Consider the following 72,089-nt stretch of genomic DNA (forward strand, 5'->3'; position numbering starts at 1 on the left):
ATACAGTATTATTATACAGTAGTTCTGCACATGATGGAAACACAGAGATATACACACGTGCACACAAACCAAAATGCACATACTGCATGTACACTTATGTACTGTACATGCAAACAAATGTTTAGACTTTAGACAATTAAATGCCATGGCTCGTCATGAAGCACGCACGTACGCACGCACGCACAAAATGTATTTTGTTGGGTCAAAGCTGCCATGCCCAATAAAATGAGATATGGAGAGGTTGATGAGCCTCAAGAGAGTATTTAAGAGATCATATATTCTCAGTCCAGCTCTTAAAGCGTGCGTGCGTGCGTGCGTGTGTGCGTGCATGCGTGCGTCGCCCGCCAATAATTTTCAAGCTAGTTCAGATAGTTGAGCGAGTTGAAATTTTGGATTATGTTTTACAACCAACTTGCAGGATATAGCAAGGATGGCAGTTTTAAGCAGAGAGCATATGGCGTCAGACTAGGTTCAGATCTGAAATGATCAACTGTATACGTACAGTATCTAGACGTAAAGATTTGTAATATCTGCGTGTTTTCATTGTTGATGAAGTATCGTAGAAGTAGTAGAAGTATTTCACGGCCGCTCCTGTTCTTTGCTTGACTGAACTTGTGTTTTTCTAGTACAGCATTACTATAGAAGACGTTTAACATTCACCAAAAAAGGAAAAACATGAAGAGAATTAACATAAAACACTTCAAATATGTTTATCTTGAGACTCCGATATGTTTTCATGAGATCTCGGAGCAGAAACCCAAATCCCTGTGAACTGCAGGACGACCATAAGTTCATGTTCCCATGGCAATGTTTTCATCTGGCCTTCCAGTGGGTTCCAGGGGTTTCAGGGTGCGTCTGTGGTTTCCCTTTTAGTGCAGGAAGGGCCAGCAGCAGCCCGAGCACTGGCAGCAGCAGCAGCTGCGAAAAAAAAGGGAGAAAAAAATAATAATAGCAGGGAGATTCCTCAGGATGAAGAGAAGATGATGGTTGACTTGGTATGGTGAAGTCAGCCCTCTCGAGAAGTGAAGTACATTTTCTGTGAAGGAGAAAATGGGGTTCGAATGCTGGACTAGAGATGAAGGGCATAATGGCTAAAGGGTGAGGAAGAGGAGAGACTTACGTACAGTAAGAGTAAGTAACAAGAGGTTGCAGTCTAGTGGAAGTATAGAGGAAGAAGAGAGGCGGCAGGTGGGGCGGAATAGTGTCAAATGAGAATCGATATAAGAAATTGCTGAATCATCTTGTCTGTGAAGAGAACCAGCTCCTGTTGCCAACAGCTGCAATAAGGCATCAGACACTTTTAGAAATGACAGAGAGAGAGAGTTGCATCAATGAAATCACAGAAACAAAATGGCCCTAGGTCTATAATTCATATACATCATCATATTATGACTGTCCCTCGCCAAATAACGGATTTTCACCTGGATAAAAATGGTGCATTGTCTTTATGGAATTATATGAGATGATCAGATCCCATTTTATCTTGATCCACAACACAGTTCTTATTTCACTGTATTTAGCAGAAAGGCTGAGGAACAGAGATCAATAGCATATAGTAAAGAACAGAGATCAATAGCATATTATAAAGGGAATGAGGTATAGAAATGGAATCTGAGCTTAATAAAACGGGATCAATGGATAAAAAAAAAGGAGAGCCCAAAGGGTTTTTCCAGAGTGGAGGAAAAAGAGCTAGAGGGAGAAAGAAGGAGGTTGGAGAGAGAGAGAGAGAGAGAGAGAGAGAGAGAGAGAGAGAGAGAGAGAGAGAGAGAGAGAGAGAGAGAGAGAGAGAGAGAGAGAGAGAGAGAGAGAGAGAGAGAGAGGAAGGAGTGCTAGTAAAACAGTATGAGAAAGTCTCAGAGACAGAAAAAAGATTTTCTCCTCAGGAAATGACTTTCACACAAATCGAACAATCTGCCAAGAAGAAATTTACTCTGCCGTCAAATCATGTCGGTTCACCACAATGACTACATCGTCGTCAAGTAGCACCAGGTATGCCAAATGCTGTATAGTTCTTCAGTTGTCTGACGTTTAGAAATGCACTCTGTCGAGCTGCCAACTAACTTGCACCGTGCACGCAAGTAGCCTACTTGTGCGCAAGCAGAGCGCGCAAGTACTGCTACTAACTGGTGTCAACAACAATAATAATAATACATTTTATTTATAACGCACTTTACATTTGAAACAAATCTCAAAGTGCTACACGCAGAAATATTTAAAAATAAGAATAAAAACAATTAAAACATTCTGTGGACACCTAAGCAGCTAAAAGGTTAAAAGAAGCACACGGGGCAGCTTAAAAGTCCAACTAGGCAAATGCCTTGCTAAAGAGGAAGGTCTTTAGTCCCTTTTTAAAACGACTACTGTTCTAAATCCTTTAGACCCATTATTGACCAATAAGGGGCCACCATTCTTACCCCGACATACATACATGCATATTGCATACATACATACATACCCAGCCGATCACCAAACCTACCTTACTTACGTCATCAAGAATGGTGGTCCCTTATTGGCTGGTGGACAATACATACATACTTATTGGCCGGTGGGACAACACCGACTAGGCATACCATATTCTGAATTACACATGGGCGCGTGCATGTGCGCGTGCACGTGCACATGCACGTCGTGCATGTGTCGTGCGTGCGCGGTTCTGTTTGAATTAAATTCATTTGTCAAAAAAGTTTGGCTCCTAAATTTGATCAAATATGCTCTATATTAGTTATGTATTTATTTAAAGCAGTGGCTCTCAAAGGTGTGATCCAGGGACCCTCATGGTTCCTTGAAGGGGTTCCAAATGGACCCATTATAGGTCTGTAACTCTGAGAGTGTAACACATGGACCCAAATGGACCCTTACAGGTCTGTAACTCTGAGAGTGTACAAATGGAACCAAATCATGGACCCTTACAGGTCTGTAACTCTGAGAGTGTACTAGTACAAATGGAACCAAATGGACCCTTTTATAACTTTGAACTCTGATACTGTACAAATGGAATAAAATGGGACTCTTATGGGTCCATCTGGTTTTACTCTCAGAGTTATGGGGGTCCTTGAAATTAAAAAGTTTAAGAACCTGTATGCAATGGCTTATCTCTTGTAAAAAGAGAGACCAGCCTATTCTCCAAACCATCATATCTTATGCTTTGCTAGGTTGTACAAAATAATATTGGGACAATTTAATTTGCAGGACTCACCTCGCGCACAGCTGCCTTGTCTGTGTTGTTGACATGACATGGGCTTGCAGGACATAACTTTTATTTGTGACAGACACATAGTTCCTTTGCAGACAATACAATCTGCTTCTCATTGGTCAGTCACAAAGCTAAGAAAACAGTAGCCTATACTTTTTCTGCATGTCAATGATGATGAGATAGTTCTTTGGCATTTCAAGCTTTCCTCACGGAGAGCACAACAGTCTATCTGCAGCCTGCGGTCGGGACAAGTGCTGTCAGCGCGCAGCGCATGCAGACTAGAGTTATGAATAATACACATTCCGGGGTTCGGGCTGGAAGTCCACCTCTCACAGTGTTTTTCCACTACGAACCATTGAACGTGCATTCTAATACACATTGGTCGGAATGGTCTGTGAGCGTAGCGATACACAGGGCTCGTTCGGAAATAACGCACTGAGCGCACTGTGCAATGCAAACTAATGGGCGAGTGCGCTCCGGTGCGGTATTTCCGAACGTGCCCATATACAGGCGATACGTGTAAAACCCCGGACATTTGAAGGAATTTATAAAACCCCCCCGGACTGCCCGGACAGCCCCCCAAAAGAGGACTTGTCCGGGCAAAAGAGGACGTATGGTAAGCCCAACACCGACATACTGTACATACATACATACACACCCAGCCGACCGCAGTACTTGTGCGCTCTGCTTGCGCAAGTAATTAAAATGTAAAAATATATTACCAGAGTCATGTGATTCATCATGTCATCACATCCATGTCAATTCATGTCAACACATCATGTCAAATGTTACTGTCAGTCATTGCAAGGAAGATCCGATGCTGATTCTGCACATTGTTGAGGGCCAAATAATGTTCCCCAGAATCCACCATCACCAAAACGGCCAAGCAAAAAAAATATTATAAATATTTAGTGCTGTTCAACATAATGCCAAGATAAATGTGGGGAAATAAGGGACATAAACTCTATACTGCTCTTCCTGGGCGTAATGATGTTTTTATTTTTATTTTAAATTCCACAGTGTTCTGTAACACACTTTTGCATTACAGTCAGTGCCACTGCTACTATATTACTGTCATAAATTGAATTGGATTTCTATGCAGAAAGGTCAGTTAAACATTTAAACTTCCATCATTTCAGTGGATTATTCCTCTCTATTTTAGAGTAAATATTTACGTAAAGTCTTGCATTCAGAGGTGTCATGGTGTGCGTGTCAGTGGAGTGTCAGTGGAGTGTCAGTGGAGTGTCAGTGGAGTGTCAGTGGAGTGTCAGTGGAGTGTCATGGTGGCGTGTCAGTGGAGTGTCAGTGGAGTGTCAGTGGCGTGTCAGTGGAGTGTCAGTGGCGTGTCAGTGGAGTGTCAGTGGAGTGTCAGTGGAGTGTCAGTGGAGTGTCAGTGGAGTGTCAGTGGCGTGTCAGTGGAGTGTCAGTGGAGTGTCAGTGGAGTGTCAGTGGAGTGTCAGTGGAGTGTCAGTGGAGTGTCAGTGGAGTGTCAGTGGAGTGTCAGTGGAGTGTCAGTGTAGTGTCAGTGGCGTGTCAGTGGAGTGTCAGTGGAGTGTCAGTGGAGTGTCAGTGGAGTGTCAGTGGAGTGTCAGTGTAGTGTCAGTGGAGTGTCAGTGGAGTGTCAGTGGAGTGTCAGTGTAGTGTCAGTGGAGTGTCAGTGGAGTGTCAGTGGAGTGTCAGTGGAGTGTCAGTGGAGTGTCAGTGTAGTGTCAGTGGAGTGTCAGTGGAGTGTCAGTGGAGTGTCAGTGGAGTGTCAGTGGAGTGTCAGTGGCGTGTCAGTGGAGTGTCAGTGGCGTGTCAGTGGAGTGTCAGTGGAGTGTCATGGTGGCGCGTCAGTGGAGTGTCAGTGGAGTGTCAGTGGAGTGTCAGTGGCGTGTCAGTGGAGTGTCAGTGGCGTGTCAGTGGAGTGTCAGTGGAGTGTCAGTGGAGTGTCAGTGGCGTGTCAGTGGAGTGTCAGTGGCGTGTCAGTGGAGTGTCAGTGGAGTGTCAGTGGAGTGTCAGTGGCGTGTCAGTGGAGTGTCAGTGGAGTGTCAGTGGAGTGTCAGTGGAGTGTCAGTGGAGTGTCAGTGGAGTGTCAGTGGAGTGTCAGTGGAGTGTCAGTGGCATGTCAGTGGAGTGTCAGTGGAGTGTCAGTGGAGTGTCAGTGGCGTGTCAGTGGAGTGTCAGTGGAGTGTCAGTGGAGTGTCAGTGGAGTGTCAGTGGAGTGTCAGTGGCGTGTCAGTGGAGTGTCAGTGGAGTGTCAGTGGAGTGTCAGTGGAGTGTCAGTGGAGTGTCAGTGGCATGTCAGTGGAGTGTCAGTGGAGTGTCAGTGGAGTGTCAGTGGAGTGTCAGTGGAGTGTCAGTGGCGTGTCAGTGGCGTGTCAGTGGAGTGTCAGTGGAGTGTCAGTGGCGTGTCAGTGGAGTGTCAGTGGAGTGTCAGTGGAGTGTCAGTGGAGTGTCAGTGGCGTGTCAGTGGAGTGTCAGTGGAGTGTCAGTGGAGTGTCAGTGGCGTGTCAGTGGAGTGTCAGTGGAGTGTCAGTGGAGTGTCAGTGGAGTGTCAGTGGCGTGTCAGTGGAGTGTCAGTGGAGTGTCAGTGGAGTGTCAGTGGAGTGTCAGTGGAGTGTCAGTGGAGTGTCAGTGGAGTGTCAGTGGCGTGTCAGTGGAGTGTCAGTGGAGTGTCAGTGGCGTGTCAGTGGAGTGTCAGTGGAGTGTCAGTGGAGTGTCAGTGGCGTGTCAGTGGAGTGTCAGTGGAGTGTCAGTGGAGTGTCAGTGGAGTGTCAGTGGCGTGTCAGTGGAGTGTCAGTGGAGTGTCAGTGGAGTGTCAGTGGAGTGTCAGTGGAGTGTCAGTGGAGTGTCAGTGGAGTGTCAGTGGAGTGTCAGTGGCGTGTCAGTGGAGTGTCAGTGGAGTGTCAGTGGCGTGTCAGTGGCGTGTCAGTGGAGTGTCAGTGGAGTGTCAGTGGCGTGTCAGTGGCGTGTCAGTGGAGTGTGGCGCTCGGCTTGACATTTTCAATTTTCAGATGGAAACAAGCAGTGTTGTTTTTGGCAGCAAGATTTAGATTTTAATTTAAGTCATAGTCCCTTGGAATAGTTTTCATTTACTTTTAGTCACATTTTTGTCGACTAAATCTACAGTCGATTTAGTCGACTAAAATGTATTTTGGAGGGCCTTGATGCTTGTCGTAGTGACTGCAATTACTGCTTGTATAGATCAGCTATTTTCAGCATGCAACCAAGAGTAAAATGACCTCTACTGCATCTCTTGTCCAATACTCCCTTCCACACACACACACACACACACACACACACACACACACACACACACACACACACACACACACACACACACACACACACTTCTTACGGATGATGTGTTGTTGACCACTGTGTTTTACAGCTACTGTAGGTCTAAATATAGACCGGGGGGGGGGGGGGGTCGCTCGGCTTGACATTTCCAATTTTCAGATGGAAACAAGCAGTGTTGTTTTTGGCAGCAAGATTTAGATTTTCATTTAAGTCATAGTCCCTTGGAATAGTTTTCATTTACTTTTAGTCACATTTTTGTCGACTAAATCTACAGTCGATTTAGTCGACTAAAATGTATTTTGGAGGGCCTTGATGCTTGTCGTAGTGACTGCAATTACTGCTTGTATAGATCAGCTATTTTCAGCATGCAACCAAGAGTAAAATGACCTCTACTGCATCTCTTGTCCAATACTCCCTTCCACACACACACACACACACACACACACACACACACACACACACACACACACACACACACACACACACACTTCTTACGGATGATGTGTTGTTGACCACTGTGTTTTACAGCTACTGTAGGTCTAAATATAGACCGGGGGGGGGGGGGGGGTCGCTCGGCTTGACATTTCCAATTTTCAGATGGAAACAAGCAGTGTTGTTTTTGGCAGCAAGATTTAGATTTTCATTTAAGTCATAGTCCCTTGGAATAGTTTTCATTTACTTTTAGTCACATTTTAGTCGACTAAATCTACAGTCGATTTAGTCGACTAAAATGTATTTTGGAGGGCCTTGACGCTTGTCGTATAATGACTGCAATTACTGCTTGTAGATCAGCTATTTTCAGCATCCAACCAAGAGTAAAATGACCTCTACTGCATCTCTTGTCCGCAATACTCCCTCCCTATAGCATTTTAGTCTAGTTTTTATCTGTTGACAAAATTGTCAATACATTTAGTGTTAGATTTAGTCATAGTTTTGCCTAGTTTTCATTTAGTTTTCGTCAGTGAAAAAAAGGTAGTCGACGAACATTTTTCGTCTTAGTTTTAGTCGACAAAATCTGATATCACATGAGCAGAGCCACACCGCCATACTGCCATATAGTGTCTCAATGAAATGTCCCACCCCACCCCCTTTCCCCTCACTGTATATGTATCTTTTCCCTTTTTGCTTCCTATATGATGAATTCCTGTTCTGTTCTTTAGCTACATAGAAATGTCTATTTGTATGTCTCTAAATGTTTTGATGAATTGAACAATGTGGACCCTGTTGTAAACAAGTGTAATGCTTAATTAGGTCGTCCACTCACAGTTAACAGTCTTTGTATTGAGTTTGTGCTTGAAATGTACTGTAAATTCTGCAAACTGTTAATAAATATTTCAATCAATCAATCAAAGGTTGTGTGTCATGGCGGCGGGCCTTGAGTCCTACCCACAGCATGGCCTGCACTGCAGCTGATTTGCCCTCCAGACATACTGTAGGCTACGCACGCTAACGTCGTAGATCTCGTGTGACAATTAAGCTCCATAAGCAGAGCCAGGAAATGTCATTTTCGCTCTGTGATATTCTGGATCTGTGAAACTGCAGTGAAATGAGTATGTCATTACCATATATAGCAGAGACTTGATTCGAGACTCCGTTAGGCTTGTTCCCTTGTTCCCAGTGTGTCTGTCCCTAGGAGATGGACCATGTCTGAGGGGGGGGGGGGGGGGGGTACATTGTATAAAACAAGCCATTCTTTCATACAATGTCCCAGACATGCACTCATTCTGCAGGCACAAAGTCACCAGACAGAACGGAGAAATAGTCCAGATGCCAAATGCCGCGAAAATTAATGTCCAATTGTCCTTTAATGTGTTCTTTAATGTAGGCTACAACTATATTACAGTATTAGGTAAGTTAAATGTCCTTTAATGTGTTCTTTAATGTATAGGCTACAACTATACAGGTATGTGACTGCAGTATTTAGTAAGTTAATCATTATAATTCACAAAGTTCTTGAATTTCTGACAGAAACGGTTGACTCCGAACCCCTTCTACTCTCCAACGAAAACAGAGACGTCTTTCCTTGTTTATTTATATTAACTCAAGCATGTTTAATTTGAAATACTGTATGTATTTTCCACTGTAGACACAATATTATGGATAGCTTGAAATAGTGACTACTGCAATGCCCAGATACCGGTATAAAATTGCACAGATCGGAATGTCTATTTCCATATCTCAACCTCTTCCTATACTCTTTTTTTCCCTTTAATGTTTTTTTGTGGCTTTCGTCTTTATTTTATGGAGGGTCTGACAGGAAATGGGGAGAGATGGGGGGGGGGGGGGGGGGGGGGAGTGGCATGCAGTAAAGGCTGTTGGGATCGGGAGTCGAGTCCGCGGCACACTGCCAGACTGGACTATACCGGCCGAGGTGCCTGGACCGCTGAGCCACGGCCCAGGCCCCAAGGTGCCTGGACCGCTGAGCCACGGCCCAGGCCCCAAGGTGCCTGGACCGCTGAGCCACGGCCCAGGCCCCAAGGTGCCTGGACCGCTGAGCCACGGCCCAGGCCCCAAGGTGCCTGGACCGCTGAGCCACGGCCCAGGCCCCAAGGTGCCTGGACCGCTGAGCCACGGCCCAGGCCCCAAGGTGCCTGGACCGCTGAGCCACGGCCCAGGCCCCAAGGTGCCTGGACCACTGAGCCACGGCCCAGGCCCCAAGGTGCCTGGACCGCTGAGCCACGGCCCAGGCCCCAAGGTGCCTGGACCGCTGAGCCACGGCCCAGGCCCCAAGGTGCCTGGACCGCTGAGCCACGGCCCAGGCCTCAAACTCTTCCTACTCTAATGTAACCATAGGCCATATAAGACATGTTTTTCTGGATGTGTTTGATTAGTTGATGCCAGTTAAATAGGAAATGCCTAAAGAGAAGGGAATGCGATAGATAGGCATTCCATGGGAAAAAGGCCCTTTGACTGTTGACCTGTGGCAAACAGGGCCATGACCCCCTGGACGTCAGCTCCAATAATAGGAGCTCAAATATGTGCACCGTACAAAAAGACCAATTCATAGGCACACCAACGCAGAGGTGGAGTTCTGATGTGCTAGAGTCTATAGTATATAGTTATAGTTATAGTCTAAAGCAGCTAGACTCGTATGAGAATAGCAAAGACAAAGCAAGCAGGTCTACCAGACATGAACTGGCTTTGACAGACATCTAAATGTCTCAATAGCAGAGTGTTTTTAACTCGGGTCTAAATGGGTTAAAATAAATAACCTCTCTCTCTCACACTTCCCATGCAGTGTGTGCCAGTGGTCACCCTTCCCTGTGCCAATGTTGGCACCCGTGCGTAAGGACAAAGGTTGCTTACCCCTCTGCCATACACAGAGAACCACATTGCATATACAGGAGCATAGCAACGTAACCAAATTAACATGAACAGGACATGCAACGAAAAATACCTTTATATGCTGTGTGTAGCTATTATAGCTTGCCACCTTTCCATCTCTGCTTGTAAGCTTTTCACTCCAGTTCCATCAAAACAAATCAAAACCTATTTCATTTAACACGGCGCTTAGTATGTGGTTAGCAGAAGACCATTTTTTTTAACTGTCTGTTTATCTGAAATTGGTTCACAGCGGTTGGTATAAGGCTGTCTATGTATGCAGTTTGTGCTGTAGAAGTGTGGTAGAGCTCGGATTTAGACGCACTTACAGTACACTACACCCTATAATTCACATGGCAGCTCAAACCTCACCAACTGTGACGGAAAGTGAGAGAAGCAGGCTCGGGCAGAGGCTGACACTGGCACCACAGTGTTATGTTTGTCTATGTGTATACTAGTACTATGTGTATACTAGTAGTAGTACACTGGCACCACAATGTTATGTTTGTCTATGTGTATACTAGTACTATGTGTATACTAGTACTATGTGTATACTAGTACCTATGTGTATACTAGTACTATGTGTATACTAGTACTATGTGTATACTAGTACTATGTGTATACTAGTACTATGTGTATACTAGTACCATGTGTATACTAGTACCATGTGTATACTAGTACTATGTGTATACTAGTACTATGTGTATACTAGTACTATGTGTATACTAGTACCTATGTGTATACTAGTACTATGTGTATACTAGTACTATGTGTATACTAGTACTATGTGTATACTAGTACTATGTGTATACTAGTACTATGTGTATACTAGTACTATGTGTATACTAGTACCTATGTGTATACTAGTACCTATGTGTATACTAGTACCTATGTGTATACTAGTATCTATGTGTATACTAGTACTATGTGTATACTAGTACTATGTGTATACTAGTACTATGTGTATACTAGTACTATGTGTATACTAGTACTATGTGTATACTAGTACCTATGTGTATACTAGTATCTATGTGTATACTAGTATCTATGTGTATACTAGTACCTATGTGTATACTAGTACCTATGTGTATACTAGTACCTATGTGTATACTAGTACTATGTGTATACTAGTACTATGTGTATACTAGTACCATGTGTATACTAGTACCATGTGTATACTAGTACCATGTGTATACTAGTACCATGTGTATACTAGTACCATGTGTATACTAGTACCATGTGTATACTAGTACCATGTGTATACTAGTACCTATGTGTATACTAGTACCTATGTGTATACTAGTACCTATGTGTATACTAGTACCTATGTGTATACTAGTACCTATGTGTATACTAGTACCTATGTGTATACTAGTACCTATGTGTATACTAGTACATATGTGTATACTAGTACCTATGTGTATACTAGTATCTATGTGTATACTAGTACCTATGTGTATACTAGTACCTATGTGTATACTAGTACCTATGTGTATACTAGTACCTATGTGTATACTAGTACCTATGTGTATACTAGTACCTATGTGTATACTAGTACCTATGTGTACACTAGTACCTATGTGTATACTAGTATCTATGTGTATACTAGTACACTGGCACCACAATGTTATGTTTGTCTATGTGTATACTAGTATCTATGTGTATACTAGTATCTATGTGTACACTAGTATCTATGTGTACACTAGTATCTATGTGTACACTAGTATCTATGTGTATACTAGTATCTATGTGTACACTAGTATCTATGTGTACACTAGTATCTATGTGTATACTAGTACACTGGCACCACAATGTTATGTTTGTCTATGTGTATACTTAGTACCTATGCGTATACTACTAGTATCTATGTGTATACTGGATAAATGGAGATATGTTTTGACAAAGGGACTTTCGTTGTGGCAGATTTTATTTGCCAAGCTTGGGAAAGAAGACAGAGTACTCTGTATACATCTGAGGTGTAATATAATGTATTATGTAATACATACATGCTGTAAAATGCATACATTATGTAATGTAAAACATGCTGCAATTGCAAATGTGAAATGGTGTTTTATAAACCCATGAAGGGTTGGGCACAATGTGTGCATGACACGAAAATAAATAAACAATCAATCAATCAAATATACTAGTACACTGGTACCACGATGTTATGTTTGACTATGTGTATACTCTGAGTCACACAGTGCAGTAGACTCAGGCGGATGCCTTGGATATGTGCATTATTTGTTATGGAACTGTCTTTCCTCTTTTCCAAGCCAATTAATCTTTAACTGTTGACCAGATTAGATTGTTCATCTCGTATCTTTTGACCAAAGTTAACTCTAATCAGATTGTATGCATGCATGCATGCATGCAATGTCAAACTGGGGGTCCTTGAAATTAAAACAGGTTGAGAATCACTGCTAGAGCCGTAAAGATCTTCTCTTATGGGGGGGGGGGTCCCTGGAATATCTTTTCAAATGGGGGTCCGCGGGCTAATTGGTGTCAATTCTGGGGTCCTTGACATGAAGAAGTTTGGGAACCACTGGTCTCTATATGGACAGGTGGTGATTATGTGGTCGGCAGTCGGTCGCCACACTCACATGCTGCGCTGTCTAGTGTCTACCGGGCCCCACTTCGTCGTGTTTAAGCTGTAAATGATGATGCCTTTGGCCCTTTGCTATAGATTCTGTAACCAGGAAGTGTATAGTATATTTAACTTTTTTCATGACACGTTTTTATGACGCAGAGCCCAGTGACAACCTCTTCAGTCACCGAACTAAAGCTCAACTCTTCCGATGCTATCTACAGTATAGACATACAGTATAGGCAGGGACATCCCAGTTGACCCGGACGAGGTTAGGGATGTTCACCACACAGAGGCCAAAATACATTTGACTCTGATGACAACACAACTTCATACTTTGAAGTTCATGTTATCGGTATAAATCTGCCATCACACCATCATGACGTCATACTAGCCCCCTCGAAAACGAGATGCTACAACATGAAGGGGTTTTAACCTAATAAATAAACTGGTGTAAACAATTCTTATAGCTTTTTCTGGTTTCGTCCTCTTTTGAGTGGTGCAACCACCCCTATAGACAGCTGTGTGTGTGTGTGTGTGTGTGTGTGTCCCTGTGTCCGAGCACGACAATACATAGCGTTTGTTCACCACCAGGTGTCACTGGTGTGCCTAACACACAGACACAGACACACACACACAGGGCAGGGAGGAGGTACAGTACAGTACAGTACAGTACAGTACAGTACAGTACAGTACAGTACAGTACAGTACAGTACAGTACAGTACAGTACAGTACAGTACAGTACAGTACAGTACAGTACAGTACAGTACAGTACAGTACAGTACAGTACAGTACAGTACAGTACAGTACCTTCCCTGCATGTACTGTACCCATCCTGCAATCTGGCAATTTAATTTTCAATCAATCATTCATGACCCTGCCCTGAGTCATTCATATCATATTAACCCCATGTCATGTACGGTAATATATTACTGCAGTATAGACCTTTTAGAGCATGGGTTTTCAACAGGTGGTCCGTGGACCACTGGTGGTCCGTGAAGGTATTGCATGTGGTCCCTGACCATGCATTTAGTAATGTAGGAAAGTGAAGATTTGCATTTTTATTTATTGTATTGACCACAAGTTGAGAAACAATGCAGTAAATGATGATGACGTGTCGATGTTGTCAGTTACTGGGTCGGACATAAAGAACTTCCACAGAAAAGGGAGTTAGAATCTCAAGGGAAACCGTACCGGTTTGCCTGGTTGAGTCACCATTATAAGGAAATGTGCCCATAATTAATTGCATGTCTGTGCTCGCTCATACATACAGTGAGTTACAATGAACAGCAACAGGAGTTTAATATGGAAGATTAATTTCCCCCCCACACCACACCCATATCCCCCCTCCCAACACAAAGTGGTCCCCAGGTAGATTCTCAGTCAGGGTGCTGGTTCATAAGCAGTTGAAAACCCCTGTTTTAGAGCATCGACCATTACTTAAAAGAGTGTTCACTAGCTGTAGGCTATACTTGGCGAGGTCACAGACAAAATGCAGACTTCCACGTAATGTGCGGAAACGGATATGGACTTTTGGGAGATGTCTCTACAGAGCTGGTACGTTTCGCGGGGCGCCCCAGAGCTTTTGCAGCTTGATTGATTCTCAATGTAATCAGGCTTGTACTGTATCTTGCTTTTATGCTTTTATGCTTGCTGTTCATATTCATATCATGAAGCCAAGGGACATGTTTCCCTGCATGTAGTCAATAAACATGCCATGTCTTATAGGCTCCATTGGACCTCTGTATGCAGCCTTTTACTGGACTTTAGATAATTGAACAGTTTGTATATGACGCTCACACAGTTTTTGTAATGACTTTCGTTTTAAACGTGCCATTCTGAATACTGTTAATACATTTGTGTGTGTGTGTGTGTGTGTGTGTGTGTGTGTGTGTGTGTGTGTGTGTGTGTGTGTGTGTGTGTGTGTGTGTGTGTGTGTGTGTGTGTGTGTGTGTGTGTGTGTGTGTGTGTGTGTGTGTGTGTGTGTGTGTGTGTGTGTGTGTGTGCGTGCGTGTGTGTGTTGCAGTGGCCAGTGTGTGTGTGTTGCAGTGGCCAATGTGTGTGTTAGGCTTCTCAACAGTGACACATTAGGTCAGTGGTGGCATTTAGAGACAAACATACGGACAGACTTTGCTGGTATATTGGAGTGGCTACTGGCTACTGGCTACTGGCTAGTGGCTACTGGCTACTGGCTAGTGGCTACTGGCTACTGGCTAGTGGCTACTGGCTACTGGCTAGTGGCTAGTGGCTAGTGGCTACTGGCTAGTGGCTAGCACCACTCAAACATGCAACAGTCTGTCAACACAGTTTCTCAACGAGCTATGGAGCTATGAAGCGAGCCGTATACCATGAAGTATAAACTGGGCTTTGCAGACCAATACGTCTCAGAATACATTCTGTGGCGACTCATGGAAAACACATCGCTGTGGATGAGAATGGTTGTGCTGCCCACAGCAGCTCCATGCCCAGATCTCTGTATAGCATTCTGTGGTCTGCGGAAAGGCCTCAGAATGCTCAGTGGATCTATAGATCTAGCATTCTGTGGTCTGCGGAAGGCCTCAGAATGCTCGGTAGATCTATAGATCTAGGAAGGCCTCAGCATGCTCAGTAGATCTATAGATCTAGCATTCTGTGGTCTGCGGAAGGCCTCGGAATGCTCAGTAGATCTATACACAACGCACCGCTCTGACGGTGGTTTTTATACATTTTCTTTTCCTAGAGTGAAAATGTATTATTTTTTGACGACAGTTTAAGTGTGTATACTGTCAGGATGTGTGTTGTGTGTGTTCTTGAAACTTTTTTTGAAGTAATGCTATGGTGTTCTTTAATCTTATTTTGAAGTGATGCTTCGGACTCTGCATGGTTAATGATCTCATGCTGCGGTATATAGAGAGAGAGATGATCCTCACGCTGTAGCTCTGATGTTTTGGCTGCAGCAGGGCCTGCAGCAGGTGGTTTATAGAGAGAGATGGTCCTCACGCTGTAGCTCTGATGTTTTGGCCGCAGGTGCCAGGTAGTCAAAAATAGTAAATAAAGTCAAAACAAAGGCTTCAAACTGCTCAAACGCTGCGTGTGCTGATCGACGCATGCGGCGCGTGTGCATGCTTGGTGCTGCTCGAGCATGTGCCCTTTTTTGGGGGGGCACATGCTCTGTGCCCTGTGCACGCCACCATGTTGCCAACGGCTATTAAATCAGTACGCTTTATCCCCCCCCCCCCCCCCCCCACCCCCTGATCAATAGAGAAAGTATGTGTCTGTACTCGCACCAACAAAGGAAAGCATCAAGATTTAAATCTGTCTCACTCACTCGATCATGGCCCCCGGCCTCCACTCCCTCCCACCCTTCCTTCCCTCGTTCTCTGCCTCTGTTTTTCCCAAAGAAAGCTGCAAGAAAAGACACATTCTTTGTGGACACAAAGGGTTGATTCTGCTGGGCCCGGTGTAGCCTCCAGGCTGGGGTCAGAGATGGAGCTGCAGGGGGTCAGCTGGGTGTACTGCATGGTCCTGGCCAGACGACACACAGACACACAGACATGGAATACAGAGGATTTTATACTAGAGTTTTTACTGTATTCATTTCATTTACACATTCTATTTGCAGAGGAGCTGAACTGAACTGAACACATTTGTATTTGAATCATGTTCAATTTGCTGCTATTGTTGCTGAATGCCACTATGTTGTCCACATGCATCTGCGTGCGTGTGTGTGTGTGTGTGTGTGTGTGTGTGTGTGTGTGTGTGTGTGTGTGTGTGTGTGTGTGTGTGTGTGTGTGTGTGTGTGTGTGTGTGTGTGTGTGTGTGTGTGTGTGTGTGTGTGTGTGTGTGTGTGTGTGTGAGGCAGCGGCAGCGGTGGCCGAACGGTTTGCGGAGCGGTCTTGATATCGGAAGGTCGCTAGTTCGTATCCCCGGACCGGCACGTTAAAAATACCACCGCTGAAGTGCCCTTGAACAAGGCATTGAACCCCTGTGTGTGTGTGTGTGTGTGTGTGTGTGTGTGTGTGTGTGTGCGTGAGAAAGAGAGAGAGAGAACTCTCAGTGAATCTGAAAATGGTCAATCCCACACAGTGAGTTAATTCCTGTTGTATTTACTGTAACATGTGTGTCCAGTTCGTTCTGTGACATCTTTGAGTTCTGTTTCTTCGCAGCTTAGCTGCACACATTCCAGCACAGACACACTAGCTGTGGGCTCTGGAGTTGCTCTCAATAGCGTCTCTGTATCCCCCCCCCCCCCCCCGTCCGTCCGTCCGTCACCTCAGAGACAACAAGAACGCTGATCCACAACATGGTTCCCCCCCCCAGCCCTGAACAGTCGGTCCATATGAGGACAGATTGGACCGACTGCCTCAGTATGAGAGATGAGTGTGTGGACTGTGGGTGGCTGTATCCAGGACAGAAGAGTTTACAAGGTGCTTTACGAAGAAATGCAATGGATAAAGAAAAAGAAAAAAACAGCAAACGCAAACAAATACAACACAATTCAATGAAACACCAATGCAAATAAAATACACAAGAAAGGCGGGTGAAGACGAGCATCGTAAAAAAGAACACAGAACAATGCATAACATTATTATTAACACCGATCTTTGTTAAAGGGATTGTGACATTAAAAAAAAGGTTTTGGAATTGTTCTTGTTTTTTTTAGGTTTTCTAATTGCACCCAAAAAACATGAACTTTTAACATTCAGTAGATTTTCTGTGATCTGGGGTTTTCTGGCTCAAACAGGTGCTCTGATTTGCCGGCAGTAAGTGACATCACTTACTGCAAATCCCATATATGTCAATGGGATTTGCCAGCAGATGTCACTGTTTCACTGTTTTCATTGTAGCTCAAAAGGCCCAAAAAACCCCAAAGAAAACGTCAGACCACAGAAAATCCACTGAATGTTCAAAGTTCAGGTTTTTGGGTGTAATTGAGGTCATAAAACCTAAAAGAAAAAAGAAAAAGAAAAATAAATGAAAATGAATGTCATAAAACCTTTAAGAGATTAAAAGGTCTTATTGTAAGAATATAGTTTTTTTTTTAAGTGGATGGATTAGATTGGATAAGATCAGAGCACAATATAATAATAGTGTTTGCAAGCCATTTTTATAGAGACATCCAATGCCATTTATTTCATTGGGTCGTTTACCACAAACAAGCATTAGCCAGACTGCAGTCATGTTGAGAATATCACTTTCTCTCACCAAAAGCGTCTCTTTCAAATAAGAGTCAGAATAGCATCATATTTGTTTATCCATAATGTATGAACATAAGAAAACAACATATCACTCTTTGCACATACATCTACCAGCTACCAACCCCACCAGTAGTGCGCTGAGACCCTATAGCAGTAGCTATGGTTTGTTTATTTAGGGGAGGCCCGGAGACTGAGGCTATATAGCATTACATTTCCTTTCCGCGTGCCACGAGAAAGACCCATTTCTTTGTCTGGCAAGTGGCACCCCATATTTCCTGTCTCCCACTGTCTGCACTGTGACTGTGACTGAGACACACACACACACACACACACACACACACACACACACACACACACACACACACTCCCCCCTTCGTCGTCTTGTCCTCATCCTCAGTGTGTGACTCAAATAGTTTGTCTCAGCAGCAGCAGAGATGGGGATGAGCATAATAATGACCACAAACGAGCTGCCATGCAGCTTTTCCTTGGTCATGATTCTCTAAAACTGAACACTTCATTGTGACATTTTTCCAAAAAGTCAATTAGACACTTCCTTGAAGTCAGTGTTGTTTTTTTGGCAGAATTTTTTTATTTTAGTTTTAGTCGTAGTCTTTTGAATAGTTTTCATTTAGTTTTACCAGGAATGTCTTAGTGTTACTCTAGTTTTAGTCGACTAAATATCATAAGATTTTAGTCGACTAAATCTACGGCTGATTCAGTCGACTAAATTGAATTTCGTCAGGCCTTGATACCGTCGTAATGTATAAAAAAAACGTCCCACTGGGAGGAGACCCCGGGGCAGACCAAGGTGCAGTTGGAGGAAACACATCGACTCACTGGCCTTGGAACGTCTCGGAATCCCCCAGGAGGAAGTCACTAATGTTGCTCTGGAGAGGGAAGTCTGGAGCTCTCTGGTGGAGCTGTTGCCCCCGCGACCCGACTACGGATAAGCGGTTGAAGATGGATGGATGGATGGATGAAAATAGCCGATCTACAAGCTCACAACGCATCGCGCTGCGAGCTTGTAGATCGGCTATTTTCAGCATGCAACCAAGTGTAAAATGACTTACACTGGAGCTCTTGTCCATTAGTCCCTTCCTAACATTTTGTTGACGAAATTGTCAGTATATTTTGTCTTATAGTTTTAGTCATCATAGCTTAGTTTTCATTTAGTTTCCATTCAGTTTTCTTCAGTGGAAAAAGGTAGCAGACGAACATTTTTCGTCTTAGTTTTAGTCGACGAAATCAACACACAGCTTGAAGTTCCTTCAGCTACTTGATTTGAAGTTGAATATACAGTTTTTTTTATTAATTTGTATGGTGTAGCTCCCAGGGGTCAGGGGTCAAGAGAGGTATGTATTGTATTGTATACGTACATTGTAGGTATGTATTGTAGGTACATTGTAGGTATTTACTATTTACATTGGATTTATTTTATTTAAAACACAACACACAAAATAAATAAATAATACATAAAATAAAATAAATATAAGCCTATACTATGGCCTATATGTCTGGCCCCATTGGCCTGGTCCATGTCAGTCCATGCATGGACAGGCATATACAGTATAGGCATACAACAGCGTTGAAAACATAATTGGGTGAAACTAGAAGGCCAATGTGTCATTGTTTTTGTAGTAGGATAGGCCTACAGGGAACAAGAACCAAATATCATGATCCAGTCAGTGAATCCTTATAGCGTGGGTGCAGGCCTGACTATTTCTCCATCATTTGGTGGAGAGGAGACCCATATGTGAGTCAGATTTGAGATGAACTTGAACAACAGTGACTCACATTGTGAGAGTGATAGAGAAGTCTCTGTCATGTGATTCAGAATTATGGCTGTGCAGCCGCGCAAAGCAAAATATAAAAATAAAATGACGGTAGACTGCGCCATCTAGTGACCAAATGCTGTACCCTACTGTAGAACTATATTTCATCATCAAATAAAGTCTAGCAAACGGACCTTTTCATGAATGTTCTGTCTTACAACATGTAGAGATGTAGCCTATAGGCCTACACACCGTAGTGTTTTGTTGAACAGCTTGGCGTTGCTGCATGGCTGCTGCTGCCATGAAGTTGTCAGCTATTAAATGAAGCCTTTGCACTGTAGTAGGAGTAGCCTACTACTGTAGTAGCCTACTAGTCTGTAGCTATAGTAAGTTCAGCTTCTGGGAACGAGGCTGTTCAGGCTGAAAGTTCAGGGAGGCGGTCTGTTTACTGCCGCCTGCCGGTGCTGTGACATGCCATCTGCATCGTTTATTGCTCTGCAGCGATTGGATGGTATTCGTGATGACAGAGAGAGGGGAGAAGGTGTGTGAGTGAGTGTGTAGAAGTGCTCTCCAGTCAGACAGGTATAGGGCGCAGATCCAGAGTTTACAACCAGAGAAAAGCGTTAATATTCTACCTTTACTTTATAGACTATAGCCTACTACAAAATAATGTAGGTTGTTGTTGAGGATCCGATTTTACTTGTCTGTCGTCAACATAAATTCAGCATCTTGGGGAGAAAATGAGCGGTAAGTTTGCCAGTTTGCAATTATTGTAGCTTTTAGATTGTGAGACTTTGGCACAGTTTTCCTTGACACACCTCATTTAGGTAAACACAGATTCACTTTACTGTAATTCACTTAGCCTATTGCATGCACCATAGCCTAAAGAAGACATACAATTGACACATGCCTCCAGTCCATGTTCTTCCAAAATGTGAAAAGATAAAGGATGTTATTTTTTGGAAATGATGTGAGTAGATATGTAAAGTAGGCCTATAGCACCTTAACGTCTGGGCATTTCAATGTTAAAGTGTCTATTTTTCTAAAATGTAATTTAGGCACAATAATATTAATATCCTTGGAATATGGTCTGAAATTAGGTAAAGTATAGGCTATATATGATTTGAACCTGCTTAAACATGTGACATTTAAGGCTTAATATAAAAATATCTGCGAATTGCTACAAATTAAACTGTGGATAGCCAGTCATTCAGTAATCAGAATCACAGATTTACAGAAGTAAAAAGGTGGGTGAAATTCGTTTGCGTCCTCATTATGGCATAAACATAATGACATATAATGCATGTTCAAATCATATGTAGGCTGCTTCTTCTCAGGTGCCCACTCTTCACATTTCATGATGCCGATAAACAAATATGCTTAAAGTCCAAACAATCTCTGAAAGAAGCATTTTTTTATCAACCAAAGATTCTCAAGCCATCTTGTAGGTTACACTTCAGAAACGTTTGATTGATTGATTGAAATATGTATTAACAGTTTGCAGAATTACAGTACATTTCAAGCACAAACTCAATACAAAGACTGTTAACTGTGAGTGGACGACCCAATTGAGCATTACACTTGTTTACAAGAGGGTCCACCATGTTCAGTTCATCAGAAACGTGGCAAGTGATCACGGCTATTTCTATTTTTATTTTACTGTATTTAGGCCTATTTTGTACAGGGTAGCCAAGCAGGCTACAATGAGAACTGTAAATCGCAGGGTACGCTTAAGGACACAATTCCTTTCCTTGGAGGTGATGACAGAGACTCCAAGGCATCCATTGGCTTGTTAGAACTTGTCTGTTAGCCTACTTTACAGATCTGTGTGGTGGCACTTCTTTAGGTCTCGTTGTTGGCAAATGGACTGGGGGAAAATACATTTGGTGGCAGTTAAACTGGCAAATGTTTAACTTTGAAACAAATATTTGCTAATTTATGACGACTGCTTTTGTTAACAAAAGCTCTTATGCAGCCAAATAAGTTGACATAGCCTAGTAGACTTTACATCTGGAACTATTTATTATTTTCTTTTAACGATTATTTATTGATAACTTGATAATCATGGAGAATCATATTCACATTTGCTGTTATTCACATTTGCTCACAGGCAAAAAGTGACAATCTAGCAGCCTTACATGAATGAGGTTATTATCCTACCGTGAGATGAAATTAAACATAACACATCAACATGTCGTCGCTGTGGACTGTGGTATGGTAAAGAGTTATCCTCTGCATTACTTATGTAATAAGTATAATATAAGTAATGCACAACCCATTCTGACCTGAGATCAGATTCTAAAAATGTCTTCTACATCCTGACAGTTTTCTGAAAAAGCTATGGTTCTGTGTCAGTCAGTCGATTTTTCAAAAATAGCAGACCTACAAGCTCGTAGCGCGCCACTCGGTGGCGCGCTATGAGCTTGTAGATCTGCTATTTTTCAATAGCTAAAGCATAACATAATGCTAACACCAAAAGGGGTTAAATTTGACCATAGATATCACCGTTGCAGCAGGTGCTTTGTTTATGTTTATGTCTTGCAGAATCCCTAAGTCATTCATTCATAATATTGTGCAGGACAAAATGATTATCATACAGATTCCCCCCAGCTCATGTAAGGTATAATCTTCCATCTATAGGCTAGGGGGACAAATTCTCGTAGTGATTTTTGGGAAGTTATACAGTATAGTGCTATAGAATTGCAGCGGTGGTATATCTTTCTGTGTGCTATCAATCCATTCCTAACCCCATGCCAAAACACACATTTAGCACATTTAGCCTAGATACTTGTTTGTTTGTTTGTTCATTTTCACATACAAAAATATTTCGGAAATGATACACAAGGTCAATAAAAAATGTGAAGGAGAAAGCCTAAAAACCCTCCAGGGGCTTGCAAGTGGCTTCTCCAGGCATGTTTATATACATTCATAGTTGTTTTTGTTTGTTTAAAGACAAAAAAAAACAATCATATTGAACATTCAGATCTTAAACATTAGAATACAGATAAAATACAGGGACAGTGAAAGGACGGAAATGTACTGTATAACAAGAAAAAGAGAAAAAAAAGCACAATAGACAGAAGTCAGACAATAAAACCGCTACAGGAGAACATTAAGTACACCAGGTTAGTTTAGCAGACCGTATGGGAAGTACTTGGTGGTTAGGAGAAGTTTAAAGTTAGTTCAACGTATGGGAAGTACTTGGTGGTTAGGAGAAGTTTAAAGTTAGTTCAACTTTAAACTGACGATTCTCTCTTTTTTTAACCCATTTAGGCCTGACGTCGAAATAAAAAAAAAAGTCTCCTGAAAGAATATATTTATTCAAAGATTTGTGCCACATTTTCACGATTGAAAAAAATAGCAGATCTACAAGCTCATAGCGCTACGAGCTTGTAGATCTGCTATCTTTCAACAGCTAAAGTATAACATAGTATAACTTAGTTAAAACACCAAAAGGGGTTCCCGCTTCCCGCCCTTAAAGGAGAATTCCATACTAAAAGGCTTTCTTACCTTTCTTTGTAGTTGTTACGTCCCCATCAAAGAGGTCCAGGTGTTATTTTGTGCAAAAGCTCCTTATTGGCTATTTCCCCTACCATAAGCCCTAAATGAATTGCATTGAATTGTATGGGGTGTTGTGCTAATTCGCTTATTTCCATCGCTCAAAATTATAATTATTTTGTATATATCCTCTCTTCATAATGTAAATAATAACCCAAGCGGCACAGTTTACTACTTATTTCGATGGAAATAAGTGAATTAGCACAACACCCCATAGGCCCATTCAATGCAATGCAATTCATTTAGGGCTTATGGTAGGGGAAATAGCCAATAAGGAGCTTTTGCACAAAATAAAACCTGGACCTCTTTGATGGGGACGTAACAACTACAAAGAAAGGTAAGAAAGCCTTTTAGTATGGAATTCTCCTTTAATTGTAAAAACAGTGGGCATAGCTCAGACTAATGTTCTCTATTACCGGCAGTGACAACATAGCGACTATACGTTTGCACAAGATGTACTTCTGTTTTGAAGGTGTTGCATAAAGCAAAGGTTTCCTCTGTAAATGACCTAAAGATGTAATACCATGATTACACACACAGCTTCTAAGGAAATGTACTATGACACGCAACAGTGGGTCCTATAAGTATTAAAAAAGGGTTCTACACATTTCTTCTAAATCGTAACGGCTCTCTGAAAATGTTGTGTATAGGCCTGTCTTTTTTCACCAGCATGTTTTTGTTTGTTTTGATTTTTGAGTGGTGTAACTAGTCTGTAACCAACCACTCCAAGGAATGGCAATGTCCGTATGTGACTATGTATATGTAATCTGAGTTCCCAGAAGTGTTATTCTTCGCCACTAGGCGGCCGAGAAAGATTTCTGGGGAAAAAAGGACCGTATCCCTGTGAGGGAAGTACGTTGCGCTCAGAATCTGAGCGGACACTCCCCTTTCCGGTCTGAAGCACTGTGCATATACCATGAAAATAGTCCGAAGGGAATCCAATTCCAAATTGAATTGTAGCAGGCCACCACCGCTCAAGGAGCAATTGTTTCCCTTCCGTCTTATTTAGATGTAGCGCCCACTCCATGTGGAACCCGCCCCTGTCTTTTGATTCGCATTTCATTTGAAACGCAACGCACTGGGCCACGCCCCTGCTGCACAGGATCTGAGGCCAATTTTCCTAGACTTATATGTGACTATGAGTACCAGTAGGGGCAAAAGTAGCGCTGTTGTGCCAGAAACGGAGAGAGAGAGAGATAGTGCTGCACTGTTGCCTGCTAATGAGAGAGAGAGGGGGGGGCAGGGGGAGAGGGGAGTTGCACCACTCAGTTCACACATGTGTGATTTTTTTTTACATGCAAAGCACCTCTATGGGCACCCAAAATCGCTAACTCATTTATTCATTCATGCATTCTTGTACAGTAAGAATTGATTATCCAGCAGGTTCCAGGCCCTAGTGCTAGAAAGTATGTGATAGCATTGCATCCTAAAATTCAATATAGATCAAATATAATGGTAGGTATAAGAAAATAATGGCATTCGTTCATTTTAACCATTATACATATTTGCAGCATGCTTTTCACCAGCGATTGTTTACATGCCGAGCACCTCTATGGCTAGCGGCAACATCGCTATAAACCATTCACTTTACCACTTTCCCCTTGTGCCAAACGCATTCACTATCCCCAGGCAGTTTAGTAAGTAATATTATTTCCATATTATAGGCTGTTTTCTGGTACTGTTGCAACCATGCAAGGCAGCAACAGCTACCACTGGTGCAATGCATTATGGTGGTGGCACTGGTGGTGTTTCACATATTTCACATTTACTCCCATACATTCACAGTATCTCTGCCTCGGTGCAATGGGAAGCAAACGGGGTCGAGAATGCCTTTGTCTGTGTGTTTTCAGTCGGGGGAGCTGAGGATGAGTCACGCCAGTGTTTTCATTCCGCTGTTCTGAGTCACACCGTAAGCCCCGTCCAGCCCAGCCCGTCCTCCCCACTAGTTTATGATCCTCATAACGGCTGCAAACCTTTGCTCCCCCGCACACTGGTACAAAACACTGCGTGAATCATTTGTCTGCAGCCATGTGTTTTTGTTCACGTAAATATGTGATTTATGTGAAGTTATTAAATAAAAGAACGCAACTAATCTGAACTCTCAAAGAGATCAAAGAGAGGTATGACTCAAATGGAATTCTAATCCCTCAGACTCTGCTCTCTGACAGTGATTTCCTCTCAGCATTCCTTGGGAGACTTTCAGTTAAAACCTCCTGTTACTGTTGTAATGGACCAGGCCTCTTCTCACTGTTGTAATGGACCAGGCCTCTTCTCACTGTTGTAATAGACCAGGCCTCTTCTCACTGTAATAGACCAGGCCTCTTCTCACTGTAATGGACCAGGCAGCCCATGTTATTCTGTTGTAATGGACCAGGCAGCTAGCCCATGTTATTCTGTTGTAATGGACCAGGCAGCCCATGTTATTCTGTTGTAATGGACCAGACAGCCCATGTTATTCTGTTGTAATGGACCAGACAGCCCATGTTATTCTGTTGTAATGGACCAGGCAGCCCATGTTATTCTGTTGTAATGGACCAGGCAGCCCATGTTATTCTGTTGTAATGGATCAGGCAGCCCATGTTATTCTGTTGTAATGGACCAGGCAGCCCATGTTATTCTGTTGTAATGGACCAGGCAGCCCATGTTATTCTGTTGTAATGGAGCAGGCAGCCCATGTCATTATTTGTGCCTGTAGGCAGTGTGGGTTTGTTTTGTCAGTTTTGTGTCAGTCAGGCCAGTTGAATTCAAGAATTCTCCAATTAATATTATTGCATTTGAAATCTAATCTTACTCACTATAGACATTTATGAATGGAGTATTCGCTTCCAAATTATAGCACCACTGATAGAACCACTTTAAAGTTTCACATGTCTTTCTTCCTGCAATGCCTGATTTCAATGAGATACATTAGCCTGATGCTGGACAAAAACAGAAACCAATTAACAGAATGCTCCTCAGGGAAAATGATGTTGATCCACGTCTACAAATGACCCTTAACCGTCTTCCTGCCATTGCCGAAGCCCTTCGGCAATCAAAGCCTCAATTTGATAATACACCTTGCTGCCATTGCCGTAGCCCTTCGGCAATTATACTTTTATAGTGCATATGATCGATCACGCCATAATGCTACTCACGTTAGCCGGTTAGCTAGCAGTTTTGTTAGCACTGCACTGGATCGTTCAGATTAGATCGCGGTCGCCATAAGAATCCATTCTATCCGTTTCTTTCAATCGCCTGTATCTCCTATTCCTTGTCCCAGATGGCATTTTTGGTCAAAACAGCGTTTCTTTGACGGCACAGAGCCGACGTTGTGGAGTGCTATATGTACCGGCATTGATTCGATTATGTAAACAAAGGTTGTCTTGGCAACGTAAAGCTGGCAGGGATAAGCTCACTTCCGGTTGAGGCAAAATGTGGCTTTTCAAAATAAGAGCTCAAATTAAAAAAATGCTGGCATGAATTAGGTCCTAATTTCTCAATAAATGGCAGCAGTAAAAGGGTTAAGCTAAATGTATCCTATACTTTGTCATACAACGGTGTCACTTGCCAAAAATAACTCAAATGTTGAACTGAAAAACTGCAACGTGTTGACGTTCTTTAGTTCAAAACGAGTTACGTTCCACAACTCGTGCCACAGCGTGACACTTTGTGAGCTTCTACACCGGCAGGTGTCACTCACAGTGTGACACCTGCACCTGCCAAAGTGCCTTTAGTCTTTAGTAGAGATGTTCTGATACTGTATCGGTATCGGGATCGGCCCTTATTTGTCATATCGGATCATATATCGGTATCTGCGAATATGCCAGTCTAACCACCGATCCGACCGAAACAGGGGTAAGGGGTCGACACTATGGCAAGTAAATAAAATGTTGGGGGTTTGTGGAGTTTGCTTTGGAGTTGCCCAAACTGCAAGTGCACATACAGTATGAGTGAGGAGTCTGCTGTAAACACAACACGAGAGATATAAATATATATATATATATATATAGCTATAAAACACAACACCAGATATATAGCTAGATACCTATAAACACAACACGACATCACAACACTGGTATCGGTATCGGCTAATGCAGAAATTGTGGTATCGGGATCAGATCGGAAACATCCAATCGGGACATCCCTCATCTTCAGGCTTGCACTGTGTGCATGAAGGCTGTCTTCAGGCTTGCACTGTGTGCATGAAGGCTGTCTTTAGGCTTGCACTGTGTGCATGGAGGCTGTCTTCAGGCTTGCACTGTGTGCATGGAGGCTGTCTTCAGGCTTGCACTGTGTGCATGAAGGCTGTCTTCAGGCTTGCACTGTGTGCATGGAGGCTGTCTTCAGGCTTGCACTGTGTGCATGGAGGCTGTCTTTAGGCTTGCACTGTGTGCATGAAGGCTGTCTTTAGGCTTGCACTGTGTGCATGAAGGCTGTCTTTAGGCTTGCACTGTGTGCATGAAGGCTGTCTTTAGGCTTGCACTGTGTGCATGAAGGCTGTCTTCAGGCTTGCACTGTGTTCATGAAGGCTGTCTTCAGGCTTGCACTGTGTTCATGAAGGCTGTCTTCATACTTGCACTGTGTACATGAAGTCTTCAGGCTTGCACTGTGTTCATGAAGGCTGTCTTCATACTTGCACTGTGTACATGAAGTCTTCAGGCTTGCACTGTGTTCATGAAGGCTGCCATTGCTTCTCTCTCTTGCAGGCATCAAAGCCTGGATGGGGGATGATGAGCCAGCGCCGGAGGAGGGGGCCCGGCCCTCCTCGCCCTGGTCCGAGGAGCGCTGTGAAGAGCTGTGGGACCGCGTGGAGGGCGTTCGCCATAAGCTGACCCGCGTCCTCAACCCAGCCAAACTCACTCCATACCTGCGGCAGTGCAAGGTCATCGACGAGCAGGACGAGGACGAGGTCCTCAACTCCACGCAGTACCCTCTGCGGATCAGCAAGGCCGGTGAGAGAGAGAGAGAGAGGGAGAGAGAGAGAGAGAGAGAGAGGGAGAGAGAGAGAGATCTGGACACTATTGGATAAAGAGAGAGAAGCAGGTGGTAGTATAGTGGTAGATGAGAGAAACGGTATTTATGAACCCATTCTGACCTGAGTTCATATTTTAAAAAGGTCTTCTACATCCTGACAGTTTTCTGAAAAAGCTACGTTTCTGACCTGAGATCAGATTCTAAAAAGCTGTTTCTATGTCAGTCGTTCTTCGATAAAAAAAAATTAGCAGACCTACAAGCTCGTAGCGCGCCACTCGGTGGCGCGCTATGAGCTTGTAGATCTGCTATTTTTCAATAGCTAAAGCATGACATGATGCCAACACCAAAAGGGGTTCCCGCCCAGAATGGGTTAATAGGAATCTAGATAAATAATGTATTCACCAGTATCTTAAAGGCCAGATCTCAGCTCAGCGTTTAACACAATACAGCCACACTTATTAATAAAGCGGTTGAGGGACCTAAGTGTCCATCCGCTTATTATTAGATGGTACCATTCATTCCTAACTAAACGCACACAAAGGGTCAGTGTGAATGGCACTATGTCAGAGAGCAGAACCATGAGTACTGGAGCACCCCAGGGCTGCGTTAGCTCACCTGTCCTTTTTACCCTGTACACTAATGAGTGTAGAAGTGGCAACCCGAACAATTACATCATAAAATTCTCGGATGATACTGCCATCTTAGCCCTTCTGGATAAGGATAGGGATGTAGCTGACTACTTTTCAGAGGTACAGAACTTTGTTAAGTGGTGTGATGACAACCACCTAACTCTTAATGTTAAGAAGACACAGGAGATGGTATTTGACCCCAAGAGTATTGGTGACCACAGGCCTGTGGTCATCCATGACTCGACCATCTCACAGGTCTCCTCATATAAATACCTGGGGATCTGTATTGACAACTCAATGACTTGGAATACACATGTTGACAGTCTCTGTAGTAAACTACAGCAAAGACTGCACTTCCTCCGACGTCTCAGGGTTCATGGTGTTGACCACCTAAATTTATGTTAGTGTTCTACCGAGCAGTCTTGGAAAGCCTGGTCAGGTTTGGCATCACAGTTTGGTTCGGTAATCTCTCAGTGCAACTGAGGTCCAAATTGTTCAGATTGGTGCAGACTGCAGGGAAGATCATAGGGGTAAGACAACTCCCCTCTCTTCAGTCTATTTATGAGCAGGCTACATTAAAACAGGCTCAAAAAATTGTCAGTGATGTTACCCATGTTTTACATGGCGAGTTTGTACTTCTGCCCTCTGGGAGAAGATACAAAGAACCAAAGTGGAAGTACATTAGATTTAAAAAATCGTTTGTATCAGCATCAACTAAGATGCTGAACGAGGCTCTGAAACAGCGGTAACTACGTGAGGCCTGATTATCCACATCATGTGTGCAATTGTGTAATGTTGTGTCTTCCTCTGTAATGTATTTGTGTTGTCATTGATGTTTTATGTGTGGCTGTAGCTGGGGTGAAAGCCCAAGACAAATTTCCCTTGTGGACAATAAAGTTTACCTTGACCTTGACCTTGAGATCAAACTATATAACTATATAAGCAAAAACTATATTGTTCAATGACATTGAAAAGAAAACACCGAAGAGACATGACGTCATAAGTCTTTAGAGTGGGTTGTCAGAGAAAAACAGGTGGGTGGAGAGAGAGAGAGAGAGAGAGAGAGAGAGATGAAAGACATTGCTGAGCTGACAAAGTCAAGGGGAGTGTAAGATGTGTGTGTGGGGCTGGGAGGGTGGGAGGCACAGAGATGATGCAGGGAATGTGAATGAAGGCAAACATCTGGTTTGAAGCCACAACTATCATTATTGCTCCATTGCCAAGGTGTCAGTTCTGAAGGTCACTGTGATTATCATACAGAATAACTGACCTGAAATGTGCATTTTGTTTCAACACGCTGCTAAAAAAACACAAACGTCGGTCAGTGTGTGTCTGTTTTATACTTTACCTGTAGCTAGTAGTAGTTACCAATTAACCTATTCTGAACGGGAACCCATTTTGGTGTTAGCATCATGTTATGCTTTAGCTATTGAAAAATAGCAGATCTACAAGCTCGTAGCGCGCCACTCTGTGGCACGCTACGAGCTTGTAGAGCTTGTAGATCGCTTGTAGATCGCTACAAGCTCGTAGCGCGCCACTCTGTGGCACGCTACGAGCTTGTAGGTCTGCTATTTTTGAAAAATCGAAGAACGACCGACATCTTTAGAATCTGATCTCAGGTCAGAATGGGTTAATCAGACTAGTGTGTGTGTGTCCAGTGGAAACCTCGTGTGAATCTGATCTCAGGTCAGAAATGAAAGACTTCACACTCATATTGTTTTCCATGCAGGGCGTTTGCTCGACATTCTGCGGGGGCAGGGGCAGCGAGGCCTACAGGCCTTCATGGAGTCATTGGAGTTCTACCACCCTGAGCAGTACACTCACCTGACTGGGAAAAAACCCACACAACGTTGCTCCCTCATACTGGGTAGGCTTGGGCCTGTGTGTGTGTGTGTGTGTGTGTGTGTGTGTGTGTGTGTGTGCGTGTGTGCTCCTCATAATTGAAAGGATAGGAATCGTGTTAAGTATCTTTAATAAAATAACCTTAAAGGAGAATTCCATACTAGAAGGCTTTCTTACCTTTTATTTGTAGTTGTTACGTCCCACCAAAGAGGTTATTTTGTGCAAAAGTGCATTATTGGCTATTTCCCCTAATATAAGCCCTCGATGGGGCTTGGGTTTTTGTACTTATTTCCATCGAAATAAGTAGTGCCGCTTTGGATACTATTTACATTATGAAGAGAGGATATATTAAAAAAAAAAAATTGAGCAATGGAAATAAGCGAATTAGCCGCTAATTCGCTTATTTCCATCGCTCAAAAACCATTTTTTTGTAATTAAAATTTTTAATTGGGCTATGGGGTGTTCGCTAATTATTAGCGAACACCCCATAGCCCCATTCAATTCAATGCAATTCAATGCAATTCATTGAGGGCTTATGGTAGGGGAAATAGCCAATAATGTGCTTTTGCACAAAATAACACCTGGACCTCTTTGGTAGGAACGTAACAACGACAAATAAAGGTAAGAAAGCCATCTAGCATGGAATTCTCCTTTAAAGGACCACTTCACCACTTTTCAACATCTCTTCATATAATTGGTCCTCACTAATGTTAATGATAAAACACCACCATTTTTTCCTACTCAGTCTGTTTCTCATAGGAGGGCTTTGGGCAGTTCGGACACCCGTCCACCAGTGACATCATCATTAGGCAGATTTTTTTTAAACAAGATTTGTTTTAAAATATATTTAATAAATAAATAATAGATTTGTATTATCGTGAGAACGATGGCTTCAACTTTTGCATTGCAACTTTTCAGGAAAAGAAAACCTGCCGTTTCTATTAGGTTGGATTCACCATCGGGTTTCTGAACTGCCCACAGCCTTCCTATGAGTAGGAAACAAGCCCAAATTGATTAAATCAATTAATTACCAGCTGCATTATTATTATCTGTGGGTCTGCTGCTGACGTTATGCCACTTTTTAGCTGCGCTCCGCTGTTATGCTCATATTAGTGACCCTAAAGAATTCTGAGGCAACATGGCTGGAGACGAGGCAGCCAATCAGAACTGCTCGACTAGCCATGCCGTGCAGACGATGGGATGTTATGGGTTGTTGCCAGTCGTGGCAAACTGTCGTGACAGAAATAAGCTAAGCAGCCTCCAAAAACCAAACCAGGCAAAGCAACTGTGAATGAATCCACGTTAGGCTGGAAATATGCAACCAGCAGAAAATGATCTCCAGTGTGTGCTACCCGGTCGGAACTATGGCAAGCTAATATTGACCAGCTTGCAGCTGGTAAAAATGGTGGTATTTTATCATGAACATTAGTTAGGACCAATTATAGGACGAGAAGTTGAAACGTGGTGAAGTGGTCCTTTAACTGATTGAACCTATAATTTTAAACGACCTTTGCTCCCCAGACGAGGAGGGTCCCGAGGGTCTGACTCAGTTCCTGCTCCTGGAGGTGCGGAAGCTGAGAGAGCAGCTGAGGAACAGCCGTGTGTGCGAGCGGCGCCTGTCGCAGCGCTGTCGCGTGGCCGAGGACGAGCGCAGCCGCGCCGAACGCAAAGCCCAGGAGTTTAGACTCGACCGCCTGCAGCTGGAGAGGTACCTATACTATACTACACCCCAATACTAGTATACTATACTATAAATGGTGCATTTATATAGCGCCTTTAATCCAAAGTACTTTACGTAGATAGTGCATTACATTCACCCATTCACACACATATTCATGGTTACACCGATGGCGACGGAAGCCATGCAAGGCACCAACCAGCACATCAGGAGCAATTTTGGGGGTTCAGTGTCGTCTTGCCCAAGGACACTTCGACATGTAGACAGGAGGAGGAGCCGGGATTCGAACCGCCGACCCACGGATCATTGGACGACCTGCTCTACCTCCTGAGCCACAGTCGCCCTACTATACTATACTATACTATACTATACTATACTATACTATACTATAAACCCCAATGACCTGAAACCTAGTGTGTTCCAAGGAGCCCCGAATTGACGCTAATTAGCCCCGCGGACCCCCATTTGAAAAGAAGCTAGAGCCCCCCCCCCATGAGACTGCTCTAGCAGTGATTCTCAACCATTTTACGGCCCAGTTTGAAATGCATTAGTCAACGGACCCCCCCCCCCCCCCCCCATTTAACCCATTCTGACCTGAGATCAGATTCATACGAGGTTTCCACTGGACACACACTGGTCTGATTAAACCCATTCTGACCTGAGATCAGATTCTAAAAATGTCAGTCGTTCTTCGATTTAAAAAAAAATAGCAGACCTACAAGCTCATATCGATATGAGCTTGTAGATCTGCTATTTTTCAATACATAAAGCATAACTTGATGCTGACACCAAAATGGGTGCCCGGTCAGAATGGGTTAATGGCATTTCTATCTCTGGGACCCCCAAATTATATTGTAAAATCAATGTTAATTTAACTGATGGAACCAAATAGGTCCCATAGGCCTAAGGGTCTATTTGGTTCCAATTTGGTTCCAAACTATCATTTAGCTGGGGACCCCCTGGAACTCCCTCAAGGACCCCTGGGGGTCCCCCGGACCCCACTTTGAGAACCACTGAATTATATACTGTACATGTAATGGGGGTAAAGATGGTGAGATGAGTGAGTTCAAATCTCAACGGACAAACAAATGATAACATTTTCTTCATCTTTATCTTCTGAAATCTTTATTCTCTTCATCTTCCCATTCACCATCTTTGCATATTCAAATTATTCTGTGCTTGGACCCGTTCGGTGGTTATATTTGTTTTATTCTGTGCTTGGACCCGTTCGGTGGTTATATTTGTTTTATTCTGTGCTTGGACCCGTTCGGTGGTTATATTTGTTTTATTCTGTGCTTGGACCCGTTCGGTGGTTTTGTAACCCATTTTTCACCCCTGTGTAAATCATCTAATGTGATCCTGGGCTCTGCACACCCTCCACCAACCTAGTCCCCATATATGGGGGACAAGGGGAGAGCAACGGACTTGAACTCATGCTTCCTTCATGCCTGAGTGTCCAAGTTGCTCCTTTTACACCTGACAGGGGGGAGTTTCCCTGGTTGGACGTAGCACATGGAGGAAGGAACACATTAATACATATTTCAATCAATCAATAAATGGTGCGTGTGATCACAGGCTGCGTCAGGACTGGGACTCTGGCAGTCGAGAGCTGGGCAGGATGAAGGACCGCCACCTGGAGCAGGCTGTGAAGTACTCCAGGGCTCTGGAGGACCAGGGCACGGCCGCTGCACGGGAGAGAGAGCTACTGAGACAGGTGAGAGAGGCTGTCTTGAATCCATTCTGACCCGAGATCAGATTCATACGACGTTTCCACTGGGACACACACTGGTCTGATGAACCCATTCTGACCTGAGATCAGATTCTAAAAATGTCAGTCGTTCTTCGATTATTCAAAAATAGCAGACCTACAAGCTCGTATCGCGCCACCGAGTGGCGCGATATGAGCTTGTAGATCTGCTATTTTTAAATAGCTAAAGCATAACATGATGCCGACACCAAAATGGGTGCCCGGTCAGAATGGGTTAACATTTAACCTATTCAGGCCTGACGTCGAAATTTAAAAAAATGTATTTTTTCGGAAAAGCCTCATGTTTCTAGATCAGTGGTTCTCAATATTTCATGTCAAGGACCCCCAAAAATATATGAAATTGGCCGCTGACCCCCCATCTGAAAATGTGTTGTTTCATGGACCACCTCCCAGAAGCTCTCTCTCTATATATATATATATATATATATATATATATATATATATATATATATATATATATATATATAGCTCTGAAAGAGTATATATTCAAAGCTTTGCACCACATGTTCATGATTTTTCAAAAATAGCAGACCTACAAGCTCGTAGCGCGCCACTCGGTGGCGCGCTATGAGCTTGTAGATCTGCTATATAGAAGCAGAAGCTTTGAGTTAAAAGCGTTCGCTCTGAAAGAATATATATTCAAAGATTTGCACCACATGTCCACGATTTTTCAATAGCAGACCTATGCAGCTTGTAGATCTGCTCGTAGATCTGCTCTTTTTCAATAGCTAAAGTATTTATACTTTAGCATTCTGTTATAACATAATGCTTAAAACACCAAAAGGGAATGGGTTAACGGAAAGGCACTTCTAAACAGAAAGTGTGCACTTCTAAACAGAAAGTGTGCACTTCTAAACAGAAAGTGTGCACTTCTAAACAGAAAGTGTGCACTTCTAAACAGAAAGTGTGCACTTCTAAACAGAAAGTGTGCAGTTCTAAACAGAAAGTGTGCACTTCTAAACAGAAAGTGTGCACTTCTAAACAGAAAGTGTGCAGTTTGGGGTGAAGCTTAGCTACCGGTATAGCTATAAGCCTGAACTTCAGAGGCCAACAGAAGAAGTCTGTGGTTGCACGGGATCGCTATTACTATTTATTTTATTATAAAAAAAATTATAAACTGTATAGGCTATTGGCATTGCTGGGAAGGATTACATACGTAGTAAACTCTCTGCGCACGGTTAAAAAGTTTAGACTGGTTAGATTCAGTGTTGTTTTTGGCAGCAAAATTTTATTTCAATTTTAGTCATAGCTTTTTGAATAGTTTTCACTTAGTTCACCTGAAATGTTTTAGTTAGTCTAGTTTTAGTCGACTAAATGTCATGCGGTTTTAGTCGACTAAATCTATGGTTGATTTAGTCGACTAAAATGTATTTTGGCGGGCCTTGATGCCGTTATAATGGCTGATTTTACACTTGCTAGTAGGGTTTAATGCCGGGATCCCGGGATTACGGGCCTCCCGGGTATAGGGCACGCAAATTCCCGACCGAAAATTTCTTCGGGACCCGTCATCCCGGAGGTGTTGTTTTTTCTTGTTAGAAATTACACTAAAGGAGTTTTCACACCGTGCACGTTCTTTCCCCAGCTGATCTATGAGTGCTCAAATGTCCAATCTGAACCCTCCCATCATTTTCAAACATGTTTGATGATATTTATATGGAATTATGGATCACACTCAAGGGCTGTAGCCTGTAACGGGGGAGCCAGCGGGACCTAACGTAAATGTTGGTGGCACGGGCGGTATTTAAATACCTGCGGGCGGACACGGGCGGTCAAGATAAAATCAGCGGGACTCGGCGAATCCTGCATCCTCCCGCAATTAACCAGATACAGAGCTTATTATACACTTTAGCAAAATAATAAATGTCTGAGGAGAACGTATAATTTCCTGTCTGCGCTGGACAAGCACCGAGTCACTCTCTCCAGAACTGTGTTGGACATCTTCAGGCACGCCAAAGCTGCTAGCCTGGCTATTAAGCCAGACCGAATCAGCCGTTGGCAAAAACAAAAGATTGACAAAGCTGCTGCACTTGTCAATCATTTAGCCTAATCAGTCTCTGTGAGAACTGAGAAGTGTGTTTTACCCATAGAGTATTAAAAGGAGGGTTTTACCGACGGAGCGAGGAGTTTCCTTTCCCCGTGATGGACATCATCACTTCTAAACCCCTTTTGGCTTTTGCCTGCATGTGTGCGTTACTCAGCAGTCAGCAATAACGTGAAACGGAACACAAACAAAGATGAGTATAGGCTACAATTTGTTTTTATATAGTAACCACCAGCACGCAGCCCCTCTCTCTCTCTCTCTAATCATCACTAATCAGTGTGCTGTGCTGCGCACTGGCCGTGCTGGCTATTTTAACACCCAATCGGACTTTTCATAGTAGGCTACAAAGCGGGATGATCAAATTCTCTGCAGTGGAGAAGGGGACCCAGCAGCACTGCTCAAAGGGTGAAAGACCTATAGCTAAATGTGAAAGAAAGACGTGAGGTCGTTTATCCCCCCCCCCCCCCCCCCCCCCCCCGTGCTTCGACAGTCACATTAGTGCAAACTCCTTGAGTGTCACGTTTTCTGAATAGCGCAGTAGGCCTATAACATTATTTTATTGCAGGCTATATGTTCATATTTCGTTCAAATAAAACGTTTTCAACCAAAAAATATCAATTCTATTGAACATATGAAGTATCTATACATATAAATGCATTTTGGTGGACACTTTTTTTTCTTCTCTTTTTTTTTTTTTCTGACGGGAATTCCCGCGGGAGCCCGGGAAAAGGTCCGAAAATTCCCGGGAATTAAAATGAGCCAAATCCGGGAAAATATTAAACCCTACTTGCTAGTGAAAATAGACGATCTACAAGCTCACAATGCGTCGCGCTGCGACGCATTGTGAGCTTGTAGATCGGCTATTTTCGGCTACGATTCATGAGATGCCAAACTCATGGCATCATATACTTAGCTGGAGGGAGGCACTTTTAAATTAAATTCTTTCTGCTTTAGAAATATGTCCCAACATGTACTGTATAACAAAACTTGTCTCCTGAAATTTAAATTGAATATAGAATTGCATTAATTGTAATGCAATAGAGTTATGTTTATTGAGAGATGGACAAAAGATACACAATATACATATATCATTACGATTATACGTCTATTTGTACATAACTGTCAAAAGGACGAACAGGCTTGAGAGCTTATTTACATTGTGGTCCTCCGAATGGAAATGTGTAAATGTTTGTTAGTGTAATACTGTATACTGTTTAGGACAGTGTTAGGCAACAGGCCCTTAGGCCAGAACTGTCCCACCAGCGGTGATATCTGGCCCGGCAAATTATTCAGTAAATAGTTTACAATATGTGATACACTGTATACTGTAGGGCAGGCTAATGGCGTTCCTTGAAGGGTTTCAAGGGGGTCACCAGCTAAATGACTGATAGTTTGGTCTGTATTACAAGAGTGCACACATGGACACTCTTCTAGGTACAGACAGACAAGAATGTACAAATTTTTACACTCAGTTATGGGGGTCCGTGACCTACATTTGCATATTCCTTGCAATTTAAAAAGTTTGACGCCTGTAAGAAAGACGCACTGCGTCGCGACAACAACACTGTAGAACTCAAGAACCTGATGTTAGATGGAGACGGAGAGTGTGTAGGCTAGACTAGACCACACTCTCGCCTCGCATCATCATAATGTCCAAATAGAAAATCCTTCCTTTGTCCACGTTCAGAGTCAATAACGGGTCAGCGGTTTCATGCAGTTTCTCTCCATTCAAAAGTCTGTCTCCAGATATTCTTTTTGAACTGTTTTAATGAACTAAATAGCCCCCTTTGTAGGCTACAACATTCAAGGATGAGGCCAGCACAAAAATGATTACCACACGCATTTCTATCCGCACCTGTAAAATGTGATTACACACACAGTTCCATCAGTATGCTGTTATAAGCCTTATACCACACGAGTCATCTCCGTCATCAAAGCTAGTTTCTTCCAACTCCTATTTCTTGCCAAGGTTAAGGCCTATCTCCCCCCGACAACAACTAGAAAGAGCCATTCATGCCGTTATTTCCTAAAGATTAGATTAATTAACCTGCCTCTCCCCATCCCATCTGCCCAGTTTTCAGATCCTTACTGACAGCCCACCTGTTCTCTTCGGCTTTTAATTGCTCTTGATGGTCTCATGTGTTTTTTAATGATGTACACAGTACATATTTGCCGATAGGCGCTATTGATGCTCTATTTGTCTCAACCCGCACTTTTTGTCAGCATCTGTGACCTGTTGTGCTCAATGTCCTATGTAGATAAAGTTTGATTTGATTTACTTTCATAGCAACTGCATTTGTATAAGATAGTCAGTCAAAGGTCCAGTTCTTCAATTAACCATCGATTATGTTCTGGCCTAAACGTCTTGCCAAATGTACTTGCCGACCCCTGATATAATAAGATACATAGTACCTATCAAGGTTCAAGGTTCAAGTTTATTTAGTGTCCCCGAAGGGCAAATTGGGTTGCAGCATAGACAGTACATTAAACAATGAATGAAACAGTACAGACAACAAACAGTTCACATAGCGGATACCAGAGTAAAAGGTGCACACAACCATTAAAGTGCAGGCGTTTAAAGTGCTATGCGATAGGTCATAAAAGTGCGTGTGCATAGACATAGGCACAAGATAATACAGTAAAAAGTAAAAGTGCTCATCATAAGGTTATATCCTCGATCTACGCACAGCAGCATTCAGTGTGTGAATAGAGACCGGGACAAAGAAATGTTTGTGCCTGTTTTTTGTGGCACAGGGGGCTCGCAAGCGAAGGCCGCATGGGAGAAGGATGTACTCTCCGTATAGTGGGTGAGCAGCATCAGATCGGATACACAGGGCTTTGTTAAGTACCTGTTTCTTAAAGATCTGGTCTAGGCCGTTCATTTGTGAGCCAATGATTTTTGAGGCCACTTTTACAATTCTCCCTAGGGAATTTTTGTCTCTGATGCAGAGATTACCATACCAACAGATAATGTAGAAAGAAATGACGGACTCGATGTAGGCACTGTAAAACAGTTTCATCAGAGTCTTGTCGACATTGAACTTAGCCAATTTGTATATATACCTATGTATATGTGTGTGCTCAAAATACGGTATATATCCCTCCAAACCAAGGGAACACTAAACAACAGCATGCCATTCCAAACACAGATGGACGAGCTGAAGGCCAGACTGATGGAGGCAGAGAAACCCAGTCCCAGCGCTGCAGCCAACACTCTGTCACTGAAAAGGAACAGTGTGATTTCCAGCAGTGTTAATGCTGCTCCACCTCCATTACCAGAAAAGCCGCTGCACCGTATTGACATACACAAGGCTGGGAATACTGGAGCTCAGGTGAGAATTTAAACACAACACACAAAATAAAAACAAACGTGATATGCCCACTAGTCACCATGCTGCGCCTGTGATGGTCCTTTTTACTGACACCTTAAGTTTAAAATAAGAATTGAACGCACAGAATATCAATACGAAGCAACTGAAAAACACGTTATTTCAATGGTGGTGGATGGAGAGAGAGTAAGGATTTTTGTCCAACCACGAAACGGCAACCAATGGGTGCGAAGAGGGGCACAACCATGGGCGGGACTTGACAAAGGGTGATTCTCATAATATAATAGAAACAACGATATTGAAACACCATTTACTTTAGCATGCCTATATTCAGTCTAAAAAATTGCAGAACTACAAGCTCGTAGCGCGGCACTTGCGCTACGAGCCGTCTACAATGGGATAAAAGTGACTAAATTGGGGAAAAAGGGGACAAGAAATGCTTGACTACTCTAAATTGGAGGAGGTGGAGAGGAGGCAGTGTTGTTTTCGTCGACTAAAACTGAGACGAAAAATGTTCGCCGACTACCTTTTTCCACTGACGAAACATAAATGAAAACGATGACTGTATTAGTCATCGTTTTCATTTCATAAGAGTCATTTCATAAGGCTAAATATACTGACGATTTCGTCAACAAATAAAAACTAGACTAAATTGTTAGGAAGGGACTTCAGTGGACAAGAGATCCACTATAAGTCATTTTACACTTTGATTGCATGCTGAAAAGAGCCGATCTACAAGCCCACAACGCGTCACACTGCGATGCGTTGTGGGCTTGTAGATCGGCTATAAGTGAAAAAAAAAAAGGTCATTACGACGGCATCAAGGCCCGCCTAAACATATTTTGCTCGACTAAATCAACTGTAGATTTCAGATTTTACCAGACATGGCAACCCTTCATTGACCATTTCAATAGGTGCACGCTAACCCCTCCTACACAATAGATAACATATTAGAAAATTGGAAAGAAAAGTAAAGAAAAAAAAGGAACTGAGTATTTTATTTTATTTTATTTATTCTCATTTAAAAATAAATATCTGTAATTCAGTTAATTTACAACAACGTGTTGGGAAAGTTTTGAGAGCAAGAGTGTCTGTCCTGTGGTCTTTGTTTTGTTTGTCTGTTCACATTTGTCGTTGTTTAACTGTTTTTTTTGTTTTTTCGTTTTTATCACATTTATATATCTTTTTTATTATGTATTGTATGTGGAATTTACATTACCTGTCTTTATCTTTCATTTTATATAACTGAATAACTCATTATTATTGTCAAAGATTGTCATATAAGTTGTCATATACAAAAAATGCCTAATAAAAACAGTATTAAAAAATATATATATATATATATATCAACTGTAGATTTAGTCGACTAAAGTCTTATGATATTTAGTCGACTAAAACTAGACTAATATAACACATGTTATACATGTGCATACAAACATTCCAGGTGACCAGAATGTGCTGCCAAAAACACCACTGGGAGGAGGATAACGTTTCTGTTGTGTTGTTTTCACGTCAGGCGCTGGTGGATATTTTACAGCAGGATCGCAGGGAGGCGGCGGAGCAGAGGCAAGACCTGTGTAACACCATCACTAAACTACAGGAGGAGCTAGAGAGCTCCGAAGATCAAAGGGACAAGGTGAGACTAATGCCGTTTTTAGAGTGGTGCAAACCACTCCCAAGGAACAGCAATGTCCGTGTTCACCTACAGTATGTGACTTTAACCTATGTGACTTTAAGTACCTATGAGTACCAGTAGGGGCGCTGTTGTGACAGAAACAGAGAGAGAGATAGTGCTGCACTGTCGCCTGCTAATATGAGAGAGAGAGGAGAGGGGAGTTGCAACACTCACACGGGTGTGTTTTCTTTTTAGGGGCAACAAAACCGTTCTAGGTGAAGGCGCGCTCTCCTCAGGGAGTCAAAGTTATAGCACATTTCAGCTACAAGGCAATTCATTGTCCTTTACATAACAAAACGTTCCGTTGCCTCTATAGCTGGAGTCCCAGTTTGAACAGCTGCAGCTGAAGGTGAGGACTCTCCAGCTGGACTGGGAGACGGAGCAGAAGAGAAGCGTGTCCTACTTCAACCAGATCATGGAGCTGGAGAAGGAGAGAGACCAGGTGAGTGATTTCCTCCACTAAAACTACGACGGAAAATGTTGACTCGACTAGCGTCGACTACCTTTTTTCACTGCCCAAAACTAAATAAATCAAAAAGGTATGATATAAAAGGTATAAAACCTGTCATTACGACACCATCACGGCCCACCAAAATGCATTTTTGTCAACTAAAACTAGACTAACACCAAAACATTTCAGGTGACTAAAACAGGTGAACAAAACTTATTCGAAAGACTATAACTAAAACCAAATCAAAATCAACGCTGGTCAGTGGGTGGGGGGGGATTTGGCGTGGAACGCGACTCTTGACAATAAACCTGTTTTCTCTCTTCTCTCAACCCTTCCTCTTCCTCTCTCCTAGGCTCTGCGCAGCCGGGACAGCCTGCAGCTGGAATACACAATATAAACCCGTTTTCTCTCTTCTCTCAACCCTTCCTCCCTCCTAGGCTCTGCGCAGCCGGGACAGCCTGCAGCTGGAATACACGGACTGCCTCCTGGACAAGAATGGCCTGCGTAAGCGCATCGCGGAGCTACAGGCCAACCTGGAGCACCAGCAGAGGGAGCTGGAGCGAGAGCGAGAGAGGAGCCAGGAGCAACGCGAGCAGAGCGGCACGCTGCACTGTGTGAGTTTAGAGACGCTATAGATGTACAGCAGTGGTTCCCAGAGTGGGGTCCTGCAGTCGGGGACCCCCGGGGGCCCTTGAGGGAGTTCCAGGGGGTCCCCATAGGTGTAACTCCGAGAGTGTACAAAGGGATCCAAATGGACCCTAACGGGTCCATTTCTATCAGAGATAGAAATGCCTTTAAATGGGGGGTCCGTAGAATATTGCATGTCAAACATGTCAAAAATGAGAGGGTAAAATCACAGTGCAGAAGAACAGTGCGACATAGAAATGCTTGACATGGGTATGTTCCCTTAATTGATTGTCACTTATTCTCCATATCCGTGTACCCCCAGTCTCACCTGTCCCTGTCTCACCTGTCCTGTTCCCCATGCAGTCTCACCTGTCCCTGTGCAGTGAAGACCAGTGCTACGGTCCGTGCTGCTCCCTAGGCCTGGAACTGACCCCACAGTCCAATGGCCCTCACCCGCTGCTACGAAAGGTCTGTGTTCACTATACGCAGAGAAGCGACTGTTTAAACAGTGTTGTGCTAGTGATGGACCTTGTTGTTTTGGTGTCTTAGGAGTTGTTGTCAAAGATTAGGCTGATGTAACTATGGTGGTGAGCGTGCTGATAGGCTGATGTAACTATGGTGGTGAGTGTGCTGATAGGCTGATGTAACTATGGTGGTGAGCGTGCTGATAGGCTGATGTAACTATGGTGGTGAGCGTGCTGATAGGCTGATGTAACTATGGTGGTGAGCGTGCTGATAGGCTGATGTAACTATGGTGGTGAGCGTGCTGATAGGCTGATGTAACTATGGTGGTGAGCGTGCTGATGCCTGTACAACGATGCCTGCTGTAATTCTTGTCTTTTCTGTGCCACAGTCGCCCTCTAGAGGTCAAGCCACGTCGAACTCCGTAGGTAAGCTTATAGTAATTATCTGGCAGCTAACAATGGAGTATATACAAAAAGGGAGACGATCCGGGCACTCAAAGTGAAAAAGAGGAAAGCCTTTATTTAATTGAAAGGCAACAGCCAACATGTTTCGACCATAACCGGTCTCCGTCAGGGCGAGAGAGGAGGATGATGATGATGAAGACCCAGTTATGGTCGAAACATGTTGGTTTTCCTCTTTGTAACTTTCAGTGCCCGGATCGGATCGGATCGTGTCTCTTGATCCCGTTTCATCTCCGGTGAGCACCCGCTTGGTTATTCCTGTTTTTTTTCTCCTAATAATGGAGATACCCGAACAAGAGGAAATAAATGTATTTTGTCTTTAACCTTTAATTAAATATTGTTTATCATTTCACAGATTCCCCTTTCAACTCGGAGGAGAATCTTCTGTCGTCAGTGAGTTGTTCAGCTCACCTCTAGAAGAACACATACAGGTGTAAATGAATGTATTTGATTCATAATGAACCTTCTTTGACTGTACCTTTACCGTACCTTCAGACAGAGGACAATGAAAAGGAAATAAACAGGCTGTCTACATTCCCCTTCCCTCCTTGCATGAATTCCATCAACCGACGATTCACCACCGAGTGAGTTTCCTTTTAGCCCAACATTAACATTTTATTCACCACCGAGTGAGTTTCCTTTTATCCCAGAAGAGTATTTAATCTGTGTCAAACACGTAACCTGGTCTATTTCTTTGAAAGGTTTGACTTGGACTCCTGGGGCAGTGATGAAAACATTACAGGTGAGATCCACCAAACTGTCTGCTCAGGTGAACAGGGTGAGAGTGAGACATTATCTGCTGTGTTTCAGGTGAACAGGGTGAGAGTGAGACATTATCTGCTGTGTTTCAGGTGAGAGTGAGACATTATCTGCTGTGTTTTAGGTGAACAGGGTGAGAGTGAGACATTATTGGCTGTGTTTCAGGTGAACAGGGTGAGAGTGAGACATTATCGGCTGTGTTTCAGGTGAACAGGGTGAGAGTGAGACATTATCGGCTGTGTTTCAGGTGAGAGTGAGACATTATCTGCTGTGTTTCAGGAGAACAGGGTGAGAGTGAGACATTATCTGCTGTGTTTCAGGTGAACAGGGTGAGAGTGAGACATTATCTGCTGTGTTTCAGGTGAACAGGGTGAGAGTGAGACATTATCTGCTGTGTTTCAGGTGAACAGGGTGAGAGTGAGACATTACCTGCTTTGTTTCAGGTGAACGGGGTGAGAGTGAGACATTATCTGCTGTGTTTCAGGTGAACAGGGTGAGAGTGAGACATTATCTGCTGTGTTTCAGGTGAACAGGGTGAGAGTGAGACATTATCTGCTGTGTTTCATGTGAGAGTGAGACATTATCTGCTGTGTTTCAGGTGAACAGGGTGAGAGTGAGACATTATCTGCTGTGTTTCAGGTGAACGGGGTGAGAGTGAGACATTATCTGCTGTGTTTCAGTTGAACGGGGTGAGAGTGAGACATTATCTGCTGTGTTTCATGTGAGAGTGAGACATTATCTGCTGTGTTTCAGGTGAACAGGGTGAGAGTGAGACATTATCTGCTGTGTTTCAGGTGAACGGGGTGAGAGTGAGACATTATCTGCTGTGTTTCAGTTGAACAGGGTGAGAGTGAGACATTATCTGCTGTGTTTCAGGTGAACAGGGTGAGAGTGAGACATTATCTGCTGTGTTTCAGGTGAACAGGGTGAGAGTGAGACATTATCTGCTGTGTTTCAGGTGAACGGGGTGAGAGTGAGACATTATCTGCTGTGTTTCAGTTGAACAGGGTGAGAGTGAGACATCTGCTGTGTTTCAGGTGAACAGGGTGAGAGTGAGACATTATCTGCTGTGTTTCAGGTGAACGGGGTGAGAGTGAGACATTATCTGCTGTGTTTCAGGTGAGAGTGAGACATTATCTGCTGTGTTTTAGGTGAACAGGGTGAGAGTGAGACATTATCGGCTGTGTTTCAGGTGAACAGGGTGAGAGTGAGACATTATCGGCTGTGTTTCAGGTGAACAGGGTGAGAGTGAGACATTATCGGCTGTGTTTCAGGTGAGAGTGAGACATTATCTGCTGTGTTTCAGGAGAACAGGGTGAGAGTGAGACATTATCTGCTGTGTTTCAGGTGAACAGGGTGAGCGTGAGACATTATCTGCTGTGTTTCAGGTGAACAGGGTGAGAGTGAGACATTATCTGCTGTGTTTCAGGTGAACAGGGTGAGAGTGAGACATTACCTGCTTTGTTTCAGGTGAACGGGGTGAGAGTGAGACATTATCTGCTGTGTTTCAGGTGAACAGGGTGAGAGTGAGACATTATCTGCTGTGTTTCAGGTGAACAGGGTGAGAGTGAGACATTATCTGCTGTGTTTCAGGTGAACGGGGTGAGAGTGAGACATTATCTGCTGTGTTTCATGTGAGAGTGAGACATTATCTGCTGTGTTTCATGTGAGAGTGAGACATTATCTGCTGTGTTTCAGGTGAACAGGGTGAGAGTGAGACATTATCTGCTGTGTTTCAGGTGAACGGGGTGAGAGTGAGACATTATCTGCTGTGTTTCAGTTGAACAGGGTGAGAGTGAGACATTATCTGCTGTGTTTCAGGTGAACAGGGTGAGAGTGAGACATTATCTGCTGTGTTTCAGGTGAACAGGGTGAGAGTGAGACATTATCTGCTGTGTTTCAGGTGAACGGGGTGAGAGTGAGACATTATCTGCTGTGTTTCAGTTGAACAGGGTGAGAGTGAGACATTATCTGCTGTGTTTCAGGTGAACAGGGTGAGAGTGAGACATTATCTGCTGTGTTTCAGGTCAACAGGGTGAGAGTGAGACATTATCTGCTGTGTTTCAGGTCAACAGGGTGAGAGTGAGACATTACGTGCTTTGTTTCAGGTGAACAGGGTGAGAGTGAGACATTATCTGCTGTGTTTCAGGTGAACGGGGTGAGAGTGAGACATTATCTGCTGTGTTTCAGGTGAACAGGGTGAGAGTGAGACATTATCTGCTGTGTTTCGGGTGAACAGGGTGAGAGTGAGACATTATCTGCTGTGTTTCAGGTGAACGGGGTGAGAGTGAGACATTATCTGCTGTGTTTCAGGTGAACGGGGTGAGAGTGAGACATTATCTGCTGTGTTTCAGGTGAACGGGGTGAGAGTGAGACATTATCTGCTGTGTTTCAGGTGAACAGGGTGAGAGTGAGACATTATCTGCTGTGTTTCAGGTGAACGGGGTGAGAGTGAGACATTATCTGCTGTGTTTCAGGTGAACAGGGTGAGAGTGAGACATTATCTGCTGTGTTTCAGGTGAACGGGGTGAGAGTGAGACATTATCTGCTGTGTTTCAGGTGAACAGGGTGAGAGTGAGACATTATCTGCTGTGTTTCAGGTGAGAGTGAGACATTATCTGCTGTGTTTCAGGTGAGCAGGGTGAGAGTGAGACATTATCTGCTGTGTTTCAGGTGAACAGGGTGAGAGTGAGACATTATCTGCTGTGTTTCAGGTGAGCAGGGTGAGAGTGAGACATTATCTGCTGTGTTTCAGGTGAACAGGGTGAGAGTGAGACATTATCTGCTGTGTTTCAGGTGAACGGGGTGAGAGTGAGACATTATCTGCTGTGTTTCAGGTGAACAGGGTGAGAGTGAGACATTATCTGCTGTGTTTCAGGTGAGAGTGAGACATTATCTGCTGTGTTTCAGGTGAGCAGGGTGAGAGTGAGCCTTCTCTGTGGGATTCTTGGAGCTCTCTGCACTCTCATCTCTTCCCCCCTGATCTGGTCAACCTGCCTCCAGTCCCTCCACACAAACCTAAGCCAAATATTCTAGGGTAAGCCAATGACTGCAACCGGAAAGCCAAGTACCAGCACGATGGACACTCCCTGGACTTATCTTTTTAGCCTAAATGTCTGACTGTACCTTGTGCTGTTTACATAAAGACAAAGTAATCAATCAGTCAGTCAGTCAGCTGCTCCTGGACATTGCCTTTATTGTATACATATTTAAAACAACAGCTAAGAATAAAATGACAAATCTATAAAGTGCCTTTGAATCAGAAAACAAGTGTAAAAGACAGCCTAAGGGTGTCACTGAAGGAAGGGTACAGTAGCTGGGTTGGAGTCATGGAGGTCCACAACACATTCCATGGCAACCGAGATACAGTGTGTGTTGCTGTTTAGGACTAACAGTGGACGGACTGACCAGCTGCCCTACATCACCGTTGATTGATTACTTTATTGAAAAATACATTTCAAAAGGGTGGAGTCACAAGAAAGCCGTCAGGCTTGTTTCCGTTGTGATCCTCTTGGGGAACGGGGAGCAAACAGTACAATACAGACAAAAACACCTTTGTAGACAAAAACAAACAAAATGGAAACACAAAAACAGAACAAATTTGTAAAAACTGACCAAATAAAACTTTTTTTTTTCATTTTTTTTTTGTGTTATTTATCTATTCTACACAAAAAAAGTCAATATACTTGGAATAAAAAATGTAGGACATGTTATCGGCCAACCATCTTACCATCCTGTAGCTAAAACACTACAGTCTTATTGTCTGTTTTATTACACTTTGTACACTATCAATTCTAGTATTCTACTTCTTTTTCACCCATTAGTTAGGAGGGTGCTCAAAGGACTTATATATAGTTTTCTTAACCCATTCTGACCTGAGATCAGATTCTAAAAAAATGTCTTCTACATCCTGACAGTTTTCTGAAAAAGCCATGTTTCTATGTCAGTCGTCAGTCATTTTTCAAAAATAGCAGACCTACAAGCTCGTAGCGCGCCACTCGGTGGCGCGCTATGAGCTTGTAGATCTGCTATTTTTCAATAGCTAAATTACAACATAATGTTTTAAAATGGATTAAACAAAACACATATTTTTCTCCTGCTTCCCTGTCCTCGTCCTCCACCGCTTCCAGGGTGGAAACCCCGTCTCCGCCATCCAGCCCACCCACCGACCTGAAACCAGGAAGATCCGGTCTAGCGGACGGCATCACAATTGTCGGGGGCAACCAGACTGGGATCTTTGTCAGCAGTGTGAGAGCGGGGTCACCTGCTGAGGACTGTGGACTTAAGGAGGGCAGCGAGCTGCTGGAGGTGTGTTGAAGAGTGTGTGTGTGTGTGTGCGTGTGTGTGTGTGTGTGTGTGTGTGTGTGTGTGTGTGTGTGTGTGTGTGTGTGAGTGAGAGAGTGTGTGCATTTGTGACACATTTGAGAGTGTGTTTGCATGCGTATGCACTGGTATACTGAGCACTTGTAATTGCCCAAGTAGAGCACAGACCACTTTAAAGTTGTTATAAGCAATAATATGTCAAAATGTTAATGACTTAAAAAATAAAATAAAAAATGGTATTCAGACAGCCAGTGATGAGTAAAACACTCCCACACTCCCACATCTAGGGGCCACAATCTGCATTCAAAGATGTTCCTAGAAGCTTTGTCATTGGTAGAAAAAAAAAAAACAGGTCAAAATTGACTAACCAATCAGGTAGAAAGTAGACAGGCAAATCGACCAATGACAAAGTAATGTTATGAAAATGTATTCCACTGTTTGCCTGTCTATTTTCCAGTTTTGTGTTTCCTGTGAGGACTGCGGATGAAAATTAGAAACTGTGCTACAGTATATCCGGTGTGTTTACGTCCATGTATGTGACGTCCATTAATATGCATCGTCCTGTCCAAATAACCCATTCTGAACGGGCACCCATTTTGGTGTCAGCATCATGTTATGCTTTAGCTATTGAAAAATAGCAGATCTACAAGCTCATAGCGCGCCACCGAGTGGCGCGCTACGAGCTTGTAGGTCTGCTATTTTTTTTTTTATCGAAGAACGACTGACATTTTTAGAATCTGATCTCAGGTCAGAATGAGTACATCAGACCAGTGTGTGTCCAGTGGAAACCTCGTATGAATCTGATCTCAGGTCAGAATGGGATAAACAACATAAAGTGTCTCTCTTCCACTGTGCCCATGCAGCTGGAGCGGGTTCTGTTCGGTGGGGGCAGTGTGCTGCTGGCACAGTGCACTGGAGAGGTGGCCCATTTCTCTCTACAGTGGTGGACGGAACCGTCATCCCTCACCCACCGGACCAACACGGAGGGTGGGCTTCATCTCATACCTTGATGTTTCAGGGGGCCGCTATAGACCGATTCACAGAGGGGTGCCCTGGGCGCGGCCATTACTGAGGTGTAATCCATGGAGCAGGTGCTCCGTAGGCCAGGTGTGGCTAATCAGTGCTGCTGCACTCAATGTTACACCTCAGTAATGGCCGCACCCAGGAAACCCTCTGTGAATCGGTCTATAGTCAGTGTTGATTTTGATTTTAGTCTCTTGAATAGTTTTCATTTAGTCACCTGGAATGTGTGTTAGTGTAAGTCTAGATTTAGTCGACTAAATATCATAGGATTTTAGTCGACTAAATCTACAGTTGATTTAGTCGACTAAAATGTATTTTGGCGGGTCTTGATGCCGTCGTAATGACTGTTTTTACACTTGCTGAAAATAGCCGATCTACAAGCTCACGACGCGTTGTGAGCTTGTAGCTTTGTATTTTCAGCATGCAACCAAGTGTAAACTGATTACTGGATACTGGATCTGTTGTCCACTAGTCCCTTCATAACATTTTAGTCTAGTTTTTATTTGTTTTTATTTTGTCTTAGTTTTAGTCGTCATAGCTTAGTTTTCACTTAGTTTCCATTTAGTTTTCGTCAGTGGAAAAAGGTAGTCGACGGACATTTTTCGTCTTAGTTTTAGTCGACGAAAACAACACCGCCGCTAGCCCCTCCTATGCCCAGCTTTGTGTGTCTGTCGGTTTCAGGGTGGTCAGGGTGAACAGGGTGGTCAGGTTAAGGCCTATTCATAGTCTGGATTTTCGGTGGTGAGGTGACCACCGCGAAATAACTTTGAGCGGTGGTGAGTAAAAACAGAGAGAAGGACTGGAGCGGTGGCGGTTGTTTGCTCTTCACCGCGGCTCAGTGACGTCATGTTGTAGTTCGGTGGTCACCTCAGTGACGTCATGTTGTAGTTCGGAGGTCACCTCAGTGACGTCATGTTGTAGTTCGGTGGTCACCTCAGTGACGTCATGTTGTAGTTCGGTGGTCACCTCACCACCGAAAATCCAGACTATATATGAGACTTCAGGGATGTCAGGGTGGTCAGGTCAGGGTGGACAGGGTGGTCAGGTTTCAGGGTGGACAGGGTGGACAGGTTTCAGGGTGGTCAGGTCAGGGTGGACAGGTTTCAGGGTGGACAGGGTGGTCAGGGTGGACAGGTTTCAGGGTGGACAGGGTGGTCAGGTCAGGGTGGACAGGGTGGTCAGGGTGGACAGGTTTCAGGGTAGACAGGGTGGTCAGGGTGGACAGGTTTCAGGGTGGTCAGGGTGGTCAGGGTGGACAGGTTTTAGGGTGGTCAGGGTGGACAGGTTTCAGGGTGGTCAGGTTGGACAGGTTTTAGGGTGGTCAGGGTGGTCAGGGTGGACAGGTTTCAGGGTGGACAGGGTGGTCAGGGTGGACAGGTTTCAGGGTGGACAGGGTGGTCAGGGTGGACAGGTTTCAGGGTGGTCAGGGTGGTCAGGGTGGACAGGTTTTAGGGTGGTCAGGGTGGACAGGTTTCAGGGTGGTCAGGTTGGACAGGTTTTAGGGTGGTCAGGGTGGTCAGGGTGGACAGGTTTCAGGGTGGTCAGGGTGGACAGGTTTCAGGGTGGTCAGGGTGGACAGGTTTCAGGGTGGTCAGGGTGGACAGGTTTCAGGGTGGACAGGGTGGACAGGTTTCAGGGTGGACAGGTCAGGGTGGACAGGTTTCAGGGTGGTCAGGGTGGTCGGGTCAGGGAGTGACAGGTTTCAGGGTGGACAGGGTGGTCAGGGTGGACAGGTTTCAGGGTGGTCAGGGTGGACAGGTTTCAGGGTGGTCAGGGTGATCGGGTCAGGGTGGACAGGTTTCAGGGTGGACAGGGTGGTCGGGTCAGGGTGGACAGGTTTCAGGGTGGTCGGGGTCAGGGTGGACGGGTTTCAGGGTGGTCGGGGTCAGGGTGGACAGGGTGGTCGGGTCAGGGTGGACAGGTTTCAGGGTGGTCAGGGTGGTCAGGGTGGACAGGTTTCAGGGTGGTCAGGGTGGTCGGGTCAGGGTGGACAGGTTTCAGGGTGGTCGGGGTGGTCGGGTCAGGGTGGACAGGTTTCAGGGTGGTCGGGGTCAGGGTGGATGGATGCTAAGCTCCCCTGTTCTTGTCCTCACAGCCTACTCCAGGTTGTGCTCCCAGCTCTCCTCGTCCTCCTTCCTGGGAGCCGACTCGTTCTACGTGCGCGTCAACCTGGACATGGACCCCCACGGCGACCCGCCCTGCTTCGGGGCTCGCTGCGATGACATCGTGCACGTGACAGACACGCGCTACAACGGGCGCTACCAGTGGCGCTGCTCCCTGGTGGAGCCGCGCACGGCCAAGCCCCTGCAGGCAGGGGCCATGCCCAACTACAACAGGTGCAGTACAGACAGGGGTTTGCCTGTGACCCCAAAAAGTGCACACATACAGCAGTAACTTACTCTCCATAGCTAAAGATTGATCATATATCTATATATATATATATATGGGGTAAGACAACTCCCCTCTCTGCAGTCTATGTCTCTTTATGAGCAGGCTACACTAAAACAGACTCAAATAATTGTCAGTGATGTTACCCGTGTTTTAAATGGCGAGTTTGTACTTCCACCCTCTGGGAGAAGATACAAAGAACCAAAGTGGAAGTACGTCAGATTTAAAAAAAAAAAAGGTTTGTACCAGCATCAACTAAGATGCTGAACGAGGCTCTGAAACAGCAGTAAATATGAGCTTGTAGATCTGCTATTTTTCAATAGCTAAAGTATAACATAATGCCTAATTAAAACGCCAAAAGGGGTTCCCGCCCAGAATGGGTCATACAGTATAGTGTAGAAATGTTCCACTGGTCACAGCCATGACTACAGTGACCATAGTAACATTCCCACCCCTGATTCAAATAGATTAATTAAAAGCTAATACATTGCAATATACTGGTGTGTGGATTGTGAGAGTACAATGTTGATTTGGATTATTCCTCATCTGTTTTAGAGCCCAGCAGTTGTTGCTAGTGAGATTAAGAACCATGGCGTTGGAGCAGAAAACCTTTAAAAGGAAGGTGGTAAGTCTAATGCCAACTATATCTCATATTAGCTTTATGTGAATGATAATTGTCATTAACTACCACCATAATGATATGGCCGTCAGTCCGTCACGCCTCGTGACAGGCTCCATATATGGCCATCTCCATTATGTGAAGATCACGACACTGACCTCAGGGCATCTTACTGGTTACAATAACTGTGGTCATCATATTATAATCGCAGCTTATATAAGACTGCTAACCATTCGTGTTTCTCCATTCCTACATGTAGCTGTCAAAGAAGATGCCCGGGCGCATACGATTGGTCAAAGCTGTGGCTCCCAGCTGTCAAGGGATTGGTTCATCACCGCAAGTCTTGTACACACTTAGCCACCGTAAGCTCTGCCCTTAATATTGTCATGATTATAAAACTAGATAAACATTGAACCATGTGATAACTATTCATGTGAATACAGATAAAGATATTTTGTGTTTGAAATGTGCCTGTGTTTGTGGCCTAGGTTCGAACTTTGTGCACGTGTGCAGCAACATTTTAATTTACTAGTAATTGGCTGAAATCAATAATATATCAATGTTCGGATATTGACCTGCATGCCGCATTAAGTGATACATATATACACACACACACACACACACACACACACACACACACACACACTCTTTGATTTCTTTATTTGAATCCACAAATTACAATATTTTTACAAGGAAACAAATATAACGGGGTTGACAGTTCATGTTCACTTAAGGATACACATGGCACCTCCTTCTCCACACAGACAAACTGCCTATAACAGCCCAAACAGAGCAGTATTTGGCAAGTTGTTTGGCTTTGCTTTTTGTCATGCCAGCTATTCTTAGGCCACTCATGGTCAGTTTATGCACATGGCCCAGGCTTCCGAATATCAGTATGGCAAATCTACAGCGATACCCCAAGTTTGTTATACTTCCAAGTAATGGTTGATACTTAGAATCTTTATCTTGGAATGCCTGGTCCATGTACAAATCAAAGACACAGCCCACCTCCGGAATCAGGACCTCCTTGTGACTGGTGTCAACAAAGACAACATCAGGTGTATTGGGGATGTTAGCAAAGACATCGCATGCACAGCTAAACCAATCTGGTAACACTCTTGAATGTTTATACATTGCTGCACTAGATGGCACATACTTTCGAACTGCATCAGACACGAGGTCAACAATCCGGTCGTGGCGAGCAATATACAAGTTTTTGTATGCACTACATCCATTTGTTATGTGTGCGATGGATTCTAGGTGTTGTTCAGAATCATGATGGTTCATACAGAGTGGAGTGTGGGTGTCGGGATACCAGATTGACAGATTGTACTTGGTGAATTTTAAAACATCCTCCCCAATAGCAGCATTTTTGTACATCGAATGTGAAACAGAGTGATCACACACACACACACACACACACACACACACACACACACACACACACACACACGTCACCATCTGTGTGTGTTCCCAGGTCACGAGGAGCACCTGATCCCTTACAGTCTGGTCCAATCATCTGTGTGTGTTCCCAGGTCACGAGGAGCACCTGATCCCTTACAGTATGGTCCAGCCAGTCCAGGTCCGGTCCAAGAGGCCGGTCATCTTTTCTCCGTCGTTGCTTTCCCGTGGGCTCATCGAGAGACTGCTGCAGCCCGTAGAGTCTGGGCTGGACTTCAACACATGCCCACCAGGTGCACGCACGCACATACGCACGCACTAGAGCTGTCCCCGACTGAGGATTTGTATAGTCGAAATTAATATGAATACATTTGCTGTCAGTCGACTGATAGTCGACTGAGCACCCCCACCCAAAAAAAACATGGTGAACATCGACTGAGAGGCTTGTCATTAGCCAGATTGAGCGCAGAGGTGAGATTGAGATATTCTGGCGTCTTATCAGGCCAGCGCACTGTGCGATTCAAGTCACAGGCAGTGGCACATTGCCACACAGGCAGACACACTACACATGCACATTGGAGATCGATTAAAAACAGTCAGAAAGCATGTTCAAATGTGTTTATGTCCCCCACAGACCTATATATATATATATATAATAATACAATAATATTTTGTGAACATCGACTGAGAGGTGGTCAGTCGACTGAGACCCGTTCCGATCGATTAGTCGACTATTCGACTAATCGAGGTCGGCCCTAGCGCGCACACAGGAGCCTACACCATAGGCGGAGCTTGAACTTGACGCCTGGGGGTGCGACTGCTTGGCCAACGACATTTTTTTTACCTTTATTTCATTATTTTAGCGTTTTTACAATGCCCTAACCCCTAAAAATGAGTTATTTAGGTAGTACAGCAGCTCACACACATACACACATGCACTACAGCCATACAGCGAGTCATCATATCATGATAAGAGAGATGATTACAAACTACAGTCAGAAGCCAGAAGTTACGTTTAAAAAAAACAAAAAAAAAACACATTCTTTTTTTTTTTCTTTTTGCCAGGGGGTGCAGTGCACCCCCTGAACCCCCTCAAGCTCCGCCCATGGCCTACACGTGCCCTTGTACAGAGTGCACGCGTGTACAGTCGACCATAACGTGTTCTTTGCACCGTGTGTGTTGTGCAGAGCCCATCCAGGTCTCAGAACAACACGACAAGAGGGTCTTCCGATTGCACTCATCCACTCCAGAGCAGGCTTTGGGGGTGCGGCTTCAGACGATACAGGATGTCATCAGTCAGGTACTGTGACCTTTGACCCATTCTGACCCGAGATCAGATTCTAAAAAATGTCTTCTACATCCTGAGAAGCTATGTTTCTATGTCAGTCGATTTTTTTTTTTTTTTTTTTTTTTTTTTTTTTTTGCGGCTTACGCCTTTTATTTATTTTTGAAGGGACAGACAGTAGGCTGACAGGAAACGGGAGAGAGATGGGGGGATGACATGCAGTAAAGGCCGTGTCGGGTCCGGGAGTCGAACCCGCGGCACACTGCGACTGGATTACCAGTCCGGTGCCCAGACCGTTACGCTACGGCCTGGGCCTGTCAGTCGATTTTTAAAAATAAATAGCAGACCCAAAAGCTTGTAGCAAATCAACTCGGTGTACATCACTTCATCTATTATTATTATTATTATTATTATTTATTATTATATGTTCTTCTCCATTTCTACCTCCATGTCTCTGGATGTCTCTCTCTCTTTCAGGACAAACACTGTCTGTTGGAACTGGGGCTGGCCAGCGTGGAGGGTCTTCTGAGACAGGGAGTTTACCCCATCGTCATCCACATCCGACCTAAGAGCAAAAAGCACAAGAAACTCAGGTAGAGATCCATTTTGTTCCTCCTGTGTTCAAACAAACGTGTTTTTGATAGATTTCGATCAACATATTTAGTCTTAAGTTTTAGTCGTCATAGCTTTATAGTTTCCATTTAGTTTTCGTCAGTGAAAAAAAGGTAGTCGACGGAACATTTCTCGCCTTGGTTTTAGTCGAGGAAAACAACACTTTTAAAGGTATATTCAGTGATTTCACTCAAAAAACCTTAGGTTTCGTTTTTGCCTTGGGACCCAAACTTTCGTCCAATCAGGATAGAGAGTCAAAAACGAAACCTAAGGTTTTTTGACCCCCAGGAGTTAACTGGGGACAGGGAGGAACTCCTTATATGGTCAGCACACTCTATAGTAGAGAGGATTATCACAACAAAACAACAAAATAAGTGATATTTGAATTAAGTGAAATCACTGAATATACCTTTAACACTTCTTTCCTCCTTTTCCAGGAAGCTGTTTCCGCGGTGCTGGGAGGAGGCTGTGATGGAGGACGTGTGTCAGGTGGAGGAGCTCCAGTTGGAGACTCTGCCGATGCTCTATCACACCCTGGAGCCCAGCGCGTGGAGCTGCACCGAGGAGCTGCTCCAGGCCATACGCACTGCGATACACAGCCAGCAGAGGGCAGTGGCCTGGGTCGAACTGGACAGGCTCCAGTAGAACAATCGATAGAACATTTGCAGACCATACGACGTGGCTGTGTTTCCATCAGTTTGGAAACACTCGTTTTCAGTAAAGCATAATGTCCTGCTGCCTCTTGCAATAATGTGCTAATTCAAAACTAGAGATGTCCCGATACTGTATCGTATCGGGGAAAGTATCGGATCGGCCATTATTTGTCATATCGGGTCATTTCGGGATATCGGTGAAAATGCCAGTATAACCGACACAGGGGTAAGGAAGGGGTTGATACTATGGCAGGTAAATACAATGTTGGGACATGTGGAGTTTGCTTTGGAGTTGACCAAACTGCAAGTGCACATTTGAGTGAGGAGTCTGCTATAAACACAACACGAGATATGTAGCTAGATAGCTATAAACACAACACGAGATCACGACACTGGTATCGGTGTTCTGTATCGGTATCGGCTAACACAGAAATTGAGGTATCGGGATCGGATCGGAAGCGAAAAAGTGTATCGGGACATCCCTATTCAAAACGGGTGGTACGCAGTGATATCTAACGAGCACTTCCAAAATCCAGCACTTCAAGGTTCAAGATTTCTTTATTTTGTCTCCCGAGGGAGAAATTTGTCTTGGACCCCAAGGACCCGCCCTGCAGCATACAGATACAATACAATACAATACAATACAAAACACTTAGAAAAAGAATCACCTGCAAGGACACAAAGTAGCTCATAACATGTGTGTACTTATAACAGTGGATTTTTATGAAACAAACACTTTGAGGATAGAAAGAGAATAATTCAAGCTTTCCCGTACAGCTGCAATGTTGGTGAGTTTGACGTTGTTTAATACAATCGGATAGGACTTTTCTGTTTGGATGAATGGGCTGCCATTGGAAGTTTCACCTACAGTAGGTACAGTAGATGGCCGCGGTCTGCATATGGAGAATGGGGTGGAGAATGGAGATGCATTGTAACCCTAAGGTATATACAGGGGGATTGTTCCTTTAACTGTGTTGGCGGGCTGAGGCTGGGACGAGGAGTATTATGGGATATCTTGTGTTTACTTTGTGTTCTGGTGTGCAGGGAAGCGGTCGCATTATTGAGAGGAAGAGAGAGATTACTTTGTTGTTCACTACGGAGGTTGGATACAGAATAGAACCCTGGCTGATCACGTTTGTCCTTTTTGAATTATTCTTTTGTTTATTAAATCACCAGTTCTGCAACACGGACTCCTTTTCCTTGACAGCATAGCAAGAAAGCATAAGGATTATTCCGGAGAGTAGAGACACGGTGGTTATAGCATGTTCTAAAAAGAATCACACCCGTGTGAGTTGAGGGGCGCTCTTATTATTATTATTCCCCCTTACCCTAGACAGGGGGTCGTAACAGGCATGTTCGTGCCTTAAATTAGTTTTATCAATGTTCTGTTGGTCCGCTGCATTGGAACCTTATTGGACAGATCAATGAAAACAAGACAGATAAATGAATTAGTGGTCGACAAGCTGAGGGACTTACAGGAGGCGGAGCCACTGGGACGAGGCGGTCGCAGCGGGGGTCTGTGCCGCTGACATCGCCGTCTACAAGGAAAAGTACATGATTATTGTGGAGAGAAAAAAGAAAACTACGCGAAAAACGACATCATGACAAACAATACAACATAAAATTACGTATGTTTATCAACCACTTGAACCCCCAGCAGTAGATCTATTTTGGTGAATCAATTTGTGTAGTGAAATCAGAGCGTTCCAAATGCACACTACAGTGGTAATGAATTCGCAGCTCAAAAAAAGCAAATTGATCCTAGTGTATGACAGAGGACAATTTCACGATAAATTCAAATCTCTCCGATTGTGAGCAGTTTTTAACCAGGATCAACGATAACAGCGATTATCGGCCAGACTAGTAGATTTCTCAACCATTTCCACCTTTTTTGATTGATTGAAATATGTATTAACAGTTTGCAGAATTACAGTACATTTCAAGCACAAACTCAATACAAAGACTGTTAACTGTGAGTGGATGACCCAATTAAGCATTACACTGGTTTACAACAGGGCCCACCATGTTCAATTCATCTAAACATTTAGAGACGTACAAATAGACACTTCTATGCAGTTAAAGAACAGAACAGGAATTCATCATAAAGGAAGCAAAAAGGGAAAAGAAACATATACAGTGAGTGGAAAAGGGGGGATACCTGGGTAGCATCGGACTCACTGCCCGTTTCTAGGCTGGACTGCACTAGGTAAAGTAAATTAGCCTACCAGGAGACTGAAAATGGGATAATCTATGAATAGCCTACAGTTAGAAATGAACTCCCAACAGAACACTGGAAAACTGTGTAAGATGATGATTAATAGACCACCTGTATCATTAATCATTAAAATATTTATGAATTGTTGACGGACAGGATCAATATAAGCCTATACATTCTTTATTTTATTTTTAAGCATTCATTACATTAATGTTAAACTGGAACGTTTTTGTAATTAAAGTATGCGTTGTCTGTAGATATGCATGATGGTTTTCAATCCTTTCATTAGTAGTGTGCTCCATCTAGTGGTCATTTCTTGTCAGTGTTGCATATCTTATATCCCCGTTACATCCCAGAAGTAGACAATTCTAGTTTATGTCCTTCGTTTCTCTACTGTTGTGTCACTCATCTTAGCTGAGCTATGAAAAAACTTTTAATAAAAACCTGAATGGCATCCTGGTGCAACAATCACACAGCAAAATTATTTTCCCAAAGTAAAAAGGCCAATTGCCTTCCATACTGTTTCTTCAGGCCATAGTAAAGCATACTTTGTCGTCTCCCGTCTTCCCACGAAATGATAGAAAAAGCTTGATAAGTTGATAGTTGGCTCGATAAGAACCCGGCTCGATAAGCTAAGATAAAAAAAGGGTATTTCTTCCCCACACTAACATATAGTATATACTTTTCTCACATCAGAAAAACGGGATTTAGGTTTCAAAGTCTCCCTCTAAGTTAAGTTAGGTTAAAGTTTTGATTATTACCACAGTAGCCTATTGAATAAGGTATGAAGAAATATACAAAATAAATGTGTGGTAAATGTGTAAATGATGGGTTCTGGATGCAGGCCGGGCCTGTGACTAATACGGTCATATATCTGATGTGTATTGTGAGTCATGTCTCCTGCTCTTTTCCTGCCTAGCCTTACACTCAACTTGAAAAATGTAGTTATGTCAAGCTGTTTTTCTGTTTACCTTTGTATCTGTGCGTTTTTGTTATTGTTTTTTCTTCTGTTTTTGTTTTCCTGGATTCATGTGTTTGTTTGATTTTTGTTCATTTATTCATTATTTGGTGTAAAGAATTATTTTTGAAATAAAAACAAAAAAATTATAGGTTTGTTGTTTTGTATGTATCTTTCAGACGTGGAAGGCTATGAAGACAGATGACAGGAGGAGAGAGAGAGGAGTCTGGGTAAGAGAGACCATCTTTAATGAATCAATCCTGAACAAACAGCAGGAAAACAAAGTCAGACAATATCCTTTACAAACATGTTCTTGGGACTAGTTTCTTTAACAATTAAATTTTAGGCATTTTTTAGCCAACGTTCTTATTGATATATTGATTGACATTTTTATTTTGTACAGTTAGCAGAATGGGTACAGTTCAAGGAGTACAGTTCAAGGAAGTACACAGCAATACAAAATCTACTAAGAGTATATAACAAACAACTAAGACGTGTTTACATACAGTAAGGGTCAATTAATCAGAACAAGACATACAAATAAACACTTCTATGCAAAATATTATATAAAATAAAATACACCAGTGTTTCCCCTATATGCCAGGGGAATTCAAACATTGTGTGGCCAACACACAATCATGACCAGCCACCACAGTATGATTATATTGTAACGTAGTATAGGCAATTAGGCAGCCGCGAATAGGCCGAAAAAGGAAAAAAGGCAAAAACCCCCAAACATTTCACGTGTGTGTGTGTGTGTGTGCTGTGCACGGGCCTGGTGCATGAGAGGGTTTCCAATACTGTGCTCAAGACAACCTCTGGAAAGACGTACAATTTGGTGGGCAGGATGGCCATGCCAATGGACTCTGAATTGCCACAGTGTTTTTTTTTAAGAAGTTCGCTGATGGATTCCCTGAACACTGGAAAATGTTTTATGATAAAATGTCAGAATCAATAAACTTGGAAACAGATGGCAAAGTCGTCAAGAGACGGTCAGAGACAGCTGTCACCAAACATTCTGTGAAACGCCAGAGGCAGAATGTTAGCAGCACATTTTGTCTCCTCACTCTCCTGTAGGCCTACTCCTACGTCCTCTGCGAAGACCGGTAATGTGTCCCGAAGTGGCCGTATGCTAAAGACCCCTCTAGATTATTGGAGAGGTGGGCGGGTCATCGTGGGCAAAGACCTGAACGTCACAATTTATGATTCCTTTAATACAACCATCTGTCTTCCACAAGTCGAGGCAGAGGTTTCCCGGTCTGACTTGTTTCTCCCCCCCCCCCCCCCTCATTGTAAAGAGGGTTTCCAATACTGTGCTCACCTCTGGAAAGACGTACAATTTGGTGGGCAGGATGACCATTGATTGAAATATTTATTAACAGTTTGTAGAATTTACAGTACATTTTAAGCACAAACTCAATACAAAGACTGTCAACTGTGAGTGGACGACCCAATTAAGCATTACACTTGTTTACAACAGGGTCCACATTGTTCAATTCATCAAAACATACAGACATTTAGAGACATACAAATAGACATTTCTATGTAGCTAAAGTACAGAACAGGAATTCATCATATGGGAAGCAAAAAAGGGAAAAGATACAATATACAGTGAGGGAAAATGGGGGGGTGGGGGGGATTCAGATTTTACAGAGGCCAGTTTCGAATTGCAGCCATCCGTAGGTGCCCTTTGAGAGCGGTCAATGGACTCTGAATTGCCACAGTGTTTTTTAAAGAAGTTCGCTGATGGATTCCCTGAAGACTGGAAAATGTATGATAAAAAAATGCAGATCTACAAGCTCATAGCGCGCCACTCGGTGATTTACTAGGTTAAAGAATTTAAAACACTAGTTGAAAAAGAGCTGATCTACATGCTTGAACATCAGCTATTTTTCTCTTCATTCCAAAATTGTTACTTAATTTGAAATATTGAAGGTGTTTACCTGTTTAAATTGTAATTTAGGTATTCGTTTAAAAATAAGTTGTTTAGCCTACATTTGTTTAAAAACAAGAATGGTTTAACTAATTGGAACATTTGTTTAAAATATTTTATTTGTTGATTGGACATGTTGTTAATCTTTGTCTTGTTTTCGAAGGTTGTCAACCTGACACAACTGATTGGCAGAGTTCCGGTGTTGACTGTTGACTTTTAAAATGGCTTCCAACTCAAAGTCGTCTCTCTCTGAAGTTCTCTATTCCTGTCCTGTGTGCTGTGACATCTTTAAAGATCCCGTTGCGCTGTTGTGTAGCCACAGCTTCTGTAAAGCCTGTCTGCAGGACTGGTGGCGAGAGAAGACAATAAAGGTCCAATTAAGTGTCCAATTTGTAAGGAAATATCTTTGACGGATCGTCCACCTCGTAACCTGGCTCTGAGGAACCTGTGTGAGGCCTTCACACAGGAGCGACATCAGAGAACGTCAGCAGGCTCTGAGGATCTCTGCCCCTGCAGAATCAGGCCCGTCGATGAAGCTGCTCTGGATCACAAGGAGGAGGTCCAGGAATCAGTCCAGGCCTTTACAGGACAAACTGAAGGTCTTTATTAAAACTAAAACAAACTACGATCAAACAGCAGAACACATTACGTTCCAGACTCGGCACACAGAGACGCAGATGAAGGAACAGTTTAAGAAGCTTCATCGGTTCCTACATGATGAAGAGGAGGCCAGGATCCCTGCACTGAGGGAGGAAGAGCAGCAGAAGAGTCAGATGATGAAGGAGAAGATCGAGGGTCTGAACAGAGACATATCAACCATTTCACACATGATCAGAGCCATAGAGGAGGAGCTGAGAGCTGAACACATCTCATTCCTGCAGAACTACAAGACCACGATGGAGAGAGTCCAGCTCACACTGCAGGACCCACAGCCGGTCTCGGGAGCACTGATAGACGAGGCCAAACACCTGGGCAACCTGGCCTTCAGAGTCTGGGACAAGGACAGTCAACACCGGAACTCTGCCAATCAGTTGTGTCAGGTTGACAACCTTCGAAAACAAGTCAGACAAAGATTAACAACATGTCCAATCAACAAATAAAATATTTTATTTAATTAGTTAAACCATTCTTGTTTTTAAACAATAAATGTAGGCTAAACAACTTATTTTTAAACAAATACCTACATTACAATTTAAACAGGTAAACACCTTCAATATTTCAAATTAAGTAACAATTTTGGAATGAAGAGAAAAATAGCTGATGTTCAAGCATGTAGATCAGCTCTTTTTCAACTAGTTTTAAATTCTTTAACCTAGTAAATCAATAATTGTCCACATTTAGAAGTCTTAAATTCTTAAGTGTAAATCATTTTAACTTTCTATTGTATCATTTGTAAAGTATACTTTTAGACTGTCAAACTCAAATTAAGCAATTCTGCCATGTGAATTCCTTTCCAATCCAAACTAGTACAAAACACATTAGCTTTTAACACATTAGGCAAATATTAGCAGTAGCCTATTGCAAACATAAATAAAACAATCACAAACCTCCTTGGACTAGGATAGGAACGCAGTAGACTTGTCTCTGGTACTTTGTTTGTGAGAATGCTCACTCCAGCCTTTTCAGGTGTTTCAGCTCAGGCAAACGAGCAGCCCTCTTGCTGGTGCACTCTTGGAGATGTAGTTATCTGAGGTGTCATAGAAGACTCTTGCTCCATTTCTGAGGCAGGAACTAGCCTGGTTATAACCACTCGCCCATGAAAACATTTCATTGTCTCGACCAGGCCGAAGGCAAGGGGGGAGAGTATGTTTTGCACTCCGTCCGTGTGTCTGTGTGTGTGTGTGTGTGTGTGTGTGTGTGTGAAGAAATGGCACCCTTTTCACATTGGCTTATTATAGCGCCAGCAGGAGGCCACAACCTGACCTGCCCTGGTGGAGACCTGTGACCCTCTTACAAGGGACCCCTCTTACAAGGGACCCCTCTCACAAGGGACCCCTATCAAACAATGTGATTGTTTGATTGCACAAGGGTTCCCAACTTTTTCAGGCTATGACCTCCCCCCCCGACAAGCATTTGGAATTGTAAGTATTTAAATTGAGAATATTGTGAAAATAGCCAAACTACAAGCTCACAACAAGCTTGTACGATGTTTCAGTGTTTCTTACCTGATATTTGACAATTTGACCAATTTGGTAAATGGTCTTAAAAGCCGTTATTGTTTAGAAATGTGCAGATAGACTGAGATAGGGCCGATTCATACTCCTATTTTACCGCTGTTTCGGCGCTGTAGTGCCGAAATGATTTCGGCTCGTCAGAAATTTTCAGTAGCACCGAAGAGCCGACTTTAGGACGGTACCCCGCCCCCCCGAACCTCAAATGACGTCAAATTGTAGGCTCTACAGAGCCGAACCGACTTTTATTTGGCTCTAAAATAGGAGTATGAATCGGCCCTAAGACTGGTTCCAGTGCTATTTGGCATGACCCTCTCTACCATACTGTACATACTGTACATACATACTGTACCATACTGTAACGTTTCATAAGCATATGACAATGCATATATGTATTTTGGGCAGAAGAAGAATTTTCACAAAACAGCGATTTATAAGCGCGTATAAGATACCCTGTAAACCTATACACAGCACTTATACTGTATGTTGGTTTGTTCAGTCATGTGGGGACCCCTCCAAATAATTTGGGGTTTTTTAACCTACCCCCTGTTTACATTTCTGCACTATTCAATCAATGTGCTGTACTACTTTTGATTGTTATTATGCTAATAATAAATGCAACTAAAACGGCACTATAGATATTACAATGTAACAGAAGGCAATTCTTTAGCTGAATCATCTATTTGATTTTTAAATCAGAAGCGAAGAGATGTTTTGTATCAGAAAGAATACATCAAGCACAATACAACATTATTATTATTATTATTTTGCACTATGATTTAATAATATTAAAATATTACTTGTGCATTTAGATCAGAAAACTAATTTCTCAAGCGGAACCATTATGGCAAGTCGGAAGTCGCTGAATGAGAAGGGGGGACAATAACAAAACCGGACCAAGATGGTGGCGTTGTCTTTATTATTACAATTCTGAGCTGAAACGATCGCCCTCATTAAACGTTGAGCACGGGAAACATACGCACTATTTATTTGTGTCACATGCCACTTCGACATTAATTGATATCGCGTTGTTAGAAGAACAGATTTGTAAACATTAGGTACAATAGCGCGCGTGACGACCGCAGTTTACAGTGTCACAATACAGTATGTGGGAGACCGAGCCTCCGAGCAGCGCCAGTCCGACTGTGGCCGTCACTGACCAGGTGAGATAGCCTTGGATTAAGGTGACATTAAGGTGACATTCACACCAGAGAGCTTTGCTGCGATAACGAATCCTGCTGCGCATTTTCAGAAAGTGCGCTTCGTTTGGCAGGTGTGGACTGTGGAGGCTCATTCGAATCCCAATGCGTATCAAAGAACCGCATTCTACTCCGAGCAAAAACGGGGGTTTCGCTTCACTTCCAATCGCACTTATTACGATTCGGTGCAGGTGTGGATGCAATCCGCAGTAAATAAAGGAAATGAAGCAAACATAATGTGGCGGGTGAGGAGCTGGACACAGTTGGAGACGGAGAAGGCATATTTTACGCAGCGCAAAGATGTCCCGTTACCGTGGATATAGACGTGGTCGAATGAGGAGACTGAAGTCCTGATCGAAATGAGGACGAGTACATTAAAATAATCAATTGCTTAAGAAAACACATAAAAACACTGCAGTGTATTATAGCCTACAGAATATTCTGTCTGTCTGTGCGTGCCGTAAACATGGAGTGCTGTCAGTGTGTGGGGACTGGGGAGTAGGGGCTTTCATCTCGATAAACTTGTAAACATTTTGCGCTGCTGTCTGTTATATCAGTGCGTTCAGCCGCTGTGCCTCCATGCCCAAAAGAACTGCGTGGCTGCGTGCGTATAGTGAGAGAGCGAGAGAGAGGGAGGGGTGACAGTCAGTCAATCTTAACGTTATTTCTATCTTTTGTCTATTTCCTTTCCAGTAGTCACACACAGGACATTAGTATGTATTACTCCAGTGTAACTGTATGCCAGTCTGCCAGACATAAATATATACCTTATCATGTATTTAAAATGAGTATCCCCCCTACCCTACCCCAATAATACAGTCAGTGTAACTGTATGCCAGTCTGCCAGACATAAATATATACTGTACCGTAGTATCATGTATTTAATGTCGTCATTGTGAAGAAGAATTATCCTACTTTTAGCACAGCACGACTGCGATTGGACCTTTCAAAAGAACAATACATGCTGATGCTTTAGTTTACATCAAGTAGCCTAATTTTATTTTGATAATAATAATCAGTGTTGTTTTCGTCGACTAAAACTAAGACGAAAAATGTTCGTCGACTACCTTTTTCCACTGACAAAAACAAATGGAAACTAAATGAAAACTAAGCTACAGTGACTAAAACTAAGACTAAATATACTGACAATTTCGTCGACAAATAAAAACTAGACTAAAATGTTAGGAAGGGACTACTGGACAAGAGATCCACTATAAGTCATTTTACTCTTGGTTGCATGCTGAAAATAGCTGATCTACAAGCTCACAACGTGTCGCGTTGCGACGCGTTGTGAGCTTGTAGTTCGGCTATTTTCAGCAAGTGTAAAAACACTCATTACGACGGCATCAAGACCCACCAAAACACATTTTAGTCGACTAAATCACCTGTAGATTTAGTCGACTAAAACTAGACTAACACTAAGACATTTCCAGGTGACTAAAATGTGACTAAAATTAAATGAAGTTTCAGTCTAAAGACTATGACTAAACTAAAATCGAAATGTGCTGCCAAAAACAACACTGATAATAATAATAGTGTTATTCTTCCCTTGACCACAGGGACGTAGAATTCCCACGTTGTTTTCACTGATGAAGACCTACTTTGTCAGATCACGATTGTTTTATTTCCCTTCTTCTCCGATTTGATTTCCCACTCAATATTGCTTCATTGTTTTTCCCTTCTTCTATCCTAGCATGCCTCCGGCGGTGTCCCTCAGGCTGTCTCCAGCAGTGTGAGCGCTATGCTGGAGGCCGTGTCCGTCAGTGGGATTGTGGTGAAGAACCAGCAGATCGGGGAGGCTGAGCTGACCATGGTGGAGCGCACGGAGGAACTGCTGAAGCAATATCAGAGCAAACCCGTGGTGTTCCTGGAGAGGTATCAGGTACGTCTCCATTCTGTACACAACACAGTATGATTTATCAGGTACGTCTCCATTCTGTACACAACACAGTATGAGAGGTAATAGGTGCGTCTCCATTCTGTACACAACACAGTATGATTTATCAGGTACGTCTCCATTCTGTACACAACACAGTATGATTTATCAGGTACGTCTCCATTCTGTACACAACACAGTATGATTTATCAGGTAGACAGTTACGTCTCCATTCTGTACACAACCCAGTATGATTTATCAGGTACGTCTCCATTCTGTACACAACACAGTATGGCCCTTTCCCAATTCCTTTTTTAACCCTACCACTCAGCCCTTGCCCCTTCCCCTTGTACCTACATAATGAGTGTAGAGATAAATCATCCCCCTAGGAATTGGAACGTCCCTAAATATTGAACGTCCCTTGTAGATATTGATATGTGATATTGTGGTGGACACTGAATATTGATATACAACCTGTTCTCAGAAAATAGCTGATCTGCAAGCTCACTACAGGCCACAGTGGTCCCCAAACCTTTTATGTCAAGGACCCCAAATTGACACTAATTAGCCCGCAGACCCCCATTTGATGGCATTTCTGTCTCTGGGACCCCCAATTTATATTGTAAAATCAATGTTAATTAACTCTGAGAGTGTACAAACTATCATTTAGCCCATAACCCACTTTAGAAACTACTTCCCATAAGCTGTAGAGATGGAACGCAAATATAACATTGCTGTGGTTATGATGAAATAAATATATTGTAATTTTGTCTCATGTTGGTAGCCCACCATGCAGAATGTAATTCAGCTAGATATAGCTCATTCTGACACCTGCTCAACAGTTGTACCTGATTCATTGATTATTGTATTAACAGTTTGTATAGCATGGGTACAGATATACATACAGGGTTAGAAAAATTAAAAACAATTTACAGTATAGAAAGAAGGGGCTGTGGTCACTGTGTTCATTGTTTTTAATATCATTAAGAACAGAGTAATTTTCTATCAATGAAAATGCCATCGTGTTTCATCTCCATCCAATGTACAGTCTGTACAGCAGCTTGCAATCTGTTCCATAGCTGGTTTGCCTGGGGAAAAAAACAACAACATTGCTAATTAGTTATGTAAGTTTTGCAACTTGTGGGGTTTGCTTAACATTGGTCATGATAAAACCATAGCTATCACTGCAGCGAGTAGCCAACGTTATGCAGCGTCAGCGTTATGTAGGTACAGTAGGCTATTTCACGGCTTTTAAGAGCTCCAAAACTGCAGAATGTTGACATATCGTGGTCTGGGGGGTCGGACTGATGCCTGCTAATAAGCTAGCTTGCATCCGAGTTGTATCACCGGGGAACCGGCGATAAATAAAAAAGACAAATGAATGGGTAACGATGTATGAATGCAACGCCGTATCATATCGTTAGTTCACGTGAGGTAACGTTAACCTTTGCTAGAGATTGCGATATTTTTGGATGTTAATACATTCAAATAATATTGGTTATTATAATATTTCTCCATAATAAAGGACAAAAAAGGCTTCTTACCTCGTCGGCCTTTCAGCCCTCTGTGATGTTGCTCCGTTTTAAGTCCCATCGCGATGTCACTTCGTCTGAAGGGGATTCTACCCCTAACCCTCGGCCCTAACCCTCGCTCCAAAGAGAAATGAGATAACACTTCCTCCTCACGTGAACGCGCATCAGCAAGGGGAAGGGCTAAGGACCAAGGCGAAGGGGGTAATTGGGAAAGGGCCTAAGATTTATCAGGTACGTCTCCATTCTGTACACAACACAGTATGAGAGGTATCAGGTACGTCTCCATTCTGTACACAACACAGTATGATTTATCAGGTATGTCTCCATTCTGTACACAACATAGTATGATTCATCAGGTACGTCTCCATTCTGTACACAACACAGTATGATTCATCAGGTACGTCTCCATTCTGTACACAACACAGTATGATTTATCAGGTATGTCTCCATTCTGTACACAACACAGTATGATTTAGTGTGTGTAAGAGTATGTTTTAACATAGTGGGCGTTCCTGCTGTCATTACCTATGTCCTCGTATAGGTGGTATGGTTCTGTGTGAAGGTTAAAGGGATTGTGACAAAACCGCCCACTTGTTTGCCTCTTCGCCTGCTATCGCCAGTAGTTGCAGGGTCCCATAGACAAATAACGCACTTCCGGGAAATATGCCAGGCTGTTAAAACTTACTGTGAGAGAGAATTGGATCATCTGTTTTTGTGTGTGCATCTGAGTGAGATCGTAAGAGAGAGAGAGAGATCGGGCGGTGGTTTATCTGCTTCTGTGCAACTGTGCATGCAAACTTAAAAAAATAACTCTTTAAACTTAAAGAGTTTGCATTGATTTCCATCTCTGAGCATTACCCAAATTGTCTTATTCAAAAATTACTTGAATCTAATATTTCCGCTGTTCCATTTTGTTTTTCCCAGCCATATCTGAAGCCGCAGCATCTGGAGGTCTTCTCCCACCTGTACTCAGACCCGCGGGCCCAGCGCTTCTGCCGAGGGATACAGAGACAGGCTGTCGGACACACAGACAAGACAAGGGGACAGAATCTGCGTTATACTTCTCTCAAGCCCCCCCAGAGAGGTAAGAGTTCCCGAGAATATCTTTATATTCATCATTATACGTACGTAGTTAGTACATTGCCCTCCTCTATAGCCCTTGGGTATACTTATTACCCAGGGGCTATATACTGTAGGCTTCCTACTTTTTCCCCTGTACAGAACATTTATTTTCCAAACATCGCAGATCTCCAAGCTCTCATGCTTTGGGACGCATTCTGAGCTCGTAGATCTGCTATTTTCACAGAATGTGTGCAGAATAGGGTCGCTAGGTTTCATGTGGTTTTAAGCAGACAAATCAATCTAGTCGATTTAAAAAATGTGTTTCGTCAATTAATTGATATATGAAAAAAAGTAATGCTTTTCGATTATTAGATTCATCAAAAAAGTAATCGATAGAATAATTGCTAAGCAGATAACTAGAAATGCACTCTGTCGAGGTGCCAATAACTAGGCCATACATGGGCCTACTTGTGCGCAAGCAGAGCGTGCAAGTACTGCTACTACTAACTAATGTAATGTCTATTACAACTGCTGTTCTAAATCCTTAAGACCCATTATTGACCTTATACCTACCTTGAAGCGTACCTTAGTTACGTCACCATAAACAGCCAATAAGGGACCATGCATGCCATACATGCATACATACCACTTTTGGTCCAGCCGACCACAATACTTGCTCGCTCTGTTTGCGCAAGTAATTACCGTAATAGTTTCAGTTCTAATGCACTGTAAGGAACACTACTAACCCACCGTCTTGGTTGCCAGGTCCTGTAAGGAACACTACTAACCCACCGTCCTGGTTGCCAGGTCCTGTAAGGAACACTACTAACCCACCGTCCTGGTTGCCAGGTCCTGTAAGGAACGCTACTAACCCACCGTCTTGGTTGCCAGGTCCTGTAAGGAACACTACTAACCCACCGTCTTGGTTGCCAGGTCCTGTAAGGAACACTACTAACCCACCGTCCTGGTTGCCAGGTCCTGTAAGGAACGCTACTAACCCACCGTCTTGGTTGCCAGGTCCTGTAAGGAACACTACTAACCCACCGTCGTGGTTGCCAGGTCCTGCCGCACCGAGAGGCTGCCCCTCTGCCCGGAGCGCCCAGAGGACGCCGGACAAGAGTGAGTCAAGCATAATTATGAATGATTACAACATTATATACTGCATATTAGCCTTCAATTACACTGGCATAACATCTGATGAGATGTACTATAGTTAGACCATTTAACCCATTCTGACCTGAGATCAGATTCTAAAAATGTCTTCTACATCCTGACAGTTTTCATTCTGACCTGAGATCAGATTCTAAAAATGACTTCTGCATCCTGACAGTTTTCTGAAAAAGCTATGTTTCTATGTCAGTCGTTCTTCGATTTTTCAAAAATAGCAGACCTACAAGCTCGTAGCGCGCCACTCGGTGGCGCGCTATGAGCTTGTAGATCTGCTATCTTTCAATAGCTAAAGCACAACATAATGCTACCACCAAAAGGGGTTCCCGCCCAAAATGGGTTAGACATAATAAAAAAACAAAGGCTTCTTTTCCCATTTTTCTGAATGTTTAACTTTAGTTTAGTGTAATAAGTATGCATCATGCAATTTATCTCAGATAAAGGCTGATTTGAGAAGTACATGCTACATAAATGCACCGATTATTAAATTGACTAGCATGCCCTTTGTGGACAATAATTCTACTGTATGTGTCTTGATGTGACCTCTAGAGAGCGATAGCTTCGTTGAGGTGAACGTGCTCCCGGTCACCTGTGGGGGCAAAAAGGGGAACCTGTACATACAGCAGCTTGCCTGGGGTAAGTATTGTTGCACCTACAGTATAACAAATGTGACCAGATTTGACTGAGAGCCTGCCATCGCGCAAACTCCAGCTTTTCACCATAGGAGAAAAACGTATTATTTTTTTCTTTTTCAAAAATGAGTTAATGGCACAGGCAGACTCTTCACATACTAGAGCATGTCTGAAATAAGTGTCAGAGCTGAAATCGACATGTAAATAATATGAAATAAATGCTTAAACATGTAGCTAGGTGTAATGTTAAGGCTCATACATAGTCTGGATTTACGGTGGTTAGGTGACCACCGAACTACAACATGACGTCACAAGCCGCGGTGAAGAGCAAACCACCGCCACCGCTCCAGCCCTTCTCTCTGTTTTTACTCACCACCGTTCAATGTTATTTCAGCTCCGGTGGTCAGCTCACCACCGGAGCGGTGGTCACCTCACCACCGAAAATCCAGACTATGAATAGGCCTTTAGAGTCCACAGAAGTGAACCTTTCAAGCCTGTTTTCTCAACTCTCTCTTTTTTGTAAGACATCACTCTATAAGCCATATCTCCTAAACTGGCGGGTCAAACTGAACAACCAATAGGCTATGTCAATTTGAAACTATGATTCCCTGCTTTAATATGAGATGAAAAAAACGAAAATTCAAAAGAAATCCAATTGCAGTCCCTCAGTCAAATTTAGTCACAATTTGTAACCCTAAGCTATATACAGGGGGATTGTTCCTTTAATTGTGTTGGCGGGCTGAGTCTGGGACGAGGAGTATTATGGGATATCTTGTGTTTACTTTGTGTTCTGGTGTGCAGGGAAGCGGTCGCATTATTAAGAGGAAGAGAGACATTACTTTGTTGTTCACTACGGAGGTTGGATACAGAATAGAACCCTGGCTGATCACGTTTGTCCTTTTTGAATTATTATTTTGTTTATTTAATCACCAGTTCTGCAACACAGACTCCTTTTCCTTGACAGCATAGCAAGAAAGCATAAGGATTATTCCAGAGAGTAGAGACACGGTGGTTAACAAATGGCCGACAATAAGGTTATTCCTAATAACCTCACTAACCTCTTTGGACCGTGCCGTGTTTAAGGTGAGACCTGCATCGAGTGCGACGGCTCCTGGTATTCTCCACGAGCCTTTGAGAAGTATGGAGGACGAGGCTCCAGGAAGAAATGGAAGTCTTCTATCCTCTATGAAGACCAGCCCTTGGAGTTGTTGTTTAAGGTACAGTAAGTACTAAGGATTGTACTGTATGCATGTTTACTATTGGGCTCCACACACGCACACATGCACTTGCACAAGCGCTGAAAGCAGTGGTTTTAATATCTGGATCATTTTGCCACTTCTCGGTTGTGGTGATACATGGTCACTTATTTAACCCATTTTGGGTGGGAACCCCTTTTGGTGTTAGCTCTATGTTATGATTTAGCTATTGAAAAATAGCAGATCTACAAGCTCATAGTGATTGTGAATCAGTG

General features: G+C 43.3%; 1 protein-coding gene across 2 annotated transcripts; it reads left to right on the top strand.

Annotated features, from left to right (window-relative positions):
• Positions 1–20,009: 20,009 nt before the first annotated feature.
• On the top strand, positions 20,010–55,882 carry LOC310869145 (caspase recruitment domain-containing protein 10). Of its 2 annotated transcripts, none has more exons than XM_083779747.1 (24): positions 20,010–20,080; positions 27,577–27,822; positions 30,203–30,340; positions 31,837–32,023; positions 33,569–33,707; positions 38,952–39,134; positions 40,648–40,767; positions 41,123–41,248; positions 41,695–41,871; positions 42,248–42,352; positions 42,738–42,774; positions 43,166–43,203; positions 43,306–43,394; positions 43,512–43,552; positions 46,480–46,606; positions 47,700–47,877; positions 48,756–48,879; positions 51,011–51,251; positions 51,859–51,928; positions 52,182–52,284; positions 53,458–53,616; positions 54,511–54,623; positions 55,086–55,201; positions 55,658–55,882. In XM_083779747.1, the coding sequence occupies exons 1-24, from the start codon at positions 20,074–20,076 to the stop codon at positions 55,863–55,865; spliced, it is 3,072 nt and encodes a 1,023-aa protein (XP_083635873.1). In that variant the 5' UTR covers positions 20,010–20,073; the 3' UTR covers positions 55,866–55,882. The 2 variants fall into 2 exon arrangements, with proteins under 2 accessions (XP_083635873.1, XP_083635874.1); XM_083779748.1 differs by having other exon boundaries at positions 55,662–55,831.
• Positions 55,883–72,089: the final 16,207 nt, after the last annotated feature.

This window comes from Protomyctophum parallelum (assembly GCF_964188405.1).
Source record: "Protomyctophum parallelum genome assembly, chromosome: 13".
Lineage (NCBI taxonomy): Eukaryota > Metazoa > Chordata > Actinopteri > Myctophiformes > Myctophidae > Protomyctophum > Protomyctophum parallelum.

Coding starts and splice junctions, on each gene's coding strand:
- LOC310869145 (XM_083779747.1), top strand. Junction 40,768..41,122: donor CCGAAGATCAAAGGGACAAG/GTGAGACTAATG, acceptor TTGCCTCTATAG/CTGGAGTCCCAGTTTGAACA. Junction 41,249..41,694: donor TGGAGAAGGAGAGAGACCAG/GTGAGTGATTTC, acceptor CCTCCCTCCTAG/GCTCTGCGCAGCCGGGACAG.